Raw genomic sequence first — 69,520 nt, 5'->3', positions numbered from 1 at the left:
CTTTCAGTCTCCTTCCATTTTGTTTAGGTTTTTGATATTAAATGACACTGTGGTGTATATTAGATTAAATTAGGTACTCACAATGCCTTGTGGTGAGGTCTTCAGTTCTGTGATTTTTCTGTAAGGCATGAAAAGCTGAAATTGTTCTAGGGAGTTTATTCATCATCAGCCCATGACTTAAATTGCCTTGAAATGAACTTAAAAAAAAAAAAAAAAGGTTGGGTTTTTTCTAAATTTTGAAGTCCACAGGGGCTACTGGGGAAGAAGAAAATGGGCACTAGGGAAATTTGACAGAGGAAAGCATATGGTGACAGGTGGAAAACCTGGGTTTGTTGTTTTGGTTGTGATTTGGGATTTTTATGTCTTTTTTAAGTAATTTTCATTATATAAAATAAATATTTTCTGGTCAGTAGCCTCTTCTGGTTACTGCATTGGGACAGACTACTTGAGCTTTGAATCCATAGTTCCTGTGGTCAGGACTGGGATTTTCCCTGGGTAAAGTTGACTATTCCCAATTATGGCTGTGTTAGTGCCTCCCCAGTCATTATGATGGAAATGTATGAATAACTGGAATGGTTAAAGGTCTGTTTTACTGTGAGTGTATTTGCTTGGCTGATGTTATTTCCTCTTCCTTCTGGGAGACAAACTGAACCTGTTGCTGTAAACCTGTGTGCAAACTCTGTATTTATCAGTGAGCAGTTATAGACCAGCAAATTACCAAGCATAGGCAGGCTTAAATTCTTCTGTTCTGTGTTTTAGCTATTTGATAAAGCTTTGGGTGATACTTTTTGTTTTAATCACCTGTTAAATCCATTAAGTATTTTGAACATTCTTTAAAGGGCAATGAATAAGGGATCAGTTTCACAAGTAAAATTACTTAAAATACCAATTTAGCATTTGGCAAATGCTGTCATTCTTGCTGTCTTGAAAAACGACGTCCATTTATCAGGGATTAACACAGTTGAGGTTAATACTACCCTTAAGATAAATATTCATTAAATACTTGCAAGAATGTTATTTTTTGTTTGAAAAGTGTTGACCCAAAGCATCTCTGCTAAGAATTCCTCTCCTCATCCTACAGGAGAAAGATTGGAGAGGTTTTTTGACCAGAACATGACGGAGTGGGAGCGAGGCAGAGAACAGGAGGAGTTCTTCCGTGCAGCAATGTTCTACAGGTCCTCAAATTCCACACTCTCATCCAGGTTCACCAGGGCCAAATATGAAGATGATGTTGACAAAGTTGAAGTTCCTCGAGACCAAGAGGTATTTGCTGTCTTTTAACACATTGGAGCTGCAGTTGTTGCCTTAGCCCTGACTTTTCCTTTTAAACTCTCATGAAGATGTGTCATTGTTTTGCTGCCCTTCTGTTCAGCAGCTTTTGAAAACACTTGGTGCAAACAGAGTAGTATTTGTTAAACAGCATTTAAATATTGATGGATTTGTCCTGTTCATAAATCTTACAACAGTTCAGGGTTTTTTTGTGTGTAAATTCTGCAATTAATTCTGTAAATTAAACAGTATGAATTCTGCACATTGCAATTGTATATAAAATACATTTTATATCTCTCTTTACACAAATTATTTATCAGCTCTAAATGTTTGACTTTTTCAGAATGATATTGATGATAAGGAAACAGCTGTGAAGATGAAGATGTTTGGCAAACTCACCAGAGACAACTTTGAATGGCATCCTGATAAGCTGCTGTGTAAAAGATTTAATGTTCGTGATCCATATCCTGAGTAAGATAATTCATACTTATATTTTTAAAACTTTTTATAAATTCTGAGTTTTTCATTTGTTTGTGGAAAATCTGGCTTGATGTTTTCTTGTGTCATAAGGTGATACAGAACTGCCCAAAGTTTTGATTTGTGTCACAAAATATGGTGGCCTCTGATAAAATAGCATCCATTTGAAGGACTACTGTAGGAGTTCAGGTTGTTGTAGCTAATTTGAGAACTTTCCTCCTGTGTTTAATACAATAATCAGCAAACAATTTTATTTCTCTCTAGTTCTTCTGTAGTGGGTTTGCCAAAAGTGAAACGAGACAAGTATTCTGTTTTTAATTTCTTAACTGTGACTGAGCCCACCACATCTGCAACTCAAGCAACAAATGAAAAGATCCAAGAGAGCAACAGTCTCAACAGTAAGTTTGTTGTTACTTTTTAAATTTAGCTATACATGAGGTAATAGTACAGAAAAGGCATCTTTCTCATTGAGAAACTAGCCACATGATTTTTTTTTATTAACAAAACAAACAAAGGAATTGAAAATAAAAATTCAGTGACATAAAAACTGAAGTTAGTGATATAAAGCTAATTTCTTCTACCTAAAAGACATTTATAGGTCAAGTATTCATTAGAAAGATTTAAAAATGTCAAACTGAAGAAGCAGAGTAATTTAAAATCAAGTAGGCCTTGAAATGCAGAACAATTTGGCATGCAGGTGATTTGAATATTTTGGATGTTTTAGAACCAAAGAAATCTTCAAGGTGGGATGTGTCAGACAAAGAGAAGGAGAAGAAAGATTCCATCAGTGAATTCATTAGTCTTGCTAGATCAAAAGCTGATGCTCAGCAGCAGCCCCCAGTGCCAGCCAAAGAAGAATGTGGAACTGGGACAACTGAAACTCCTCCCTCTGTGGTGAGTTTACAACAGGGTTTGAACTGAAAGGGAACAGCTGTAAACCTTGAAAACACAGAAATATAAACAATTAATATATTAACCCATCTTATGTGTTCATATTGTTTATATATGTTAACATGAATTGTTAATATATGAATACCAGATCAGTTTGCTCAAGAGCCAAGTCAGGATGAGCAGAGGCATGAGATGGCACTTTGAAGAACTTTGAGCTTATAATTCTGGGATGAAAGATCTTTGCAGCTCACCTCTGATTATACTGGAAGTAGAGCTTAAGAGAAGAAAAAATGTAGCCCAGTAGTCTGGGAACTAAATTCAGTAACTTTGCCATCACTCTGCTCACAGGCACAGAATGTATTTATTTCTCCTTCCCATAGAACAGAGTGCATATTTTGGGGAGAAATGTGATGTTTTACTTTTGCTTAAATTTGATATTATATAATTGAAGTTTGAATTAATGAATTAGAATGTATAATATCTGGGGATGTATTTTCACAAACTGCACTACTCTTTACAGGACACTGGCTTAGTTCCTCAGTGTTTCAGAGCTTTACTCTTTGGGACTAAGATTGTTTATTTCACAGCTGTTGTGCCATCCAAATGTTTTGTAAATACCTGTCAGCATGCTTGAGGTTATTCCTTATCAGAGAGAGATTGTTAGTTTCAGAGAGAGATTGTTAGTTTCTATAGTGCCTAAATACACTTTGTTGTGATGCTCTTTAGCAGGCAGCTGATGAAGATAAGGATCAGGAGGAAGAAAGCAAACGACCACCCATGGACTTATTTAAGGCCATCTTTGTGAGCTCCTCAGATGAAAAATCATCTTCCTCTGAAGAAGAAGAGAGTGATGAAGAAGAGCAACCAGCTACTTCAGAAAGACAGTCAGAAACCACCAAGCCAGTTGATGTAGCAGACAGTTCTTCCTCTAATTTACAAGGTAGTACTTCTGGAAGTTCATTTTTATGCAACATAAAGTACATACCTTGTAAAAGTTCCACTTTTGAATCACACATTCTTGGACTGTTAGGACAGTGCTAACCAGTGCAGATCATCAGAGATTGGCAGAGCTGGTTGTGTGGAAAATGCAAATAAATACAGCACTGAATAGGGCCTTGCATGTTACAGTGTTAGCATTGCCATGCACCTTTTGTGTGGATTTTTCAGGCAAACTGCTGCATAGAATATGCCTGTTACACAGTGAGGGGGAGCAGAACATCTGCTGTAAGAACATACTTAAAATGAAAATACTCTGTTCACTTACTGTCACAGCTGGTTCTATTAACATTCAACTTGTAGTGTTTATTAACCTTGTACATCTCATTGAGTTTTTTATTCATTCTGAGTAATGGAAAAATAGTACTGTTACAAAAGGGAAGCAAACAAATACACACTAATAGCAATTTAATTAATAATTTATAGTTGAAAAGGTAAATTTTGATTTAAAAGAAAAAAACCCTACAGTAGGTTGACATGTTTCAGAATGTCGGCTACCCAGTTGGCCAAATCTTAAAGATTTTTAGAAAGCCTCTTTGAGCTTTCTTCAGCACTTCTTGGAAAAAATATTTATATAGCAAGTTTTGGTTTTTTTCATAGACAATGTGACTGCTACAACTGATTCTGGCATTCCTTCATTGCCTACTTCAAAGCAGGAGCTGGATGCAGCAGAGGAATTTGGACCAAAGTTGCCACCAGCTTTTTCTTCTGGTAGGTTGTGTAAGCATCTAGAATGTAAATAGTGAAATAGTATATAAAATGCATGATATCTCTCTTTATAAAAAGCATTTGTGAATGGGCCATCTATCTCTTAAATGTGTGCTATGGAAACAGGCATCACCAAATGTTTTGTTTCCATGCTCTGACCCACAACAGGAACCTCTTTGCCTGTATGCCAGGTTTATTTTAACTATAGAGGTAATGATAAAAAATGGATGTGAAAATAGAGGATAGTCTTGCAATTTCATTTTTTAGCAGATTGGAAGGGCATTTAATTACATTGGGGGTGTTGTAGGTGGGAGTTTTAGACAGGTAATTTCCTTTTTAAAGTAAGGAGTTTTGTTTGTTTAATTATCAGATCAAGTTAAAAGTAATACAGAATATAATAACCAAATTGCCCTATTTTTCTTGGTTTTTTTTACTCTTTATGCATTTGCTTTGTACTTTAGGCACTACTTGGCAACAACAAACAGAGGTGCCAGCAACTTTTCCTGGGCCTAGCAAGAAAGAAAAGCATAGGAAAATCAGAGAGAGGCACAAGGCTAAGAAAGAACGCAAACGAAAAAAGGAAAAGGTAATAAATTTAAATACTGATTTCTGATTTATTGATTATTTGATCTGCCTTTCAAAATATTTTATTATTTAGGCTTGGTTGTAGAAAAAATATATACTGGGATTAGAATTTAAACAACAGAATTTTGTTGATGTTTTGAAAGCAGAAAATTATCCCATTATGATGCTGCTTTTCCCATATGCACACATGTGACTACAGGTACAGTAGTGTGGGTGGTTTCCTGTTCTGTGTGGAAGATGTCAGACACATTCTGGGAATTGCATTCATGCCTTATATTCAGATAACTGTAATGAAATGTCTGCTTTAGGGAGAGTTGAGTGCTTGGATTAAATGAATTTTGGTTTTTAATATTTTTTTTTTCTTTAAGCTTAGTCTGAATAGTGAAAAAGAATCATTGATAGGTGTTCTGTTAAGCTTTGAGTCCATACTGAAATTACCTTTTTTCTTCTGTTGACATTCAGAAAAATCCCAGTCTTTCACAAGGAGATAAAAGATTATTTCTGTTCTTTTTACAGAAAAAGAAGCATAAGAAGCAAAAAAACAAAGGAAAACACAAGAATAAAAAATCAGAAAAAGAAAGCAGCTCAGACACTACAGATAGCAGTGACAGCCTTAGTGATATGGATACCACAGGCTTGTCACCTAAAGAACTTCTTAGAAGGTAAGCAGAAAGGTTACTTAAATATTTGCAAATTTAATAGTGAATAACTAAAACATCAGTTTATGAGTTGTCATTCTAGTGAACCTATTTGCAGCAAATGTGAATAAGCCAGTTTCTTTGTGAAGATAAAATATTGCTGACTTTGGTGAGGAAAGTACAAATATTGGACATTTTAATCTAGAGGGCAATTAATTTCAGGATAGAAGCCTCTTAAGGTAAAGACAGCTAAACACAGCTAAACACACAGGCCTAGCAGAGCTAATGGACATAATAATTAAAGATGACTGATATTTTTGGAAGGTATTTTGAATTGAAATGAAAAATTGAATTAGTGCAGGTGGAAATTCATGTTTTCATTTATCTACTCTTTGCCTGGGAACATTGGAAGAAACTTGTCTGCTAAGATTCCATTCAGAGAGATCTGTTGTGTGGCACCAATGCTTCATGGTGCCAAATGTTTTTATCTGACACAACTCAGATCTCTCTCCCTGCAACTAAGGTTTAAGAAACTGCTCAAGTAATGAAATGTTCCAAATGTGGTGTGTGCCTGTTTAGTGTGACCTTTTTCCTTTTTTTTCCTCTCTTTCAGATTAAAACAACTCCAGTATTGAAGAGCTCTCTTGTGTTCTTCAGTGTTGTGTGACTTGATCTCAGTTTTGATCTCCTCTGTGATGGTAGATCAGTGGTGTATGATGTGAAGCACTATAGATACAGTATTCATATTGAATTGCTTTCAAAGTACATGTGCATATGTTTATGATGTTCCATGAGCTCAAATGTATGGGTTATAGAACACTGAAAAGACCCCTTTCTAGGCATAATCATCTGGAATACTGCAGGCTCTGTTTTATTTAATAAAACAAAGCATTTTAATAAACTTTATTATTACAAATAAGTTTTGTATAGTGCTAATTTGTTATGCCTAGGACCTCTAAAATGCTGGAGAGTAACTTCCACTCTGAGTTAAGTTAGGAAGTTAGAACTAAAGCAATGTAAAAATTTTATTGGGTGCAAGTACTTCTATTGAATCTAATGTAGAATTTCACATCACAGTTTTTGAGTATCCAGCTGTTATTTTTGCCTCTCCAAATTGTATAACATTTACTACAGCAGCTCTAAATCATTAACCTTTGACAGAATCACACAATATGCTGAGTTGGAAGGGATCTATCAGGTTCATCAAGCCCAAGCCCTCACCCTGCACAGTGCATCTCACATAAATTATCACAACTAATGAGCTAAAAGATTATGTATGATTAGAAACTGCCTCATTTTATGTAGTTACAAAGAAAACTGTTCATACTGCTTTTTATCTGCAGTTGGCATATAGAAATAATTTAGATGAATGTAGAATAATTTAAATATGAGCCATGAAATAATACAGAGGTGGTGGGGAGCAGCTGTGGGGCAGCTTGGAGCCCTGCAGGAGGGTGGGTTCAGGGCTCTGGGGGCTGCTGGCAGCCCAGGGATGGAAAGCTCCCTGACACTTTCTGTGGGGTTAAAGCTTGTGGCAGCTGGTGTTTGGTAGCTGTGTTCACACAAACACAAGGTTCACAGACATGAACAAACTTTCCTTCACAAATGAGTGAAGAAAAGACTTTTCAAAATATCTTTGCCAGAATTTGTAAGTCTTGGCCAGAACATGTGGCCTAAGAGCTCCATGTGCTGCATTTGGATGGGCCAGAATTAAGGAAACAAATGTTGGAAGACTTGAGAGGCTTCATGAGATGTAAAGATTTTTTTTTTTTTTGAGAGGAAGAAGAGTTTGAAAACAAATATCCAGAAAAACAAAAACACAGTCCCTATCCATCAGCATTTTTTCTTCTCAACCAGATTCAGTAAATCTGCTCCAAGGTGGCATCAAGGATATGAACTTTGCTGTCTAGTGGAACTCAGGATCCTTTCTCCTGTGGTTCCTGCTTTCATACTCCCCCTCGTGGACTGAACTCAGCTCATGTGAACCCCTGAGTGCTGTGCAAGGGACTCTGTGTGCTGAGCACACTGCAGCACTGAGATCTGCACACATTAAACAGCATGACTCAGTCTAGCAATGGGTAATGAGTACTAGTGCATTAATGTCAAATTAATTCAGATGAAGTAATTTAAGGAAGTGTCTAAAATGTTGATTTCCTGCTGTGCAGTGCCAGGTTTCTACCAAAACCAGAAGCTTTCCAGGCATACTGAAAAGGCCCAAGAAGCACAAAAGCACAAAAAGACCAGACAAGGTTCAGCTTAGCAGCATTGTGTAGCCAATAGCTGTGGATGGCTAGCTCCAAGAAAGCAGGAAATGGAGAAGGAAAAAGTCACATCTTTTAATGACAAGTAAATAAACACATGGCAGCTGTAAGCAGATATTGTAGATTTGAGATATAAAAATAAGTGTCTCAGTGTGTTAGTCATGAGATGTACAGCTGAATAACTGTCAGATTAACAGTTCCAAACTTTCTTGCTTTGTCTGAACTCAGAACTGGAACTTTTATTTTTCTGTCTTCAGCAAAATGCTATTCAGCTCTCTTATGTATAAGTAAACTGAAATCAAGACCAGAAAATAAGAAGAAAATCTATTAATTTTTTTAAAGTATAATAGATCCTGGAATCTTCTTTTTGCTGAAAAGAGTATAATGTGCCACTTGTCTCAAGTCTCTAACTTCTGTTTAAGAAATTTTCTCTCTCTAATTTTTATCTAAGGAAGTTTAACACTTGTTGAGCAATTCTCAAATTTGATTCTCTTTCAAAATCTATCTAAAAGTATTTCCCTGGGTACTGGGAACTTCCTGACAGCACCGTACAGGCAAGATGATGTAAAATATAGTAAAAAAGGCCTGATTTCCTGCCCTACAGCAACAGCTGAAGCAAACAGAATTCAGGAGACTATGGTGGATTTGGATCATGGGGGACTAGGCCAGCCCTGACAATTTTCTCTCTGGCATTCTCTTTTTTCCCCTTTGAAAGAGCAGATACCAAATGACTGGCTGTACTGAGAAAGCATTTGAAGTTGTTCTTGACAACAAACAGTATCTCTGGAACTGACAGTGCACATGTCTTTGGGAAAACAAAGATTAATAGTGCATGCAGCAGACAAAGACTGGCTAAGTCTGGAAGGGCAGTTTTCGCTGCAAGACTTTTTTGATTCAATAGAACAGGAACACACAGTAGCTTTGATCTTTTCTTTCTTTGATCTTAGAGACATTCCTAATCATTCTGGTGTCAGTACATTGACACACACTGAGAAAATAAGTGCAAAAGTGAAAAATAAATTTACTTTCAAGTTTTGTCTGTTATCAAGGGCTGCCAAATTAGCAGGATAGCTCCTTCCAGTGAAAGCCCTTGTGAGGGAGCAGCTCTAGATCTGAAATTTGGTGTCAAAAAGGGCAGTTGCAGTCAGAGATACAAGATTTTATTCTCATATTGAAGACAAATGAAAGAACACATCATGAAGGGAGTTTATGTTGCCTACTCTCTGACTGATTCTAAAACTTCTTTGTACTTACACAAACAAAAATGTGTAAGTAGATTGTAGAAATTAGGTTAATAATGGAAATGGAAGATGGTTTACCTAGTGAAGGTATGATGGCTGATCCTGTGATACTCTGAAGTGGGAGTTACTCTGCATGTCAGCAGTCCTCATGGGGTTTTGTGGTGGATACTTACAGTCAGCTGGGCACCATAATCCATTTGAAAATTTTGATTTGTGTTTTTATTTGTTTTACTAAAGAACTTCATAGAAACACAATTGTTTGGGTTGGAAGGAGCCTTAAAGATCATCCAGTTCCAGCCCCTGCTATGGGCAGGGACTCCTTCCACTGTCCCAGACTGCTCCAAGTCCTGTCCAGCCTGGCCTTGGGGCCTTGGACATTGCCAGGGATGCAGCACCCACAGCTTCTCTGGGCCACCTCACCAGCCTCAGAGCAGAGAATCTATTCCTAATACCAACCTAAACCTACTCTCTTTTAGCCTGAAGCCATTTCCCCTTTTCCTGTAGCTTCAGGCCCTTGTCAATAGTCTCTCTCCATCTTTCTTGCAAGCTCCCTTCAGGTACTGCAAAGGCACAATTAGGTCACCCCAAAGCTTCTCTTCTCCAGGCTTTGGGTCACCCCAAAGCTTCTCTTCTCCAGGCTGAACAATCCCAATTTTCTCAGTCTTGCCACAAAACAGGGCTGCCCCAGCCCTCTGATCATCTTGGTGGCCTCCTGTGGCCCTGATGCAGCAGTTTGCTGCCTTTCCTGTGCTGAGGAGCCCAGAGCTGGAGGTGGGATCCAGCTGGGATCTCACCAGAGCAGAGGAGAGGGGCAGGAGCACCTTCCTGGACCTGCTGGCGACGCTTCTTTTGATGCTGTACTTCAAAGCTTTATTTATGGCTTAGGACTGATTATGTTTTGAGGCTTAATTTGGATATTTGAAAAAAAAAATCTTCATGCAAAGTCTTGTCAAGCATTGTAACAGGCTACCCAGGGCAGTGGTGGTGTCATCACCCCCAGAGGGGTCTAAAGGGAGGGACTGTAAATGTGGCACTAAGGGATGAGGTTTAGTGCTGGACCTGAGTTATTGCTTGGACTTCATCACCTGAGAGGTCTTTTCCAGCCAAAATGATTCCATGATAAATGAGCCAGTAATTCAGTATGGGTCATCATCTCAGCACTTCAGCAGTCCGTGCATTGCTGCTGTAAAAAACCAAAATGATGTTTAAGTGGCAATGCCTTACGTTTCAGGTTTTATGTTTTTTCAGATCCTGCACTGCATTAGTGTGTAACTCTGAGCTCCATGTAAGTGTCAGCAAGCTCTCTTCACATTTTGGTCAGACTAAACAATCCTTCCAGCCTGAGAACCAAGGTCACCAACACAGCCTCAGGCCTGAAAAGTATAAATATAAGTGAAGTGGGGGGGAAGCAAACCAGGGAAATGTGACTTCATTACCTGAAGCTATAACTGGGCAATTAATTAACCTCTGATATGCAAATAGACCAAACATATATCTGTGTGAGAAGCTCGTGACCATGATCCATTTTGGGTGTAGTCTGCAAGGCTGTTGCACTGCCCAAGGTGTATCTGCTGAAGGTGGAAGGAATGAGGGACTTGTCTTTACAAACCAACCCTGGGTCTGCTGGGAAATAGAGCTGGATACTGCCAGATAAACAATGGGAAGGATTCCATTGATTGAAAATGGAATGAGAGAGATTTGTCTTTACAAACAAACAATAGGAAGAACCATAAATCCCATCAGGAATTCCACTAATTGACAAAGGTGTACCTTTGTCCTTTGTCAAGTTCCTCAGCCAATGGGGAAAGAGGAAAATGTGGCTGGAAAACTGGGATAAAAAGAAGGCTGTGTCCTCTTAAAATCTGATATCCCAGGGGAATGCCCCATGGCCTCTCCCTTGATTTGAATAAAGTAAAAAGAACTCCTCTGTCTCCTTTTTGGACATGAACTTCTGGTGTTTGTAGATTAATTTTCCTGACAAAGGCCTTTAATAAATACCTACTTTATTCTTTTAACACTGTCTAGCCTCTGTTCTAGGCATTGGTAGGATTTTCTATTATGAGAGAGATTTCCAGTTATTTATAGATGAATGCTTCAGAACATGAAGGACAGCAAAGGGAACCCCATCAATTTTGAAAATGTAACAGTGACAAAGGCTGGCATCAGAGGAAAGGCAGAAGGGAGATGAATATCTGAGAATCAACCACAGAACTTTGGATTTGAAGGCAGCATCTGTAACTTGGATGAATAAAGAGAAATAATCGGATTGCCCAGTTAGCCTGTGTCTGAGTGGAAGTGCTGGGGAGCTGTTTCTCACTGCCCTGGTTTCATTCCTGGATCACAGACGTCTCTTGGTCCCTCCACAACATGAAATAAGTGCTACTACAAACCACTTGTTAGGAAAATCAATCCACAAACACCAGAGGTTTATGTCCAAAAAGGAGACAGAGGGGTCCTTTTTCTTTATTGAATAAAGGGAGAGGCCATGGGGCATTCCCCTGGGATCTCTCCAATTTTTGGAGGACTCAGCCTCCCTTTTTATCCCAATTTCCAGCCACATTTCCCTTCTCTCTTTCCCCCTTGGATGAGGTACTTGAGAGGTTCAGACTTCCCAAAACACCTGATACCAGAGATTTCCCTCTAAGGTATAACCCTCCCTTTTCATTTTTAATTCCTATGGAATTTAGGGGTTTTTCTACCCCGTTGTTTCTTTCATCTTTCAATGTCGAATTTCATTTATCAGCAAACCTAAAGTTTATTTGTAAAAGCAAATATCTTTTTCCAGTCATCAATCAGTGGAATCCTTCCCATTGTTCCTTTTTTCTCCCAGTGCTGGTTTTATCTACCAGCAGACACACAGGTAGTTTGTAAAGACAAATCTGCCATTCCTCTCCCGCTGCTGCTCTGGACAGCTCTTCTCTTCATGTGAATTTTTACACTGCGATGGAGTTGGCTGGTTTTTTTTGCACCTGCAGACCTGAATGCTGTAGTGAGGATGATTCCTGTACTGCTGCCACCAGATTAATCTGGGCTCACACCCCGATGGTGCCAGCTGAGTTGGGCAACTCGAATAACTAAATAGCAGTTCTATGGGGAAAAGGCACCTATGGCTTGGGGACATACAAATACAGACAGGTTTGTGAGTACTGAACCTGAAACCATGCTTTGCACACTGAACTCTCCTTTGGTTTTATTCACAGTCGAGCTAACAATTCTCAGAGTGCCTGTATTTTAATTTTTGAACAAGATACCTCCTTGATTTTCTAAATCAGTAAAATTTTTGTGTATTTTTTTTTTCTATTTAGCTGTGTGTTGGAGTTTAGGATTTTTCCTTTTTTTATCTCTCACGGAATTTTCTCCCATATGTTGCCTAAGAGATGGCAATGATGATGCTTGGGAGACAGAAGAGGAGGAGGAGGAAGAGTGCAGCTGACTGCAGTTTCTTTCTTAGCTGTGGGGCTACCCCTTGAGAAGTGCAGAGATCCCTGGATATTCTGGCTGGGATCGGGGCTGGGCTAAGCTCCTCACTCTCAGATCAGAGTGCACAGGGGTGGTTTTGGTGCCAGACCTGCTGCCCAGAGTGTTATAAATGATCAATCGAAAGCCAAATTTTGGAGTTTGAATAGACATCCGTCCCTCCGGCTGCTTGTGGTCTGAGACTCGTTTGGATTTCACAATCTTTCTAAAATACATTCTTTGATAGCATGAATTATTTCTAACATGTATTACAGGAGGATTCGCTGCCACTGCGGAGTTTTCATCCTGCTCTGACTCCACTCTCTCAATTCACTCTTACTCTCGCAAGAGCAGCTCTTGGATCGGGACCTTTTCCAACCCCGATCTCGCCGGGAAGGGGACCCCGACCCCAATCCCTTCCCGGCGGCAGCGTCTCCCGGCCTGCAGCAGCCCAGCCCTGCTGTATATCTGCCTCTGCTGCTAGGGGTTTTTGGCTCCATTTTAACGCGACACCCCGCAGGTTCCGGCACAGCTTCCCGCGCTGCCCCAGCACAGGCTGTGCCGCCGCCATTCCGCCGCCCTGAGGCACCGCCCGCCCCTGCGGCTGGGCACGGGAAACCCCGCGTCCCTCCCTCCCTCCCTGCCGCAGCCACAGCGCCCCTTGCAGGCGCGGGGGAGCCACGGCCCGGCCGCAGCCACAGCGCCCCTGGCGGCGGAGCCGGAACTGCAGCCGGTGCGCGGCCCGGCTCGGGCCCGGTTTATCGGTGTGAGAAACACCGGCACTCCCCCGGGAAATTAAACAAGGCTAATGAAGGACGGTAGGAGACAAGAACCACAGATCAAAGGTTATTACAGACGGGTGCATCTTGGCTTCGGGGATACCCCTTAATACCTTTTCCCTTCAATCAGCCTGTTGCATATTCATAGTCTCTTATGCATAGTACAGTTTTCCCCTAAAATAGTTTACATGCTCTAAGAATTGTTTAGCATGGTTTCTCCTTGGGTCTGCCTTTTCAGAGCATGCAGATTCCTTGGTTGTGGTTTTAGTCCATTTTTATCCCCTCCAGTTTGGGCCTTGGTACATTCTGCCTTCAGAGGGTGAGTGCTGATGGCTGGCAGATGTGTCCAGGTGTGCTCATCCTGTGTGCATTGGGTGTTATCCCATCCCAGCAGGCATTTAACACAAGCACACTGATATCAGCTTAAATAACAAAAGAAATAAAAACTATATCTTTATGACAAGTAACTTAACACCACACATACAAAATCCATTTAAAATTTGCAAAAATCCAATATTATAGTATGTATCTATAACACCATGAACCGCAGCCAGCTGAGGCCGTGCAGGATGAGGCAGAGCTGGAGCTCTGGAGGCAGTCTCGCCCATAAATGCCTGAGAAGCCGACATTTATGCATTTTCCTCGCTCTCTATGTGCGCTGTGCCGCAGGCAGGGCGGGCGGAGCGCGGTTCGCGGCCCCGCACGGGGCAGGGCCGGCAGGGCGGGCGGACAGAGCAGGCCCAGAGCAGGCCCAGCCCCTCTGTAGCCGTTCAATGGCGCACGGAGGGGCGGCTCAACGCGCGGCGCCGTGGCTTAGTTGGTTAAAGCGCCTGTCTAGTAAACAGGAGATCCTGGGTTCGAATCCCAGCGGTGCCTGAGCCGGTGGGCCGGCTTTTTGTCCTCGCGCTGTTTTACCGGCCGGCACGGGGCCCGCCCGGGAGAGGGGGAAACAGCGCGGGGCGTGTGAGTAACTACAGCAAAGTGTGGGGTGAGTGTGAGTAAATACAACAAACAGCGCGGGGCGTGTGAGTAAATACAACAAACAGCCTGTGGGTGTGAGTAAATACAACAAACAGCCTGTGGGTGTGAGTAAATGCAACAAACACCCTGTGGGTGTGCAATGGGTGTGTGTGCAAATACAACAAACATGCGGTGGGTGTGTGTGTAAATACAGCAAACTGTGAGGTGGGTGTGAGTAATTGCAACAAACAACGCAGTGGATGTGCGGTGGGTGTGTGTAAATACAACACCCCAGTGTGTGTGTAAATACAACAAACACCTCGGTACCTGTGTGTGTAAATATAAGAGCCCATGGGTGTGTGTGTTAATACAACGAACACCCCAGTGTGTGTGTGTGCAAATACAACAAACAGCCTAGTGGGTCTGTGTGTGTAAATGCAACAGCCCTCTGTGTGTGTGTGTAAATACAACAACCCTGGTGGGTGTGTGTGTAAATACAACAGCCCGTGGGTGTGTGTGTACACACGGACCCACAGGAACAGCCGCAGCTGGGCGTCCAGGCTGTCTCCTGTTGCCTTTATGGGAAGCTGTTTTCCAGGAGTGTTTATGCACACTGAGTCGGGAAATGCCTCTCAGCATTTTTTCTTCTAATTGCCACATCTTCAGCAGCCCCTAGGGCAAACAAAGCCATGATTGCCTGTTCTCCTGCCCTCACAGCCAGAGTGCCGCTGACTCCGTGGTTGCTCTGAGGCTTTTGCTGAGGTTTTTGCTGTCCATCAGCACTGAGTCCTGCCTGTCACCCCTTACCTGCTACTGTCACATTGAGTCTGGCTTTGCCAAGTGACACTTGCAATAAGCACTCCGTGCTACCACGTCATCAGCGACACAGCAGAGGTGTTAAAAATAGCTTAGAAAGTGTTGTAAAATAGTTGACAGATCACTAAGCATGTACTGTTAGTTTGGTTGCTATATTGTGGAAGGGGTTAAAAGGGGAGTTATAAGTAATACAGCACTCAAGGTACCATAACACACCTCAGTAAAGTGCAGCACCAGCCAGCCTGGACAGAACTGTAATGGCCAATCAAGGCCTAAAACCTTCATGGAAATGAAGGATCCAAACAGAAACCAATCCAGAGGGACAAAAAAAGGGATAAAAGGGGGGATCTGACCCAGGGGAGCTGTGCTGTTCCCCTGGAACCTCGGGGCCATCGCTGCTGAGCAGCCCCAGCGCTGGCGCTGCTCCATCCTCTACAGGAACGCTCCTGCTCGGCCCAGGCCCCTCGCTTCAGGCCTTTATTTATTTATCATCAATGCTGAAATCACTTTAGTACTGGGAGCCTGCTCTCTTTTTATCAGAGGGACAAAAGGATTTTCTAGAAATCCTGCAAAATTAAAAGCCAAACCGTGTTCTGTTAGGCGTGGGAATTAGTTTCAGTGAAAAGATTCCAAATTTGTGTTACTCTAAAGAAAGGCAGAATCCATCCTTAAATCTAAAGGTGAAAGGCTTAAAATCCATTAGTACAAGTTCCAGCCTAGCAACCATATCCTTCAGGTGTTGTTTTTGCACTCACACAGCAGTGATGGGAGTAAAGGGATTCACAGCCACATTTGGAGATCAGAGTTTTGAGGACTCAGATCAGCACCCAAATCACAGTTGTCTGAAATGTAATGTATGAGGCTTAATGTCTAGGATGAACATTTTGGTTATAATGTTTACCTGCAGAAAAGAAAGGAAAGAAAGATTTCTTTGACTAGCACTTACTGTAAAAATGCAGGCTAGATAGTATTTGGTATGTCATAAATATAAGTATCCTTTCAAACTGCGATATGTCAGCCTAAAAAGGTGTAAGTCCATCTAAAAAGGTGTAAGTCCATCTGCTTTTTTCATTAATTTTTTCCCAGTGTTCTACATTACCTCTGTGCATATTGCAAGGAGGAAGGGTAAGTGCTGGCTAACGAATGGCAAATTCCATTTTCTCCAAAAAGGCTGGATTTTTTGAGTATCCTGAAATGGAGAGTATGGGCAAGTTTCAATTTTCAGATTAAAAGGGTGTCTATGCTTGTTGAACTTGATTTTGGCTGAGCACTACACCACTCACCTGTTTTCCTTGCCAAACTGGGCAACTGGACTATTCAGTCAATCCAGCCAACCTCAGTGAAACCATTCCTTGACAATTTTTTTTCCCTTTTCCCCAGGATTAAGGCTTCAGGTGTCCTTCCTCTGTTGCAGGTAATATTTAGTTCCAAAGATGAGAGTAAGGGGAGCAACCCAAGGAAAACACTCACCAATGGGGATTGTGTAAAGCGCTTTAATGAATTTGATTAAAAACCTCTGTTAAAACATCTAAATACTAATAATGCCGAAAAGATTTAGTACTGTTTATCACTGGACTTTCTCCAAAGTCTTTAAGGTAGTTTAGAACTAAACAAATCACCAACTCTTAAGCTAAATGCATATGTTGAGTGTGTATGGGGATTTTTTTTGTTTTGCATTTATTTGTGGAAATAGACCAGAAAAAGACTGTTTAACTCCAAAGTAGAATTGTAGTAACAAATTTGTGAATGTTGTTAAAAATTGCATTAAAGCTTATTCGTGGTGTGCCAGGTAGCAGGCAGTAACAGCTGTCTTTGCATAAATATTTGCTTTTTTATTTGTAACGTGAGCTGAATAAGCTTCCTTCTCCCACCCCTCACCCAAATGCTTTGTCATCACATCACTGTCCAGAGAGGTAAAGCAGCTGTACTTTTTATATTAATATATAATTATAGATATTAACTACTTTAAAATATACATTATATTATATTATATTATATTATATTATATTATATTATATTATATTATATTATATTATAATATATTATATTATGTTATGTTATGTTATGTTATATTATATTATATTATATTATATTATATTATATTATATTATATTATATTATATTATATTATATTATATTATATTATATTATATTGTATTACATTACATTACATTACATTACATTACATTATGTTATATTATATTCAACATGCTGTGCTTGTAGGCTGCCTGGTCCTTATGCTACTGGTATTTGCAAGGCTGTATTTGAAAATCTATATATGCTCTCTATATATTATATATATATATATATATCCATATATGCTCTGTATATATTTCTCATATATATATATATATAAAATATGATCTATTGAATTTCCAATGAGCAGGAGCACCTGGTCAGAGTAGTCCAGTGCATCAAGGCCTGTCCTTGTCCCTCAGCTGCTCTTTGGCTCTGCACAAACTGCTCTGACCTTTTCATCTCTTCTGCCATCTGCAGAATGACCACAATACCTGCTGCTCTGCTCCCACAGAGTTAATGAATGTAGTATGAAGCACTCTGAGCCCTCAGATAAAATCAATGTTATTAAAATCATGTTTTTGTTTTTCTCCTCAGTGAGTTCAGGTCATGCTGGCACCAAACCTTTTCAATAATGCTGGCAGCATTCACAGATGCATTTAGATTGTTTCTGAGAAAAGGAGCCCCATCCGCTGATGAGACAGAAAAACAACCTGCAAATAAAACTTTTGAAATTATTAAACTGGGGAGTTCATGTACAATTTAGTATGTAGGACTGTTTTAGCCTTCTTGTTGAAGGTGCTTATTAACTGTTAAGATAATTTTATGTTTATCCACAGAAATATATGTAATACATGTTTTTACAGGCCAGAATTTTTCTGGCAAGATACTTCTACCTTAATCTCTCAAAATATTACAACATTTTACATGAAGGTGTATGATTATGATACCAATATGTGATTGATATTCCTATTATTATTATTGGTATTACTATTATTGGTATTACTATTATTATTATTATTACACATGTTTTTATAGGCCATATTTTTCTGACAAGATACTTCTACCTTAATCTCTCAAAATATTGCAACATTTTGCATGAAGATGTGTGATTATGATACCAATATATGATTGATATTACTATTATTATTATTATTATTATTAATAGTAGTAGTAGTAGTAGTAGTAGTAGTAGTAGTAGTAGTAGTAATAGTAGTAATAGTATTACTATTATTATTATTATACATGTTTTTACAGGCCAGTATTTTTCTGACATGATACTTCTACTTTAATCTCTCAAAATATTGGAACAGTTACATGAAGGTGTGTGATTATGATATCAATATATGATCGGTATTATTATTATAATTACTATTATTATTATAATACAGGTTTTTACTGGCCAGTATTTTTCTGACATTAATCTCTCAAAATATTGCAATATTTTACATGAACGTGTGTGATGATGATATCAATATATAAATGACATTACCTGAGAAGGGTTAAGTGTAATATGTAGGTTATGACGAGTACTTAAGAAACACTTTAGAATCTTTCCAATTGCAACATTTATTGATGCCAAACGTAAACCAAATGGCCACAGTCTGTAAGAAAGCAGGTGAATACCCAATTCATGTTCCCATTATGATTGCCTCCTTCAAATGGAAGCCTAAAATGCTCTCCATTATCTGTCAGCCCTGGCTCAGCAGGGAGGTCCCAGAGGTGCCAATGTGACGCCAATCCAACAAGAGCAGAAGGAGGCTCAGGGAAACTCCAGATGTGTCAGCCTGGCCTGGTGCCTGGCAAGGGTATGGACCATAAGTTGAATGCCAGAGCATTGAGTTTAAACAGGACCAAGTGCCTGGTTGTACACTTTGGCCACAACAACCCCCTGCAGCTCCCAGCTCTGAAGAGCGGCTGGTGTGAAAAATGTGTGTTTTATTATTGGCTTTTTGCAAATATTAAAATGAATATTATATGTGTTATGTTAGAAAGTTATGCTGTATTAATTCTCTTAAGTAGTGTGTTAAATATAGTCTTAGGTTATAACATAAGGTTAAAATAGAAACTATGCTATGTAGGATACTTTTTTTTTAAAGAAAAGACTCACAGTGAGATATCAGCCACAGGACACCTAAATCTTTCAGAGAAAGAGAATTTATTGCTCCATTATCAGAAAAAATGAACTTCTTCCTGCCTTGCTCGGGCAGGATGATGCCATCAGGATTGAGAGGAAGAAGCTGACACTGCCCAGACAGAATCCTGTGTTTGAGTGGCATTTATGCCTCATGGATGAGGTGTATGAATATGCAACAGGCTGTTGTTTTTAAGGGTTAATCCTCTGTTAATGTGGGTCCTTTTTCAGGCTTGTGCTGCCCAGAGAAAGGTACCTGGACCATCTGTAACTCTTCATTTTTATTGTCTCAAATTGTCCAAAATTTTAATTTATGTTTATAACCATTTTGTTACAATTACACTTTTAAAATTTTAAAAACCAAGTGATTGGCGTTTCTCACAGCTGGGAAGGTGATTGAGAGCAGATGAGGCTGAGCCCAGGGGGGCAAGAGGCCAAAGGCACCTGCCTGGATCAGCAGCAGGGCAGGGATTGTCCCTCTGTGCTGGGCACTGCTGAGGCCACTCCTCAGTGCTGTGTCCCTTTCGGGCCCCTCAGTTCCAGAAGGACATTGAGGGGCTGGAGCAAGTCCAGAGAAGGGAAGGGAAGTTGATGAAGGGTCTAGAGAATAAATCTGATGGGAAGTGGCTGGGAGAGCAAAGGGAGCTGGGGAGAGCTCAGGGTTGAGCAAAGGAGGCCTGTGGGGAGCGTTGTCCCTCTCTGCAGCACCCTGGCAGGAGATGGAGCGAGACGGGGATTGGGCTGTCCTCAAAGTGACGGGACAAGGGGACAAGGGCTTAAGCTGTGCCAGGGAGGTGAAGCTGGACATCAGAAGGAATTTCTTTACATTAGGAGTTCTGAACCATTGGAAGGCACTGCCAGGGAGGTGGTGGAGCCACCATCTCCGAAGGTGTTCAGGGCCCAGCCAGATGTGACATTCAGTGCTCTGCTCTGGTTGACAAGGTGGTGTTTGGGCCAGAGCTTGATGCAAAGATCCCAGAGATCTCCTACAACCTAACTGGTTCTGTGATTCTCTGAAACTGACACCTGGTAAAGACAGGGAATCCTTTCAAGGTAAGTAGGATGAACTATAACATTTTGGTAAAAGGATTTTGCACGAGGTCACATATTCCGCTGACCAATCTATAGACACAAATCCCTAGAATTGTTAGCTGTTCTCTGGTCTTTTTATCCACAAAGCACACAGTGTTCTACAGTTTTAGAGCTATAATGAATCTTTGAAATCATATTAAGGTGAAACCAAATAATAATTTAATTGCCAATAGCAAGAATCCTGTTAAATTATTTGAGCAGGAAGAGCAAATCTACCTGCATTTGAAAATTTGTGATGAAGTTAATGGTGTGAGTTCTTCAGCAGCATTTGTTTGGGTTGTCTCTGGATATAACACATGGGTAATTTAACCTTGATTGTCTTGAATGGTTCCTAAATTGCTCGGTGTTTTCTTAATGGTTGTGCATGCTTTCCTTAATTTTCTAGCCTGTGTGGGCAAGGACAAAATGCACAGATACAAATTCATGAAGAAGTCAGGAGGTTCTGGATTATTCACATGTAGTCTGTGACCAAAGCCTCATGTCAGTCATACAGTGCAGTCTCAAGCTCAAAGGTTTTCAGCTTAGAAAAGCACAGTTTATATAAACACCCATGTTACCTCTATGTATTTGGTGGCTATTTTTATTATGCCTGCCTTTGACTTGGTTTAAAAGCAAGACACTCAAAATACACTCGGCCAAAAGAGCTCATCAGGTGAGTCCAGCAGGTTCAAACCAGTGCTCTGGCCAGAATCTGCTTTTTGGTTTTCATGTGGCACTCTCATGTGTTACAGGTTGAAAGTGAAGTCTTGTCTTGAATTAGTCTAATAAAAAATTTTCCATCTGGAATGGAAAAGACTGTAATTCCAATCTTTCATGAAAGCCTTACAAATTAACTTGGGAACAATAAATAAATGATCTTTTAATGTATGTAATTGGAAGAGAATTTTGTGTTCTAGCAGCTTCTGGTGATTTATCCTAATGGTGGCAAATTTATTGAGATGAGAAGGAGAGGAGCAAGGAAATTTGCCTGCCTATGTGTTTCCTCTTGTCTAACAGCAGCTGCATCTCTGGAAAATGTGTTCTAATGAGAATATTTATTTTTTCAATAGGAGACTAAACTGCTTTATAGAGTTCTGGATTGAGCCAAATGACTTTTAAAGCCCAGAAATTAAATTTTGAAATGAAATTAAATTTAGGTTCTAGCTTTGTTTTCAGCTGCTGCTGATGCAGGTTTTTTCTTTTGGAGTCTGACTGACATAATGTGTGAACACTTAATAAATAAGTTGCACATAAGGTGATGGAAAAATATTATATATTGCCATACTTCCTTTAACTTAATCACAGCCTATGCAGTATCTCTAAGGACCTGTAGGGAATAAATTTAAGTTTTCCTGATAGGTATATTTTTAATAAGCTTTTATGCTAGACAGTTGCCAGAATGTGATCAGTATCTGTTATTGATTAATAGCTGAATTAGGAACACAAAACAAACCTGTTCTTGAGAATCAGCTCCTGGGATTCTATCAAGCTGCTATGGAAGTACAGCACGTGCAACAATACATTAGCAGCTTGGTATTTATATAAAAATATGAAGTGGTAAATAGAAAGGCAGTATCTGGCAATAGAAAGAATTCTTCAAGTGGCAGAATTGCTGCAGAAGATCTTTAACTCGTGTGCTGTTGTGATTAATAATTGTTTTAGGCATTTCATAGCTTGCCCTGTGAAATTGTATCCAGAACTTACCACAATAACAGTTAAGTATTACTTAACATAAGAAAATACCTGGATTCAAAGTGAATCAGACTGACAGTGGATCTGCCCAGTGTCCTCTCTAATAACCATGGCCAGCAGCTCATGTCTGGGGCAGAACATGAGCACAGGGCAAGCAGGCAGCAATATTTGGCCAGAATACCCTGCCAGCCTCTGGTGATTTCCAGCTCAGGGTCCTGAACTTCCAAACACAGATCTGATCAAATTGAATTTTTCATTCCTCCATGTCTGTGAATAGGGAAAAGCAAAGTGACTCCTGCAGGCAGATTTGCTCATTGGAGATCTGTTTTATCAAAGTGGCAGTTGCCTAAAGAAGGGAATTGGAGGCTGCCAGATGTTTAGTGGCTGTTTATTGCAACACTGACTGTAGGCTTGGGGGAAGAGATCTCCACTTTGCCTGGGAGCTGCCACTGCTGCCTACACCTTACTCACAAAGATGTGGGTGAAAACATTTGACAAAAACATCAAGTGAAGCCACAGTGCCTGTTAACCCCGGTTTGTAGGACTGCTTTTTGTCTGTCCTGACGTGCTGAGCTGTGATGTGTCATTCCTCAGCAGGCATGTTCAGCCACATGTGTCATGTACAATGTGATGTCTGTATCCTGGAAGGATTTGCCAGTGTCAGCTCTGGATTTTGGGGCAGAGGGAGGGGGAGAACTGTTTGGGGTACTGCAGTCTGCACATTGGAAAACAAAGACATTTCCCAGTTACTCCTTGTAGAAAACATCCATATGGATGGTTTCATTTGTAAGTAAATTGCAGAAATCGTACCTGTTGCTTGTTTTAAGGTTTTCATTGTCTGTTCTTACAAAGTAAGCAATGACATCAGAGTGTCTTACTGAGAGAAAAGTGACTTGCCTCCATCACCCAGCAGAGAAGTCCCTGATGCATTTTGCTATTGATGTTTACAGAGATGGAACCGGCCTGTGAACTTGGAGATAGACATGGTAGATATCCCACGGTGTCACCTTAAAGACAAAAAAATTCAACAGAGGCCAGGAGGAGAGGGAGCAAGAGGACACTGAGCAATTTAGATTGTTTAGGACCTGTGCTGCTCCATCCTCCAGACAGCCTAGCTCATAAGTACACCAGATTAAAAGAAAGAGTTTTTGAATGCTTCACTATATTTTGGTTCATCATGAAACACAAGTTTGTTCAAGCTGTGAGTGTAGCTGGCTAGTAAATTGCAAGTTGTGTTCCTTCCTGCAGCAGATAGAACATTTTTCATCCAAAAGGCTGAAACCCATAGCCCCAAAACATGAGGTTCTGTGGGACTGATGGGAGAAGTAAGGCAGTTCTGGAAGTGTTCTTTGACCTCTTTGAAAAATGTTTTTTCATTAGCTGTGCTTGGCTCATGTGCAGAATTTTGCCTTTGTGCAGGTGTTTACACTTCTTACATTTTAAATGTCTATTTGCCTATCTTGGCAAATTGTGCTTGCATTTTTTTAGATGGTGAAGCCATTACACTTCAGTTTATTTTCAGTTTACTGTTCTACTTTTGTTCCAACAGGGAAGGAGTCTGTAGGGATTCAAATAACAAGCAGTGCCTTGTAGGTGCAGATGAAGTCCAGTGTACAGAACTGACGTGGCATCAGTTTCTGCAGAGTGCACCATTGCCATGTGCCAGCTCACTGGTGTGCACAGAAACAGAACCAGCAGTGGATAATTTGGTTGCCCACCAAATGAGAGGAAGAAAGTTTCTTTTCTCTTATGGGCCTGTGTCTCAGCTGTGAAAACTGTCCAAGTATGTTAATTTTCTCATTTCATAGCTCTTTCCAGTAAATAGTTCTTAACTCATGCTTTTTCTGTGCCTGCAATTGTCCTCTCTGTCCCACTGCTGTGTGAGGGAGAAGTGAGGGAGTGCCATGTGGTCTGTGGTGTTTCACTGGCAACACTAAATCATCCCTAAACATGACATAGGGCCTCCTACATGTACCATTCCTGTTTGGCCAAAGACCCTTTCAATCCACAAATGAGTTTAAATTTAGTGTATTTTGAAGGCATTTATTACTGGCTGTGGTCTCTCTGCAGTCTCTCTACATCTCTTTCATTATGATAAAGGTCGAGAGGCGTAGGCAGGCTTGTGGAACCTGCAGCACACTATTTTCTCACCCTGGAGATGTGAGATTGCACAAGTTGCATGGGCACACATGTGTGAGGGTTGTGGGAAGCTCTGTTTCGCATCCTGTAAGGCAGGCATGCATGTTTCCATGCATTCAGCAACTGTCAGAGAGCCAGCAGCTTCTTTCTTTTACATCATTGAAAGATGACACCAGGGGGAAGCATCTGTCTTTTGTGGTTTTGCAACAGGACTTCTTTCTTTCAGAAAACTGTAGTTAGGCTATGATTAAGGTTTAGATATACAAGTTATTTTTAATATTATTTGGAGAGGTAGTCAAGCAGTGGCCTCACTTGACGTGGATGGCAAACTCCCACTGACTGTGCCATGGTGAGGTTTTCATTCAATACAAAGGCAATAAAGAATCTGATTCATAACGAAGGGAGGAAAAGATGAATCAATTCAGGCTGTGTGGGCAGATTCTTTCCTGTGCTGTTAACTGTGCAATGCCATCAAAACAACAAGGTCTGTCCCTATCTCCTGCTGTATTAATAGTTGTTCTTTACTTACAGATGACTAAACACAATTAGCCCCTAAAATTAGCTGTTGTTGTCAATGGAAACTGTTGAGTGATGGCTTTTTCTGAAAAACCCTTGTAAATACTTTAACATGAGAAATATTTTGAAATTGTCTGAATTACAGCTTTTTAAAAATTATGTAAGGGTTGACCAAGTGTTGTTTGTAGACTTTTTTAAAACAATGTGTTTTTTAGTATGTATACTACATCCATTAGAAATCTGTCTTTCTTTTTGTCCAGTGATAAAATAATTGTTAAAAATATCATAAGAGTTATAACTGTCATAAAAGCAAATAATATGACCTTTTATACATATTATTTCATTTGACATATCTTGCTGAATGAACCTGCTAGAGTCATAGCTCAGAAATAATTTATTATAGTGTCCCTAATTACTATGAGTATGGTTTAATATTTGAAAAAATTACTGATATAAACTATTCAATTAACTCTGCATGTTTATTTCTGATTAATTATACTATATATAGTGCTTCTCTATTAAAATAAATAATGTCAGTTACAAAAATTGTCAAATAGTATGCTAAGTCAGGTCTGTTTGGCCAGCCCAGAGGGGCTATTTTTTTCAGTACTAGACTTAATTTTTTTTTAAATTAACATTTTAATTTCCATGTCATTTTCAGGCAGAACAGAATCACTTTTTTTTTTCCTTCTTATGGGTTATGTTTTTCTATTATGTGCTTCTCAAGGTACTTTGAATTATCTTTATGTAATAAATATGTATTGATGCACTGTCTTAATTGATCAGGGTACCACTATCCTATTATTTCCCTACCCTTGAAGCAAACCAAACCCAACCCTTATTCCATATTATCTGTACTGGCTGAGTCCTAAAGTTTGCATATTGAATGAAAAAAAAACCTCAAGACTTTTACTTCTCAACTCTAACCAGCTGAAAAGATACGCAGGTCTCTGTCTGCAGTTCTTTCACTACTATGTTAGAAAATTAAAGCATTGGGTGAACAGTTAACTTGGGACACCTGGTCAAAATGAATAAACTGCCTTGGTGGCCATGGCCAGAACCTGCTGCCCTTCTAAGAACTGGGTGAAATTCATGTGCTCCTTAATATTGATTCCCATGACAAGTTGTGATTTCTTCTGTCATTCTCTCTGGCTGTGGTCTGTGGGAACAACACCAGAAGATTAAGGGAGAATTGAATTAATGAATTAGTAGTTGCAAACACAAATTTGGAATTATTAGAGACTGTTATGAAATAGTACATCTCAAAAAAGGTGCTAAAACCTAAGGCATCTCTTGGACACATAACAGTGATGTTTAGATATTGTGGTCCAAATTCAGTGTCATGACTGTAAGAGAAGGGTTTAGTCACTTCTTTTGATGTTGTCTCATTGAATCTCTGACTTAATAGTTGCCAAATGTTTTCACATAAACTGATTATGCAGCTGCTGCTGGTTTCTGTGTTTCAGCAGCTCTAAATGTGGGGCCCTTAGGAGAGCACAAAAATAGATTTGGGGCTGGCTGGGCAGGATTGGGTTTAGGGCTGCCTGGCAGGGATCACAGCTAATGCAGCTGCAGAGCTCTTGGTTGGTACTGTGCAATCTGAAAGTGATCCATTTATTTGCTCTGCATCTGCTCTTCCCTGTGAAGGACTTCAGGAAGAATATTAGTAATGACCATGGCAGGGAAAATGGCCCATAAGGAAGAGGGGCATAGTTATGCAGTAAATACAAATATTTCTGAAACAAACTTACATTGTGGGAATATTAAGATGGTGAATGCTTGCACATCAAGATTTACATATCACTGATGGGGCTTGTGTTAACTTTTTGTGCCCTTGAGAGGCTTTGCAGAAATCTGAGCCCTTCTGTGCTGGGATGCATCAAGTAAATTACCAGCAAAAGCAGTGAGATTGGTGCCAAGCTAAATGTGGGCACTGCAATGAATATTTGTGTTTACAACTGGGAATAATGTACTTTTAGTATATGTATAGACACAGGATGAAATATTTAAAGTTTCTTGACATTAATTGACAGTTAAATATTTGCTAGTGTGGTGTAGCTTGCTTTTGAGAAGTAGGAAGCCCTTGTGATTTTTTCTTCTGTGTCACTGTGATCAATGGACACTGCTTTGCCATTAAGCTCAGCAAATGTAGAATTGAGAACAAATTAACTCATCACTATACACCAGTTCTGTACAGCAGGGGAGGCAAGAAGAGGTGAATTTGTGATTGCTGCACCTGTGGCCATGGAAAAAGATCAATGCCATGTTGGCTAATGAAATAATGGTATTAAATATTATCTCTTTCAATCACTATCTTTGTTCAAGCTAGCACAATGCATTTTTATGGACATAACTACTATTTTTTCATAGTTAGAGCAGAAGAGCATGGAAAAAGTAAGATTAAAAAATAGCAATTGTTGTAATTACTGTCATTTATGAATGCTGGCAAATTACTATAGTAAAGGAATAGTTTAAAAGGAGTAGGTTTTCCAAGTTACATGACAATTATATGTGAGCTGCCATACTTTTGGTAGTCAACAAAACAAATGCATACACATAGTTTTGTTCATTTGTTCCAAGAGGGTCTGTGAATAATGATAGATTTATAAAAGCTAATTACAGTTAACTCCCAAAACAATTGGTTGTGTGAGATAGTAACTGAAAAATCTATAAACATCTCATGTGTGAGTCTGACAATGTGAATACAAATTTAAATATAAATGAATACTTGGGTATTTTATTCAAACAGGTTTTAAAGCTGGTTTAATCTTTACAGCACCTCCCCTGACATGGGCAGAACAATCACAATGGGAAGAAGTGCCCTAATGAAGGGTATTTGAACACTGATCACTGTAGATGTGTGCACCAATCTGGAGATCATGGGATTTTCTGTGCTATGTATGCTGTGTTACCCTGGAGTCCTCTGAAATCTGTGCAAGAGCAAAGAACTTTTCTGTTAGCTACTTTCAATTTAGGATTTGTGACCCCAGTGGTTTTATCAGCTTGATTGTTTCCTGTTTAAAAGAATTCATAAATGTGCAATATATAAATATAGAGCAACATATGGAGCAACGTATGTATAAATTGATTTTATTATTGTTGCCTGCTGCAGGATTCTCCCCTGTGCCCTCTGAAATATGATTGGTTCTGAGATTTCCCAGAGTGAGAACTCTGTGCAGAAATTATTTATTTAGTAAAGTTGTAGTTACCTTCAGGTAATTGTGATTTTAAGTAGGTACCTTTTGCAGCATCCCTGTTCATCTGTCACGATAGACACTCATGGATTCTATCCTAAGTGGTTTCACTGCAGTTTTCTTTGATTTTATTTCCTAATTTTTATTAAAATAATATTTTTCATTAATTTAGTCGGCTGCCCTATCTGGCACCTTTATTTTCAGCTGAGGAGCTAGCTGGAATGTTTGACAGCCACGTGGATGCTGGGGAGGGGATGCCCCCTTGGGGAGCTCTGCATGCAGCCATGGCACTGCTGCCCTGGGGATAAATGAACGAATGAATGAATGCCAGCTCAGGGGAGCACCACTGATCCCTGTCACAGGCTGATGTGTATTGGCACACACACATTTTATGAAAAATCCTTTCCTTAGGATATTTCCTCCTGAGAAGCTGGGAGGCCTCAGGAACAAAATGTAAACATTGATTATCTGCTGCTGTGGGATGCAACAGGTGCATCTGGGATTGGTCTCATGTGGTTGTTTCTAATTAATGGCCAGTCACAGTCAGCTGGCTCGGACTCTCTGGTCAGTCACAAGATTTTATTATCATTCCATTCCTTTCTATTCCTTTCAAGCCTTCTGATGAAATCCTTTCTTCTATTCTTTTAGTAGAGTTTTAATATAGCATTTTCTTTTAATTTAATATATATAATAAAATAATAAATCAGCCTTCTGAAACATGGAGTCAAGATTCTCATCTCTTCCCTTGTTGGGGTTGCCTGCAAAATTCAACATTTGGTGAGCCCTGAGTGAGGAACATTGCCACAGTGTATGAAAGGGGATCCCAGATGACTCAACCTTCACTAACATGGAGGTGCACAGGCAGAAATTTTCTTGATATTGTCTTCCAATTTTTGACAAATATCTCACTGCCTCAGGCATTGGGTTCACAGATGATGTTGTGTCCTAACAATAGGTATAGTTTAAGCTTTGTCTAAACAAGTACCAATGCTCTCTTAAAACAATTTTCATCATCTAAATCACTGATTATCCTCATACCCACTGCCCTTTTTTTTCCTTCTCTCTAGGCATACTTACAGCTCAATCCACAGTCCTGTTCACTCATTGTTCAGCTGTTGAAATGATTTTCCCTTCTCGTTCTTCCACTCGTCACAGGCTCTTCTCTTATTTTATGCTTTGGTTGGAACATACAAGTAGGATCCACAGCTCTGCTGCACAGACTGTGTCATAGTTAAAGGATATATTTGATTACAGGGTTTTCTTTATGCACGAGAAAATCTGACTTTTCATGGTTTTAAACTCCATTGAATGTTGAAGCAGCTTTGATTTTTCTAGAAATCTCTGACAGTAGTTTTGTTCCATGGTTTATGATTATCCTTTCTTTTCTCTCCTCTCTGTAATGCAGCATGCTGGTTTGTGAAAACATTACTGGGGTTTATATTTATCAGATTTCACTTGTATAAAGATTTTACTTTTTAGAAATTTTGTACAACGTGCAATAATACAACCAGCCTAGGCAGCATGGAACAGAGATGAAAACATTACACCTCCAGGGCAGGTGTAATTCCCTATCCCAGCTGTGAGCCCACCACCCTTGGTGGCATGCTACCAGTTTTTGCCACTCTAGCTGTTACTGTCAATGGCTGGCAGGATCACTGAGGATGCAGAAGGACAGTGTTTGATGATCCAGGGGACAAACCAAAGAGAGCAGAGCATTCTGTGTCATGGAAATCCACCTCATGACTCAGTAGTGATGGACTGGACATGTTCTGTGATCTCTGCCTGGTAAGTGTTGGCTCAGCCTGGGTAAAGATCAGACATCCACACTTTAACACAGCTTGGTATGTCTTCTTTCTTAGTGCTTTAAACTTATCTTTTCGTGAAATTAGCTAATCACTAATTACAGTGAGACACTAATACATTGTCTTTCCTTTTATTTACTTTTATTTCCTATTTATTTCCATTTCTATCTTTTTTCACTCTCTCTGTGGAACAGTTTCACTGAGGCACAGTTCTAAATTCTTGCTGTGTTATCAGTCTACTGATTTTAAGAAGAGCTTTAGGAAATAAGATGTAATTTGCTCTTTTATGCACACAAAACCACTGTGCTATGAATATATATTGAGAACATTAGGAAGAAAATTTAGAATTTCAGTAATAATTATTCTAGTTGATTCCAAGGATACCTTCAGACTGTAAAATCATAAGGACTTTTAAAACTATGTGGGGTTTTGCAGTGAATAAGAAGTCCAACCCTTCATGCAGAATGGGTGTAACAGAAATTTATACTCCAAAATATACCATTGGAACTTGAAAAATATAATTATAGTAGACAAATAAGAGAAACAAAGCCATACATCAGTCTTAGTGACAACTCCTGAGACAGGTGAAACACAAATTGCATTTTTTAGGGCCAAATAAGCCCCTTAAGTATCTGGGCCAAATTTTAATGAAGACTAGCCAGAGACACTAAATTTTACCTATTGGTCACACAAGTAGTAGGAAATTAAAAAAAGTATTTAATTGTCAATGAAATGGGAGAAGACTGGCTATCCTTACTCTCTACTGTGCTTTTCCCACCCAGCTGGTAATTGGGTGTAAGTAAAAAGGCAGTCCATAATAAGTGTATAGACTGCAGCTATTATTCAGCTTACACTGGCATTGCTGCAGTGCTTGTAGTCTGGTTCAGAGCTGTTCTGTCAGTGTTGCTGTGATTGTTAACCCAGAGCTTCTTGGTGAAATGGCAGAGCACCAGCTCTGTGCTATTTTCTGGGTCCCCCGTCATTGGGAGGAATGAATGAATGAATCTGATTCCATGTTCTTAGAGGGCTAATTTATTATTTTATGTTACTATATTATAGAAAAGAATGCTATACTAAAGAATAGACAAAGGATACAGACTGAAGGCTAAAAGATATTAATGAAAAACTCATGATTCTCTCCAGAGCCCTGACACAGCTGGCTGTGATTGGTCATTAAGTCAAAACATTTCACATGAAACCAATCAAACAATGCCCAGTTGGTAAACAATGTCCAAACCACATTCCAAAGCAGCAAACACACGAGAAGCAATCAGATAATTATTGTTTGCATTTTTATCTGAGGCTTCTCAGCTCCCCAAGAGAAGAAATCCTGGCAAAGGGATTTTTCAGAAAATGTGACAGTGACGCCAGCTCTGAGTTCCTTGCTGCACCACTCCTCAGCCAGCAGTTTGCTGACCAGCCTGCTCTGGCTGAATCTTTGCACAAGTTTCCCAGCTGTAAGAATGGATGGAAGACAGCTCTAGGAATTATTGCTGTTCCCAGCTAATGGGTAACATTGCAGCAGAGAGCATTTTCTGGGCTGGTAGGGGGAACACTACAGGGTGGTGTGACAGGGGAGCTGCTCTGCAGCCTCTGCATCTGCACTGCAGTAGTTTACAACCCTTCTCCACAGCACAAAAAACAGTCACTGAACTGATCTGAAGTGTCTGCTCAGTCCTAATTTGCTTTTCTGTGCATGCTCCATTTTAGATAAGCCTGATTGTATGTAACACTTTAAGTAATTTCTAATTTTTTTCCCTTTCTTTTTAACAGAATTGGAGGCTGGGAGCACATTGCTGAGCAAACTCAGGTGGCTATTTTCATCTGTTCTGATAACAGTATTTATTCTGAGCAAAGATATTTGTTCTCTCCCTAGGAGATAGCTTTAATGTGCATTCATTCTGTGAGTTAGAGGAGCTTTCATGCTCCTAATTCCAATCTGTTTGATCTCCTACTTAAATTCTAAAATAAGTCTAGTAATTCATGCAGCTAGTGTATGTTGGATAAGAATGTATTGATAGTTTGTTCCATTTCCTTTTGTAGAAAAGAAGTAAAGTAATAAAGACAACCTCAGGCCCCACTGGGCCTGTTATTTCTTTTAATTTTTGCAGGTGAAGGGGAGTCTGAAAACACATTAATTCATCTAAAATGTGATTCAGCCTTATTTTAGTACTGCTCTTCTATCATTTACAAGCAGAAGAGACTTCTTGAGTCACTTTAGCCCTCATTTATCAAACATTTTGTATGTCAAGGAAAATAGTAAATCCTTTAAGACTCCAGCTACCAGAGGGAGTAAGCCCCTAATATAACCAAAGCACAAAAGGATTTATCATAAACTAAACTAAATTATCCAAACTCATCTCATCAGTAGATTTGAAGGAACTGGCAGAAGAGAGAGATCAGTTCAGCATCTTAGTAGATATGGGGTTTCACTATTGTCCTGCAGTGCTTTCCTACTGAGTAGATAATAAACCCCAGCATCACCACAGTTTAAATCAATCAGATCCAGTTTTTAAGAGACAAAGTCAGCAGGGAGGTGGGAGATGTGATGGTGAAACAACCTTTCAGGGTGGCAGCACAAGTGAAATCCATGTGCAGGAGCTCCCTGTCCTTGTGAGAGCTGCAGAATTCCTGTGTGTGCAGGGCACTGGCAGGAGCTCAGAGATTCCAGGGCATGGGGATGAGTGAGCTGTGCTGGCCTGTGATGGATGGCAGCTCAAACAGCTGTCACAGTTCCTGACATAAAGCAGCAACTTGAGATTGAAAACCCAATCACGCTGAAAATATTTAAAGCCACAAAGAAGAGAGAAATAAAACAGTGCTGGTTGTGGCCTGGCTTCTTTTTTCAGGTGTCTGGAATGACTTGTCCAGTGGAGCTTAATGAGAAAGTGCAGCTTAAAAAATGTGTTAAGGAACTGTGATAAACTTCCTCCAATTATCTCTGTAAGTATTTGAAACACAGACAACTCTAATCCTCCTCTGTAATTATGCTGCATGTTTCAAAAATCTGATCTTAGTAACACAATTAAACACAAATGAGACATAATTTACTTAATGGAGAGGTTGTGTGGACCTTCAGTTTTGTTAAGAGAGCTAAGTTACAAGTATAAAAAAACCCCTAATATGCAATTAATGCTGCCTTGATAGTAGTTACAAAGACAACTGAACCCTTTCAAGAGAGAATAATTTTATTTTGTTTTTCAAGCAATTACCCTAATGTAATTGCTGCTCATAATCTGGTCTGCTTGATGCAAGCTCAGAATTTCATAGAATGTTCAGTGTAGTAGAGGAATATCACAGCTTTGCACTCTCTTTGCCTATACATTGGTGATGTTCTTACACTATTTCTCCATCAAACAATTCGTATTTGCCCTCCTGTGATACCAAATTGCTCATATTTATTCCCATCACATTTCATGAAATGAATGTGAATTATAACAGGGTTTTTTCAGCTCTACACACAATTCATGAATAACAAATTCCTAAAGAAGAGGAAGGAAAATAGATCACTGTGCAGTTTAGTAATGATCTGTAATGGATCAAGGCAGAAATAGTGTTAAAGTTGGTGCAGCAAAGCACCCTTGGGAATTTCCTTCTCTTTCAGGGAGAGTGCAGTTGTCACTAAATGTAAACCTTATTAAATGCAGCTCGAGAGTGCTGTGCAGTGATGCAATAAACCCAGGGATGAACAAATAATGTCTCACCACACCCAATGTTTTCTACCCAACTTTCTTTAATGCCAGCTGTCAAAAGAGAACAGTGGTGATTATTATGGGATCACAGCCTTGCTGATCTGCACAAGGCTGTGCATGCATTGAAACTGATACATGCTGAAAAGGAGATAATGCACATAAATTACTTGTGGAAATGGTAAAATTATAGTCTTAGTTTAAAGACATCTCAACCAAATTAATCCATTAATACAGATGCTTGTAAAAGAAGCATAAGTTTTATTAGTTACAAAAACTAGGTACAGGGGGAACTGACGTGAAAGTAATAAAATGACATGTAATGAGAATAAGACAGGTATTACACACATGGATAGGCTAGTGTTTTTTATTTTAATGTTTTAGTACTAATGTTGATGGAATCCATAATCTTATGTCTTCATTTTTCTAATGCATATTTTAAAAAATTGTAATATCTTTCGATTCCACTCAGTAAACCTTTATCAAAATTTTATTTTGGTGGTGTAACATGACTTTTTTGTGATCCAATTCTGTCAAAAGCATTAAAATGAATGAATGTACCTATAGCTCCAGCATACATAATGTATAACATCTACTCCTGGAGCCATCTCTGCACCATGTTTTGAAATGGGATATGAAGGTTTGACACGTGGCTTGAGCAATGATTCAGTTTGGCACAACTGTTTTAAAGGGATTTTAAAATAATCTGCAAATCACCCTGAAGTAGAGCACCTAGGATGGGGTGTGTTTTCAAGGTAGATGTTGTGATGTGATAATTAATTCCCCCAGGCCAGCAGATGATGGAGCATACACATATCTACATTCATATATGTTTTCTAAAATATACATATATTTATGTGAACACAAAAGTGTGTGACTGAAAATCAGGTCTCAAAATTATAAATTAGTCCTATGTGAACATCAAAGTATAACTCTAAACTGAGTGGATTTTATCTTAACAAGTTAGTGGCATGGACACAATCTGTTAAAAAAGGAGTCTGCAGCCATCATTTTGCTTTCAATCCTATACAGTGTGCTGTTTTTGTGAGATGCAAGGGTGTTATTTAATGGAAATGAGATATATAATTTACTCATAATTATCACAAAAAAGGTTAATGCAGAATATAGAAGTGACTGTATATGTTTTTCAAATTTTATTATAATAGACTCACCAAGGAAAAATTCTTTTATGAAACATTCCATTATTGCCTTTACAGACCCATAATTTGAGGATTACTGCTCAAAAACCCAGATGAAATGATTTTGCAATCTTGGGTCCATTAAAGGTTTAAGAATTGTCTGGTTAGATTACAAAGAATTTAGATGTGAAAAATGTTGTGTGACTTATTATGGCATTTAAAGTTGCACAGACACATGTGAAATAGGCTGTATCTGCAGAACAGACAGATACTGCTGTGCTGAGTGTGGGGCCTGCTCACCTACAGGCAAACTTTGTACCACTTATTATTTCTGCATCTCTAGCACAGTAGAAGTATTTATTATGACATCCATTTCTCTCATTCCAGGTACACCCAACATGATACTGCTGATCCTCAGGCCAATTATCCATTAGGCATTAATTAAGAGCCAGAGTGATAGGAAAATGCAAATTACAATTATAATAATTCCAACAAAGGAGTTGATAAGGAAAAGGTAAGGCACAGGTCTGTAGCTCAGTGAGGCTAAGGATCTCAACCTGAAGCACTACTATAGCCACACTTTATAATACTGAAATAAAAAGGCCTAAAGCACCGGTACTGGTTCTCAGGAGCAGTGTGTGAGCATCTGCAAAAAGGAAAACAAGGAAAAGTTCAGCAAACACGAGGTACAGCTGGTTCACTGTCGCTGTTAGGGCAGCCTGGGCAGGGGTTCCCGTCCCCTTGCACTGCTTTGCAATTCTCCTCGTGAAGTTCCCAGTTAACTTCTGCCCTCTTGCTGCTTGTAAACACATTAAGCTTTGTCCATTTTCAGTGGGAGAGGATGGGTTTACGTCGTTTACAGCAATCCGAACTGGCTGCCTTGCTGTGGATACGTTACCTGTGCGATGACAGATGAGTTGTTTCACGCTCGGCAGGGCCTGGGAGGTTCGGGCCTGGGTCCCAGCGCTCGGTACGGCTGAAGGCGCTGAGAGCTCCATGGGCAGCCGGGCTCCTGGGGAGCTTTTCTCCGTGCGCCCATTACCGATCACAGCCTTCACTCGCGGCAGCGGAGCCAGCTCAGCGTAGCTCCGGAGGAAACTGCCGGGAAAAGGCATCCGGGTGACCGCAGGGCCGAGGCGGCTCCCGGCCGGGGGCTGGCGGCGGCGGCACTGGGCGCGGCCTCCCGGCCTGGGCCCGCAGCCCCGCGCACCGGCCCGGCTCAGAGGCGGCCCCGCGGGGCGCAGCGCTGGGCCCGGCCCGGCCCGCGGGCTGCCGGCACCATGGCCGCGGGCGCAGGGGCGCGGCGGGAGCCGGGAGAGCCGAGCCTGACAGGAAGCGCGGCGGCCGGCGCGGCGCGGGCGGGCTCGGCCCTCGCCGTCCCTTCCGCCCCCGGCCGCGCTCCGCCCGGCGGCCCCTCAGGTGTGCGCGGAGGGAGCGGAGCGGGGCGGCGCTGCGCTCCCCTCGCTGTCTGGCCCGGCCGCCGCAGCCGCTCGCAGGCGGGCCCGTCACGTGGGGCAGCGGCGGCGGCGCTGCGGTCGGGTCTGTTCTCTGCCACCTGCCCCGGAGCGGCGGCGCGGGCCGGCCATGGGGCCGCGCCGGCCGCCCGCTCCACTCCCGGCTCCCCGGCGGGCAGGGACACCGCGGGCCGGCGGCGCCGCCGAGGACTCCTGCGGCTCGGCGTAGCGGCTCGGCGGGCGCGGAGCCGCCGCGGTTCCCCCCGCGCTGAAGGGCAGGCGACAGCGACCCGCCATGGAGAAGGCAGCGGCCGCGGAGCTCCGTCAGGGCGCGCTGGCGCCGCTCACTGCCATCTGCCTGGGTGAGTGCGGCCCGGCCGCTCCCTGGCGGCGGGGCACGTCCGGGCACCGGCTCTGGGGACCGCTGGGCTCCCTCCTCCCCTGCGGGAAGTGCCCGTGGGGCGCGGGATGGGACCGGGCTGCACCGCCCGAATGGTGCCGGCCGAGCTCCCTCCCGTCACCGCTTCCGAACGGGCCCCGGGCCGGCGCGGCCCCGGCTCGCTCAGCGCCGCTCGGGCTGCCGTGCCCGGCCGTGTGGGGCCGCGCAGAGCGCTGCCGGGTCCGGCGGAACCCATCGCCTTGCCCTTGGCTCTGGAAGCGCTGCCATAACCTCGCATAGCCCTGAAATTAAAAAAAAAAAAAAAAAAAAGTTTAGGAGGCATCAGCGGTTGTTCCGTGGGCTCTGAGCTTGTGCGGAGTGCGGTGCGGGCTCGGCCAGGGACTGCCCGGCGCTTCTCTTGAGTGGCAGCGGGAAGAAACATTTCCTCTCCCTCCGTGTCTCTGCCATATTCTGCTCTCTTCCTTCCCTTCTGCTTGAAGCCGTTGCTTTCCGCTCTGCTTCTCAGCAGGTGTTAATTTATGGCAACGTGATGAAGCGTATTGCTGCTTTCCAGTCTGTCAGCCCGTTCAGGCAGGGCATGGTTTTTGTTCGGCAGAAGCGTCGGCGCCTGGCTGTGACAAGAAGGAGCGAACGACAGGCCCGGCGTGTTTAACAGGGACACGAGAAGTTAGGAGCTGCTAGAGCTGCCTTAACTCTGCCAGGGCATCCTGGTGGGGCAGCGCATCAGGAGCAGCTGAGCAGAGCTCTGCTGAGCCCTCCACACTCACTTGGTAAACTGTCACAGCTCCTTGATGCAGAATGCTTTAACTCACATCTCTGTGCTAGTGAAGTGGATTAGAGTTAATTTTTAATAATCCCGAGTGACAGTTACTATTTGTTATGCAAAGGATCAGAAAGGGATATCTTGTGGCCAGACTGCTTGTTCTGTAAAGCAGACTGCCTGTTTGTGTAAAAGTGCTTCCTTAACATCAGCGCTTACCTAGAAAAGTGTAGGAAGTTGAAGTTCAGTGCTGCTGTGGTTATTTCAAATGTATCTAGTTTAATTAACGTATGTGCAATGTAAAAAGCTAGCTAAACCATAAAACGCTTTGAACATCCAGGTCGTACAACTCTTCTTTTTTGCAGAGTCTTAACGGGATTTCAGAGATGTGCACAGCATGAGGATAATGTCTGCTGCACTTCTTATTTAAAGTTAGAGAAAGATACATCTTTTCCTTGTATCTCTGAATTTCTTATTGTTCTTTGGGGGTGTTTTGGGTTTTTTAAAATTTTATTTAGGTTTTTTTTTGTTGTTTTGTTTTTGTGGCCCAGTCAGACCTTTCTTAAACCTGTTATTAGTTGACATAAATAGCATGGTTGTTGTTAAAATGATTAATGAGATAATAAAAGGTTATGTAAACTCCAGAGCTGAAGTGAGAACACTTCTTGTGTTTAGGTGTGGGTGATGTCAGGCTGAAAGTTTAGTAGATTTCTGCTTTCTGTGACTTCTAGAATTTCACTGTCTGGCTCTTCTTTTCAGCTGGAATGTTTTATTCCTATTCCTTGCACAACTGACAGTAGTGGAAGTTAAGAAACATGAGAGGTGGGAAGCTTGTAAGGTATTTTGCTTTAGTGAACCCGTAAGAATTTAATGCTGCTACTTTAACTATTTTTATGTTTTACTTCCTGCTTGTCTGTCCTTTCCTTTCATCCTTGTTTTTGGTCCTTGCCATTCTTTCCTTGTTTTCCCATGGGCTGTGTGTGGGTGTTTGGTGTCTGTATCAATGCACTGACCACTGCTGTGTGACCTCATCTGTAAACTGCTGCTCCCAAGGCTGCAACTGGGTTTGTTTCAACTGCTCTTTTGTGAAGCCATTCTGTTTATCATTTTGAGAAATCCTGGAGGACACAGAAAGTTACTAGATAAGAAGGAATCAGTGAAACTGAAGTCTCTCCTTCTGGCTGTGGGGAAAGCCTGGTAGCTGTCATTTGGTTTGGAGGTGCCAAGATGTAAATTTTCCCTTTGATCCAAGCAGCCACTTTCCAAGCTGAAAACCTCACTCTGAGAATTATTTAGCAATCCAGATGAATGGCACAGTAAGTTTCCTGCATGGAGTTCAAGCCTACTGAACCACTTCTGGGATTTTTTTCTGGCTTTCCCATAACTGCTCAACAGTTAAGAAAAAGGGAATCTAGGAAACTTTCTAATACTCTAGTCTCTCAACTGTTTTTATTTTGACAAGAGACAAGAAGATCAGCAGGGAATGGCTGTTCTTTCTTATGGGCCTATGCCAGTTTTGAGAGCTGGGTGCTGGTTTAACAGTGCTCTTGTGGCTTGATTTGAGGGTTTTGAGTGAGCAAAATGGATATTGGAAACTGTAAGCTTATTCAGTTGCTTGGAAAAATATCTGGTGTGACACTTAGATTTTATTTTAAAGAGCTATTTTTGCTGACTTCTTGAAGAACTTGCAACTGCAGCCAATAAAAGTTTTTTGCAGAGATAAAGGAGTATTTTTGGGTGTTCTCTTAGGTATCTGCCAGGTGTGGTGTGCAAGGCTGCCTATATTTACCACTGCATTTGTGCTAGTAAACTGGGGCTCACTGTTTAAAAGTCCTCTGTAATGCAGCTCTCAGTTGGCTGATTCCACTCTATTATGCCCCTTGTCTTTATCCTACTTATTTCCATTTAAAGGGCATAGGAGCCTCTTTTAAGCCATGTGAGGAAACCTCTGCTTCAGAGCTTGTTTCTCTTATGGCTGTTGGGAGTGTTCAGGTAGGAAACATAAAGAAAGATTACAGTGGTAGTACAGACCCAGACTTCCATACATTGGATCTTCAAACCCTGCTGTCAGTTGTGCTGATATTAGTTATGCAGAGTATATTCCTGTACTTTCTTTGGAGCAAAACCAAGTATTTGACTTCTCATGAATATAAATTTGTGACATAATCATGGATTAATTTCATCTCAGCCTTTAGGACTATATTTCTATGGTTACAGAAGTAGTGGCACTTTAATACTGGATGAGGAAATGCTGTGTTGCTGTTGCTGCTGTGATCCTGAGTTTGTCACAAACGGATGTGCTGCTTGCCAGAGTTAACAGGGCTGTGTTGTTTCCTGGTACAGGACAGTATTTTTGCTCCTAGGTACTCTTACTCACCTAACAGAGCAAACCAGCTCTGTGAAAGAAGAAATAATTACATGGCACACTGTTATTGTCACATAACAAATGTTACAGATGTTAGCTAATTATGTAATAAAACCAGTGCTGCTAGGGTCCTTTGAACATCATAATAATGCTTATTAACACAAGTCTGTGGCTCAGGTGTGTTTCTCCTCAAGCTGTAGCATTACATAGACTGCCATTCCTGGTTTTGTGTGTTCCTAAAAGCTCAGTCCCAAGACTTAGAAGGAGGGGGAGGTCACTGCCCTTGTCCCTGAGGTGGAGCCCTGCTGTCTGTGATGAGTGGCCCCAGGAGCAATCCTTCTCTCTGTTTTGTAGGGCCTGACCTCATCCTGAGCTCTGAGGTCCTCCCAAAAGGAGAAAATCCAAACTGTGGACAGCCAGATACTATGGAGGGACAGCTGTAGGCACCGGGGCTGCTGCACTGTGGTGGTGACTGAAAAATGTGCCTGGGCCTGAACTGGGAAGCTGAGGGATTGTTTTGTATTTCCACCCCTTTAGGACTTCTTGTACCGGTTTAAGTTGTAACAGAAGGCAGGGCAAGGGTCATTGTTTAGGGATGTGTTTGGACAGTGTAGAAGACAATGGGGGCCCACTCTGAGCCATAAATAGTGTTAATTGTCAGCTGCTTCCTTAATGAGTGTTGGGAACAGGGACGGTTTCTCTTCCTCTCTTCTCCTATTGTTGATGTTTAAATGATGTTTTTAACTAAATTCTTGCCAAGAGATTGCCTATTAAAAGATCTAGGACTTAACATGTGCAAAATAAAGGCAAAGTGAATTCTCAGGCTGGGATGTTGTAAATTAAGTTTTTGCTAACATTTTAAACCTTTCTAAATTTTTTAAGCATTTGTAATTTTACTGATAGGCTATCTTTGTAGATTACAGATTACTGCTGAAATGAGAGCAGTCAGTGGGACACGCTGTAATTTTTAAAGAATGTGTGGGGGAGCTAATTGGGAACTACATGTTAATGCTGACTTCTGGAGCCACAGTGACACAGGACACATTTTCTTTGGCAATAACTACTCTTTCCAGATCACTTTAATGGTATACACTGTGAGAGGAGACTTGAGAAAGTGAAGAGTCTTTGGAACTTAATTTGCAAGTCAGATATGTATTGCAAGTACTGCCTCATCCTGTTTTGATTGTATTAGTGGACCTTGTTGAAAACTTCATTGCTTTTGCTTAGTCAAGGCAATCGTGTTAGCTTTAGCAGCTGATTTTCAAGGTGACATTTACCTGGGGGGAGCAAACTTTGCTGTATTCAGAGAAGTATTTAAGGATAATAATGGTGTTTTAATGTGACTGTTGTTCTGTGTTCTGCAATTAAAATTAATCCTATGGGAGATAATTTGAAATAGATTGGCAGTTGTTTCTTTTGGTAGCTGTTTCAGAGATACTAAACTTCCACTGTGTATTGACTTGTTTTAGCTGCAGTGAAGGATAACAGTTGAGTACACGACTTGCCTGTGCAGATAAGCAAAGTTCTTGTTGGGAAACTGGAATGAGTTTGTGCTAACACCCCAGGAATGGTGAACTATCGACTGCCACCCTGTACTGCTAGAATTTGTCTGAACATTGTTTTTCTGTCTTTACACAGTGAATCTCTTCCTGACTGGGAAAATAGAAAGTGCTGTTACCTCATTAGGTAAGACATGCTTTCCTTACCTCTATTTACTGTTCATTTGAGCTGTTACTGTTTCTTTCCTGTGCAGAGAGATGTTCTAATGAAAGAGTGACTTTTTAAATGACATTTGTTTAAGACAGACTAACGATGACATCTGAGGAAATTTAGGACTTCAGGTCTTCCTGGGCTTTGTCCTGGTGTCAGCCAAAGTGAAGGATCTCTGTCCTGCTGTCCCCAAGGCCAGGGATCACCATCCTGTTGTCACTAAGGATTGCTGTCCCACTGTCCCCAAGGCTTGGGTGGCTGTCCCTGTGCCAGGGCTGTCCCCATGTGTGCCCGGTGGGGGGACAAGGCCAAGGTGCCATGCGGAGGCCACGCCACTGTTCTGGTCACTCTGGCCCTGTCTCTGTCCCTGTGTTCTGGTCACTCTGTCCCTGTGTTCTGGTCACTCTGTCCCTGTGTTCTGGCCACCCTGGCCCTGTCCCTGTGTTCTGGTCACTCCTGTCCCTGTGCTCTGGTCACCCTGGCCCTGTCAGGCTCCAAGGGCTTTGGCCATCGCCCTCTGTCACACACTGCTGTCATTGGTGGTGTCACTGTCACTGATTGTTCTCTCATCTGGTGCTGTTAAATTGTGAATTGTAACAGTAAATTGTTATCTCATCCCCTAATCTGTGTTTCATCTCTCTCACCTGTGGGTTGGGGGACAGGAGTGGCTGTGGGGTTTATTTTCCACTTGAGTTTAAACCACAACAGGATTATGGACTGCATCATTGTCAGTGATAGATAAAAATTGTAAGCTTGAGGCTAAGGTCATAGTGCTGTCTGTTTAGAGGAAAACTGTGTTTAGGAAGTGTGCCTGGGAGCACCAAGTCAGGGAAAGTGGCTCATTCCTGAAGAAGCTAAAACAAGAATATTAAAAATGTCTCATGAATGTCAGTGTGGAAATTTAACCAGAATCACAGCACTTAGTGTAATTTCCTTCTCTCTAGCAGTGCTGTGACTTAGTGGCATTATTGGAACATTGCAGTCAGGGTCTTCTCAGTGATAAAACCTTCTTGTGACTGTCACTCCACCATCATACATGTAGATGTACTTTATTCCCAGAGAGGCTGCAACTTATATTAAAACTGGAAATGGCAAATAAGGGAGATGGGAGGAAAGATATTGGAGAACAGAAAAATAATTCTAGGACAGCAGATTGAATAATACTGGAGCTTGAGTGTTCAAGTCAAAATTGGGGGTTGAGAGCTGGTTTAAATCAGGAGAAGGTAGCAATTTTATGATTAGGTAACCTGCTTAAATTAAGCCTTAAATTAGAGGAAGTGTGGATAAACCATGCAGGACATGTTGTTTGCAAGACAGTATTTTCCATTCTTTCACTGGAAAAAGTACAGAATGTCACTTATGTCCTGTATGTTCTGCCTGGATGGTTCTTTAGCTTTTGATGGAGTTTGGCATCTGTTTGGTGTATGATGCATGAGTTTACAGAATGTAAATTAAGTAATTACACAGTTACTTACTGTTGTTGCTTACTTAGACTGGTGCTACTGTCCCAGCCTAAAATACATAGAGCTTCTTTCAGTTGGCTCTGCTGCTTTTTAACACTTTTTTTTTCCACTAGAAATAGAGTTGTAACATCTGGCTTTTATTCCAAAAGTATGCTGAAAACCTCAGAGTACTGTACCCTTCATATTTTCTTGTCTTCATACAGTTTTGAGTTAGCTTGTCTCCTGATGGTGTAACTGGAGCTTGGGATGAAAATGATCAACAAAGGTCATTGCACCAGAGGGGTGAAAATGATTAACAAAGGTCATTGCACCAGAGGGGTGAAAATGATCATCAAAGGTTGTGGGATCTCAGCACCTCAGCACTGATGTGCAGAGTGACCGAGACCACCCTTGGGGGGCTCAGAGGTCCTGGGATGTTGCCAGCAGTGTCTGGTGGCTGGACTTTGATCCTGCACGGGAGACAACACCTGTATGAGGATGGGAGGATTTCACTGGGTGAATGGTGAAGGGATAAGTTAATTAGAGTGTCAGACACAGGGTTTGGGATTTCTGTACAGGGGGGTCTAGAGAAGTAAGATGGAGGAATTGGGGCATGTCCTGTCCTTCTTCTTCTTAGCCTCCATCTTCTGTGGTGATGGTGGCACTTTGGGATTGGTTATTACTAGAAGTGCACCGGTTAATAAGGGTAAAAGGTATTGGGGAAAAATGATAAATATTGTATACGTAACTTCGAGTATAAAGATAGGTGACCGCCCCGGGGGCTCTCAGTGTGCTCATGGCTGGCTGCTGAGCAGACCTCTGTGGGGCCAAGAGAAAATCTTTTAGATAAACAATTAATAAACACCGAGACCGAGACAAGATCTGAAGTCTCTTCTCGTCCTTTGAAGTGCGGGCTGTCCAAGGCCACCCCGGGCCTTTCCAGGTCACCCAAACAGCTGAGAAACCGACAAAAGGTCATTGCACCAGAGGGGTGAAAATGATCATCAAAGGTCATTGCACCAGAGGGATCCATCCCTGTGCAGCTTCTCTGACCTGTGCTCACACCAAGCCAGGTGGGCCTGTTGATGGAGCACTGTGAGCTCAGGGTTTGTCACATCTGTGGGTGGAACCCTTGACTCTGCCTTCACTGGCTCTGGTCAGGGACAGAAAAAGCCAGCTGGAGCCCGGGCAAAGCAAAGGGGAGCCTGAAATCTTCTTTTTCCACAGGCATAAGGGATCTGCATTAAACCACATGTGCAATCCCCCCTTGAGGGAGCATTGTGAGAACTTGGGGAGAGTTTCCTGCTGACACTGAGAGAGCTACTTGAGGAAATGTGTATTGCCAAGAATTTGGGTTTGAGAGGAGGTTCCTGTGGCAAGTGCAAAACATCTTTTATCCTGGAGCAGATGGTTGGGATGTGTTCCTTGTGACTGGTGCAGAAGAATGTGAAGCTGCAGGATTTATTTTTGTCTGGGATTGTCTGAAAATGTATTCCAGCACAGCATAGAACCCTCAGTTCTGTCCTTTGCTGAAGTTTAATATATGTTTTATTACAGTTACTCTTGCAAAAATAAGAGTAATATTATTAATGTAAAGATTTTGGAAATGTCATTGCATGTATTTGTGGCATATTTAACTGGCAGAGGGAATCTACTGCTGTTTACAGTAGAAGAAATCCATTTGATTGTTACAGAAAGCCTCATTAAGATTTATGCCCTCATTAAGATTTATATCCTCTTGACAGAAACTCTCTGAACTCAAATCTCTTCTGGCATTTGTTTAAGTTTGGGGTTTCTTTTTCTTTGCTTGTTTAGTTGTTGTTGCTGTTTAGGGCTTTCTTTAACTGTGAAAGATTTATTATTGTTAATTATTTCATAATTTATGATTTTTTTAAGAACACCATCTCAGTAAGATTTTTGGTGGATTGGTTGGACAATCCAGGAATTGGTATTTTTATGCTTCTTCAGTAATGTTAAATGTGGGAAATTTAAGCAGTTTGGAGTTTTTAGTGAATTGGGATTTCACTTTTCTTCTAGGTTTGTGCAGAAAGGCTATGGAAAGACACTGAATTGTTGAAAAAGTGTTATCACTATTCTTTTGTGTTATCACTATTCTTTTGTATTGTAACTGATGATAAGGTCTATGGAATCCAGGACTGTGCCTTTCTATTTAGGAACTTCCCTTTCCTTTAGATGTTTTGGCAATTTGAGCAGGCTTTTGTTTGTTTTCCTGAAGGAATCACAGTGTCATGCTGAAGCCCTAAGTACTTATTAACACAGTACTTAGGCATGTGTGTGATTTTGCAGGCTTCATGGCCAGGAGCTGAGGAGGGAATTGGGACCCTTTTATTAACAATGAAGCCCCAACAGGATAAAATTCTGCCCTTGCGTGGTTTTACCGTTTTGTTGTCAGCACTGAAGGCTGTGTTTAGTAAAGGTATTTCTTTCAAGATTAAAGTGTGTGAAAAAAGAGCTGCTGAAAGCTGTGCTGGGATATTTCACCTTTTCTTCCTTGCAGCAGTCAGAGCACAAGGAGTGGAGGGGCAGGGGCTGCTTTAGGAGGAGATCAATTGATGTTTGCAAAGGCTGTAGTAATGAGCATTGGTGGGAAAAAAGGCACCAAAAATATGAGGCAATTAAGTGAGGTTTGGGTAAACACTACAGTGGTTTTGGGACGGGTGTCCCCAGTTTGCTCCAACAGGTTTAGGGGACCGTGGATGTGTTGTTAAAACAGTGTAATTAAGTTTTGGCAATACTGTCTTGGTGTCTTTCATAATGACAGTGTACCCCATAATAATCTGTGCCCAGAAATCCTTCCTGTATCTCGGAGGTTCCCTGGCCAGGAGCGGTGTGTGTGTGATGAGGTGTGTGTGAGCGTGTGTGTGGTGTGGTGTGTGTGAGCTTCTGTGTCTTTGAGTGCTTTGTGTGAGTTGGTGTGTCTGTGAGTGTGGTGTGTGCGAGTTTGTGTGTCTGTGAATGCTTGTGTGTGTCTGTGACTGTACTTTGTGTGAGTTCGTGTGTCTTTGTGTGGTGTGTGTGTCTGTGAGCGGTGTGTTTGTGTCTGTGTGTGGTGTGTGCCAGTTTGTGTGTCTGTGTGTGTTGTGTGCTAGTTTGTGTGTCTGTGTGGTGTGTGCCAGTTTGTGTGTCTGTGTGTGGTGTGTGCCAGTTTGTGTGTCTGTGAGCGGTGTGTTTGTGTCTGTGTGTGTTGTGTGCTAGTTTGTGTGTCTGTGTGTGTTGTGTGTCTGTGTGTGTTGTGTGCCAGTTTGTGTGTCTGTGTGTTGTGTGCTAGTTTGTGTGTCTGTGTCTGGTGTGTGCCAGTTTGTGTGTCTGTCTGTGTGTGTTGTGTGCTAGTTTGTGTGTCTGTGTATGGTGTGTTTGTGTCTGTGTGTGGTGTGTGCGAGTTTGTGTGTCTGTGAATGCTTGTGTGTGTCTGTGACTGTGCTGTGAGTTCGTGTGTCTTTGTGTGGTGTGTGTGTCTGTGAGTGGTGTGTTTGTGTCTGTGTGTGTTGTGTGCCAGTTTGTGTGTTTGTGTCTGTGTGTGTTGTGTGCTAGTTTGTGTGTCTGTGTCTGTGTGTGGTGTGTGCCAGTTTGTGTGTCTGCGAGCGGTATGTTTGTGTCTGTGTGTGTTGTGTGCTAGTTTGTGTGTTTGTGTCTGTGTGTGTTGTGTGCCAGTTTGTGTGTCTGTGTGTGTGTGGTGTGTGCCAGTTTGTGTGTCTGTGAATGGTGTGTGCTAGTTTGTGTGTCTGTGAATGGTGTGTGCTAGTTTGTCTGTCTGTGTGTGTTGTGTGCCAGTTTGTGTGTCTGTGTGTGGTGTGTGCGAGTTTGCTTTGGCGCGTTGTTCCAGAGCTGCCCGAGCAGCCCCTCTGCCCCTCACGGTGGCGGGCTCGGAGCTAAGGGAAGCTGCAGCGACGCCGTTTCTAGCCCCAAGCTCGGTGTCTTCTGAGAGGCAGCAGCAGCAGCCATCAGCCATTTCCAGCCCTGGTGTCTGTCGGTCTGTCCCGACCCCGGGAGTTCAGGGCGCTGCCGCCCGCTGCGGTTCCAGCCGCTGCCAGCCGAGCACACCCTGCCCAGCCGCCCTCTGACCGCCCCTGCCTCCCGCGGGACAGGTGCCCTCCGTGAGCTGGCAGCCCTGAACCCACAGAACGTCAGGCAGGGCTCAGCCCACAGGAGATAAGCCCAGTGAGAGACAGGAGAACGGAGCGGGCCGGTGGGGAGAAGACTGACACCATTTCCCCTTTGCTTGCTCGAAATCCAGGGCACCGCCTTGGGGGCTGTGCCTGGCAATTTTTGTTTGGGGTCTCTTTTTGTTTTGGGGAGTCCACAGGGTTGAGCAGTTTTGTATTCAGTCGTTATTTGCTGTTGGTTCTTGTCGTTGTTGGATTAGGAACGGTGAGAAGCAATGACGTTGACGCTGAAACTCAGGAGGCATCAAGTGAAACTTTGTTAGGAACTTCAGATATTTATAGGCAGGATTGTTCACCCAAAGCCTGACTGGTTCTCAAACAACACCCCTCTCACAATTGGTTTAATTAGGAACAACACCTTGTTGTCCAAAAACATCACATACAACATTCCACATGTTTTCACAAACACCAGGAGTACAGACTTGAGATAAGAATTGTTTTAATTCTTTTCTTTGAGCTTCCCACAACTTCCCCAGGACGATGCCTGGGAAAGTTCTCTGTTTCTCTGACTAAACTGTCTCAGCCACAGTTTCTGACTGTTGCTATTCTGCTTTTTAGTAAAGGGTTGTTTTCTCATTTAATCTACTTACATTCATTGCTTATTTTGATCCCTGAGGGAGATAGCCAGACCCAGATGCTTCTCCTTTAAATTGTCTTAAACCAAAACAGATATTAATTCAGATTTGTGGTCCATTCAGATCAGGACCCTTTGCAAGAGCTAAGCAATTGTCCTTTTGATTTTGAGTAGGACAAGTCTGAAAAGCTTGATTTGTGTCAGAGGGGCTAAGGCCGTGGTAAAGTATTGGCAACAATAGCCATTGTCAGTGGAGCTGCCAAAAATGGCACACAGTGTCAGTGCAGCCCTTTCCTTGCTATGTCCTTAGATTTGCACAGCTACAGTTCTTCTGGTGAAAGGAAGAATCTGTTTCTTTTGTCACTTGTTTTTTTCTTGCCTCACTTTTATATCAGATGTGCAGTGTTAGTAAGAAAAACATTTCTCACTGAAGACCTGAACTGTGATGTTACAGAACATCCTCTACATAAGGAAACAATGGTATTCCAAAAGGAAAATATGTAGTGATATTACTTCAGAAAAGCTGGGATACTTAAGTAACTATTGCTCAGAATCTTTGTAATTACTTCCTAAAACTGAGAAACAAGTATTTGGGACAATAATAGTTCCCCTAACTACACTGATGGATGTGTGAATGGAAGTGCTCATGCGGAGCCATCAGCCTGTCAGTGGGACTTCCTCAGAATAGAAACTAAATCAGTTTTGTGTAATTTTAACTCTTTTTTTTATTGCAAGTACTATGAATAAGGGATATTAATCCAAAACATAATATGGTAAAAGGACAGCAGAAATATTTGCACAGGTGTCAGTGGAAGCTTCTCGATAGTGCTGTCTGCTGTATTTGTTCTTTCACTTTCTGTTTCCTTCCCATTTTGAAGTGTTATTAACCTGGCAGTTAGGAGATGCAGCCTTTGCAGCTCCTTTATGTGTTTGCTAGCTCTTGGTCCTCTGCTGCTGTGATATGTTGGTGCAGTAACAAGTATGTGGAGGAGCACAGCTATGGACCTAAAGAAACTGAGAATTGCAGTTGGAAAGTCCTGTGGATCTTAAATTTCTTTTATAATTCTGTAATGGCAACTGCATCTCAGTATTTGCCAGCAGCTGGCATGGAGCTGCTCTGGTTTTAGAAATGTGATGGCAAAAATCTTGTTCTTGTTTTTGTAACTTCATTACTGCAAAATATTTGTTTGGAAATAGATATTTTCATGTATTTATGTGTTCTGTATGTTTTTGTGGCCTTTGAAACTAGTAGGAATTATATACTTGTATTTCAGTGCAATGCTCTACCTGGAGAGTAAAAATAATAGCATTTTTATGTTTTGCCTCAGGTAAGTTACTCACCTGGGGCTTTTTGTATTCCTGTGGCTCTCACTTCAGAAGTGCTCACTGTGAACAAACAGAGCAGTGCCAGCCTAGGTTCCTGAGGGGATGTGCTGCAGCCCTGCCACCTGACCTGACTGCAGCCAGGCAGCTGTGCTGGTACCCCTTCCTCCACCCCTCCAGTGCAGCTAAATCCGATCCCAGCTGGGAACTGCAAGTGGTGTATTTGTGTGGCTGCATTTCAAGCAATACTGTAGATCTCTCATTTATAATGCAGTGTATTTGGATGTGTGTGTGGATGAGGTGACAAGGTATAGGCAATCTTTTTTTTCCCTTTCTGTATTTTTCAGCTACAAGAATGTAAGCTTCTTTCAAAAATGAAATATTCAGCTGCAGTCCACAAGTCATGCTCTAGATAGTAATTTGTTTTAAAAATAGTTTAAATAATATTTTTGGAGAATGTTCAGAATAGCTATTGCATTGCAGAGAATTTTCCCTCTTGTAATCTGCTTGGAGTATGTTTTCTTATCAGAACAGCTTTTCAACTTGTCCTCAGAACATTTAATTTTCATTTTTGAATTGCTTAATTACAAATTAAAAGTATTTGATAAAGCCTGCTGTTTTCCATAGGAAGAACTAAATGTGCTTTGAAAATGCTGAGCTTTATTTGGCCTTGTTTGCTCCTTTCCCTGTCTTGAATTTTTTCCCATCTATGTGGGTTCAGAAGGAATTTAGAGTACTTTAGTAATGTTCAGTGAAAACATTTAACATTAGATTGCAGTTTACTTTTTTGTGGGAGGTGTGGGGGTGTGGTGGGTGGTGATATTTTGTTAACCCTTACAAACTCTTCATGTGGTTAAGAGAATAAACAGCATGGCCAGAAACATGGCACAACAAAATGAGTTCCTAGTTACTTTACAGTTAATACAGATCATCTTCACTTGCTGGGTGACCTGCCTAGGCTTTGGAGGCTGGTCAGAAGGATTTCTGTATTACATCCTCTTGGCAATCCATGCAGTAATATTGATTGTAGCCTGTGGTAGATTCATACAAGATTATTGATTGGTCCTGCATTGAAATGCAGGTTATGCTTACCTACACTTGGTGTGGGTGTCTTAATTAAAAAACAGGGCAGGGAAGAGAGCAGTAAGGGGATAAAACTGTTCACTCTCATATGTCTGCAGTCTTCAGAAACTGGTGAAAGCTCTTGAAGCTAATATGAATTGTTGATTAGTCAAAGCATTAATAATATTATTTTTCTCTCTTTATTAACAGCTGCTTGCAGTGGAGAGCTGGAACAGCACACAGAGAGACGGGGAGTCATCTACAGCCCTTCCTGGCCATCCAACTATCCTCCAGCCATAAACTGCAGCTGGTACATCCAAGGAGATCATGGAGATATGATCACAATTAGGTATGGCTGGATATTTGTGGAGGTAAAGCCCTGCTTTGCTGAAACAAAACAAAATGGGAGTTTACCTGGTACACCAATGTGAGGCTGTGTTCAGAGCCACTGACTGATCAAAGAGAGCTGAAATTGGTTACACTGGAACATGGTTCCAGGTTGGGCACCTCTCTCTAATTAAAAATGCTTCACTGTGGCTTGTTGGTTACCCTGGAACATGGTTCTAGGTTGGGCACCTCTCTCTAATTAAAAGTGCTTCACTGTGGCTTGTTTCTGTAGGCTGCTCCTGACATCTGTGATTACAGAAGTCACTTGTGGTCTGTTAATGTATTTATCTTCACAATGCCTGTGTGAGATTTCATATAGCCCTGACATTTGAGAGAGTGGGAGACAGCAATATATTTACTCACATTATATAGTCCCCTTTCCCTTCATTGCTTATAAATAGGAGTAGGTGAAGGCTAAAAAACCTGCAACAGCTTCAGTGGGCACGTAAAATTTTTAGAAAAAAATTAGCATTTTCACCAATGTCTTGAAATGGTGTTATGTTTAATAGACAGTTGAAGATAATTATTGCTTATTGTTACTTGTTTACCAAAAGATACATGCTTTTCTGCTTAATATTTATTTCCAACAAAGCAAATAATAGTTAGCATTTGTGGTACAATTTCAGCTCAATTCTAGAAAAATGCTCTTCAATAAAGACTAAAATGTACTGTAAATGGGTTGTTAAGAATGTTTAGGGTATAAAATGAGCATAGTGTGAATGTGCCTGATTTCTCTGGGCTAGTGGTGGGATCCATCATAAGCCAATAATTTCTTACTTAAAAAATAAAACCTAGGAAAAGTTTTTTGGGGGGTTTTAGCCCTGTTACATTTGACACCATCTGCTCATTCTTTGCTCAGCTGCTTAAAAGGGTTGCAAAACCTCTTCAAGTGCAGATGCTCAGAAATTGAAAACAAATCTGCCACAGATGGAAAATAGGAAGGCTCTACCATCCGTAGTTCAAAATGGGAACTACTCACCAAAAGTCATGAAGTAAATACCTGCCAGCATTTGACATTCATAAATAGAAACATGCATTTAAACCCCATTACACTACATTGGATGTGGGGAATTTGTTTCAAAGCAGAAATTGTTGGAAGCTGAGAAAGCAGACAAATGAGAGACAGGACTTGGCTCTGGAGAATAAAGCTGCAGTTTAGGCTGTGAAAATGTCCCAGAGTTCCAGTTAGAATTAGAACTCTCTTCTGCAGCTGTGAGTGTAACAGGCTGGAGAAACAACATATGAGGTGTGGCAGCTGGTAATAATGCGTGCACAGTTTAGATATGTGCACAGCAATATGAATGGCAAGATTTCTGAATGGGTTTGTTTTCTCTCACTGAATGCACAGCCATATCCTGCCCTCCTCTGCACATGCAAACAATAGAAACAATGTGTTTACATCCCAGGGATGTGTTGTGGTGGTGTGTTTGGGACTATGAATGTGCTTGGAATGACTCACTCCAGGGTATGAAATGCAAAATATTACAGCATCTGAGGATTCCTTGACAAGGCTGTTGCCCTTGCAACAGCAGGGATGTAAAAGAAGGAGCTGACTTGCCTGGGCTGGGAAGTTTCAAATGCAAACATGTTTCTGCTTTCCAGTTGGGTATGCTTCTTACTCTAACAATGTGTTGGTAAGGGCATAAGAGTGGCTTTTTAAATTTTCCTAGGAAAATCAAACACAGTTGTTGTGCTAACATCTGCATTTTGAAAGGTTTCAGAAAAGCCCATCTCCTTTGTGCTATGTTACACAGTATGCACTTCCTTTGATCTTGAATTCTCGTTGACAGCAAGACAGCAGTGTTATATAAGAGAAATATAAAATGAGATACAGCAGGAGTCATTAAGGGATAAAATTGCAATTGAAAGTATTTTTTTTTCTAAACTGTTTGCACTTGGTGGTTATTTTTATAAACCTATTTTTCAGCAGCTTTCAGTAGAACAGTGACCAGATCTACATGTGTGTGTAAGATGCTGGCTTCTGTGTCCATCTCCTTTAGAAGCTATGTCTTAATGTCTGTCTTTCATGTGTTTTCTTAATATCCTCACATTTCCATGCCTATTGTTTTGCTTTATAGTTTAATTTTTATAAATCCTTGAGGGAGCTCTCCCATGAACAGGAAGTTTATGTTCTTTGTGCTTATACCACTCTGTATGCATATTTCAGTACTTTCTTTCAAGTTCATGTGTCTGATGGAATGGTTCTATTGAGACTGTGAACAAGCCTATAGCCACTGTTTTCCAGAACTATGTTATGTTTCTTTAAATTCACTGATCAGTTGCTAGTTATTGTTTTGGAAACTATTTGATTTTCCCACCCATTTTCTCTATTTTTGTCCTTCTTTTCACAGAGGATTACATAAAACCATGTCAGATCATATAAACACATCATATGCAGTAACTGCCTCTGTACCATCATTTACAGCCTTTATAGGTTTATGTTTCCTCACAGCTATGAAAGAAAATTGTTTAGCAGTTGCTGTTACTTGATGGTTGTAATTAACCCTGGTGTGGGTGGAGTATAAATTTATTGTTTTATTACTGGAATTTAGGGGACTGCAAGTAAAATGTTCTCCATGTTCAGAATTCAAGATAAGAGTATTGAAAAGCAATCTCCTTAGTGGCCCACTCAAGCTGTCTCTTATTAATTGAGGTGAGGGGATCACCTCCATTGGCTTTCACTTCAGTGGCTTTGTAAAAAAGAAATTGTCAGATACCATTTGAGTTTCAATTTCTGCATAAAATTGAGGCCTGTTCATGTATTCTTGCTGGTCTGTAATTGTGTGAAGAGTTAAAGGGACTGCTTCACAATCTGTGTACCAAATTCATAGTGTTTCAGAAGTTGACATTAATTGGAGAAAACCTCACAATAGCTATTTACTTGAGGAAATAGCCCCTACTAGGCAGTGTCTCTTGTCTAAGGTCATGCAGTTAGCTGCTGCTTGGGAGCTGGGAGGGGAATGGAGCTCTCCTGACTTCAGGTCCTTGTGCTTCAGTGGTTAAGCAGGAGTTTTTAATGAGCCAATTAAGTCATCAGTTGTTCACAGTCTACACTTTCTGTGAGAAGTTGGCAAATAGAAATAACCTTTTTCCTGAATTGGTTGGTTTTATTCTGGGACTGTGCTTTACTGACCTATCCATAATATTTATTCTCCAATTTTAAAATTAGTTGAGAGGGCTAAATTGGACATTTACTTTTTTATTTATTTACTAATTGCTTTCATTCAGATTTTGCATCCCATGTTTGTCCTTTCCCAGTTACTAAGAAAGCTTTCTTTTTCTTTAATCTGTAGTCCCTCGTGCCTAAATTACTGAAAGGGTTGTGGAGAATTCCCTACATTATTTATAGAAGTACTTTCTTTTCCCTAGCTGCTGCTGTTCCTTTCAGTGCAGATGGCAAAAAACTAAGCTCTGCTAAGCATTAGTTTTGCAGGAAGCACATTTTTCTCATATGTATAGATTATTAATGTGTGTTTATGGTAGTCTGGTTTAATGAAATACTTTCCAGCAATGTAAAAATAGATAATAGGAAGACACCATGGTAGGCTGTTACTTCATGTGAGTACATAGGCAAAAACTGATGTATATGACTAATACAGTAATTTCCTGTGAACTCCTGGAGGTCTGTTTACAGTTGGTAACTTCTATTTCAGTGTCATTTCACTGGAAAAAGAATCAGATGAGTTTACTGATTTCTGCAGAATTCAGTGCTGCATTTCTCGGTTCACACTGGGTTGTTCTGATCCTCAAATTCTGAATACTTTCAGTGTTTCATTGGCTATTGTTGTACTTCTCTATAAAAATGTGGAAGAGACATTCCAAGAGCAAGACAATAGCATCTTTCAGGAGTGTCACAGACATCTGTTCATTAAAAATCCTTTCTTAGGATTTTTCCTCCTGAGAAGCTGGGAGGCCTCAGGAACAAAATGTAAACAATGATTATCTGCTGCTGTGGAATGCAACAGGTGCATCTGGGATTGGTCTCATGTGGTTGTTTCTAATTAATGGCCAATCACAGTCAGCTGGCTCAGACAGAGAGTGTGAGGCAGCTGCCTTTGTTATCATTCTTTCTTTTCTATTCTTAGCCTAGCCTTCTGAGGAGAACTTTTTCTTCTATTCTTTTAGTGTAGTTTTAATGTAATATATATATATATATAAAATATATATATTATATAATAAATCAAGCCTTCTGAGCATGGAGTCAACATTCTCATCTCTTCCCTCACCTGAAAACCCCTGTGAAAACCGTCACACAGGAGAAACAAAACCTGCAAATTTTGATCCAATAATTTTGATCTTGTACACCGCTCTCCTTCTACATTCTTGTATTGTTTTGGAGATCCACAGGTAGCAGTGAGAGCAGCCTAAGGCCAGGCCATTTTAAAAGATGTTCTGTGATGGGGGTTGCATTTTGTTTCCGTTGTAGTTCTGGTGCTGGAAATACCAATGTTTTACTGCTTTTCCTCTCCCTGCCCTGTGCACTAGGGCTGTGTGCTCTGCTTGTGGAGAGGAAAAAAAGCCTTGAGGAAAGGCAGGTTCTGTTCCCTTTATCACCAGGTGCCAAGGGTGCATTTACCAGGCAGGGGAGCTTTGCTCTGTTAGAAGCCCTGGGGTGGAGGGGGTGTCTGGAGCAGGGGGTAGGGCTGGAATGGAGTTTATTTAACACCCTCTGCCCTGCAGTTTGCATGGTGGGATCACCCCTTGGTCCCTGTTCCACTCCTGCAGAACTGTCAGAGGGCTTTGCTGGGGAGGATTAGGGACTGAGCAGAATGTCTTTGCTTTTCCTCTCAAATCCTGTGCTTCCCTGCCCAAAGTATTTAAAAATACTGTGGCACTGGCTGGTGCTGCGTGAGATATGGATGATGCTACAAATGAGTACTCTCTGTTTCAGTATGGCTCCTGCTTCTTCTTTCAGTCACAAAAAATGTAGGTTTTTGATACAAAAGGTCTGGGACTTCCCTCAAGATCAGTAACTACAGGCTTGGGTACTTTTCCAAAGACTGTACAGTGGCTGTGTAGTCCTACAAGCAGTACAAGCACAAGTCTTTGTCCTGTATTTCCACTGTATACCAATACTCATTCAATCCTTTTGACAGAAAAATTTGCATTCCAGTTTGACAAAGCTCAGCTGAATAAATAAATGTTTTGTGGGTAGCAGGATTAAGTTATTCTTCAGAGGATATAACAGAGCAGCTCTAGATCTAATTAGAGATGATGAAAGAAGTAAAGCAATAGAGGCTGAGTGCAGTATTCAGGAGTCTTGGCTAAAATAAATCATTAATGTCAGAGTAGAATGGCAGAAACCTCTGACACAAAACCTTGTCACAAATACATTATGAAGTGAAGCCAAATTATATATACTATATATATATATACACACTATACAATAATAATAATATATATAGTATATATATTATATATACAATATATTATATATATATATACTTACAAGTGCAAACGTATGTATTCATTTTGTTTTTATATTTCTTTAGAAGATAGTGTTTTTTTTGTGGTGAGGGCTTGTTCAAGTATATAATGCTTTTGTCTTGTAAAATCACCATCAGGGTAAATGAGGAAAAATATGCTTCTAGTAGGGGTATAACTTAAAAGGGTGCTGAAATAGTGACAATGCCTTAATCAAAGGAAAGTTTGTTGAAAATACATCTGTTGATTAGTTTGCATAAGGGAGAACATAATTGCTTTGACTTTGCTTTGTCTCTTAGCAGAAGAAACTCTTTAACTGTTGTGGTATCTATTACACATAAAACTTCACATTAGAACTAGAACACAGAGAAATTGTGTTTGAAACTTTTGGGCACTTGGGATTAAGATGTTTGTTTTTGTAGCAGCGTTTGTTCTTGTGAATATTCTGTATTTCCCTTTTTGAATAGCAAGGCATTTTTTCCAGTAGCTTGTGTATCTCTGAGAGGCATGGTGTTCTTGGGGAACCTTTAAACACAGTGTTTCCTTGCAAGTCTGTTCTGCCTCATCACCCTTGTACTCTGTGGCTGAAGTTTGGATTTGTCAGTGAAGAAATGTGGGATTCTGCTCTGAATCTGAGATCCATAAGTGACACTCAGGAAAATCTGTTATCCTCTGTATGCCTGGGCTTCTGCATTGGAAGCTGGAACTAAAGGTTGCTCCTCTTCCACAACCAAAAAACCCCCTGTTTATTAATAATGTACAGTACTACATTTCCAAGGTGCAAGTAAAAGGGTTTAATTGTACACAAATGCAGCCTCGTGAGGGTACTGCTGTCACCTGCAGAGGAGTTTGTAAACAAGGTATGTGCATGTGGCTGACTTTTCTGTACTCTTCCTCTGCATGAATCTTGAAAGTGTTAAATATTTTTCTTTTTTTTCTAGAAAGAAGTGCTTTTTAAAGTAAGTTATAGACAGCTTATTGCATAGGCAAATTCTCCCCTTGGGTTGTGCAGTCTGTGTTGTGTAACCATGCTATGGCTGAATTATTTACTTGATAGACAAAAGTAGCTCTTTTCAACACAGCAAGGAAAATGAGTGGCTGTGGGACCCAGTGGGAGTGCTGGGAGCTGGGTAAGATAGGAGAACAATTTGTTGGCATCTCTAAGGTACATCTAAAGTAACTACATGGTACATCTAAAATAACTACAAAAGTCAAGCACCAAAAGATGTAGTAAATGAACTTGTTTGCAACATACAAAAAGAACTTTTTTAGTCATTCCCTCCCCCCCCTTCCCAGTTTTGAGTTTCAGTTTCTTGATTTAGTGACTGTTCTTTTTCCTTAAAACCTTCTGTTGTTGGGCAGATGGATATTTCTAACACTTAGTCAAAAAGTTTTCATTAAAAAATTCCTATGAACAATCCTCCAAGGAGATGACAGAAACCCTGCGTGATGTGTGGTGCCAAAATGAATCACAGAGAGCAAAACTGCTGTGGTAGCTCAGTAATGCTGGCTCACATCTCACATAACAAACAAACTCTATGTGAGTACCTATAGCTTCCCTGATGCTTTGGATAATTCCCTTTCATGGTGCAGTGGCTGTTCACTTCTTGGTCATTAAAAACATTTTATGCAGAACACCTGTAACAGAAATGCTCTGGTTTGCATATCTTTGAATGGCTGAGTACTTAAATCTTTTTATTTTGGCTGCACAGTCATCTAAAACTTCCTTGCAAAATATGCTGGTTTCAGAAGCTTGATGGGATTGCTTATAGCAAAGAATTAAGTGCTGTGGGAATATTTCCTCACAGCTGGGAAGACACACAGAGGTTGGTGGGAGAAAGAGTTAGAGGAGGAAGGACATTTCTGGGTGGAATGTCCTTGCACATATGTTGTTTGTCATCTCCTAATTTCCATTTTAACTTATCACTTTTGGTGTTCTCTTACTTCTCATGCTCTTGCTGATAACATTTTTTTGAGAGTTATTAAGCCAATGTATTTGGCAGGACCTAGAGGTGTGGGTAGGCTGTCTCCTGCCTAAATGAATTAGCTAGTTTATATATTTGCTGATCTTTCCTTTTCAGCTTCAAAGGTCAAGATCAGGCAGGCATTGACAGCCTTTTGTAAATACACATTGATATCAGAAAATTCTTTCCATTATCTTTTTCAAGGAATTTGTCTTTGATTTTGTGAAAAATCATCTAGGGAAGGAGACCTGTATTTTGCAAGTTTTTCTGCCTTTCGGAAAATTCTGTCTAGATATTTGCATGGAGTATGGACAGCTTCTCCCAAGTTCATTTGGTGTAGCTGAGTTACATAACAAAGGACCAAAATTCATTTCTAAGTGTTCTGAACAGTGTGCCCTTTCCTAATGAGTATGCTTTTCTGTGCAGTCTGCAATCTGCTGTTGTCATTGCAGATTGCTGCATACAAATGCAATCTGTTTCATCAGACAACAAATACCACATATGGTTCCTGAGGCACAGGTAGGGATGATTATCCAGTTGTGTTCAGTGTCCTGCAAACAGTCAGACTGCAAACTCTTTGCACCAGATCAGCTACTATTGAATAATCACTTGGCTTGTCTCAGCACAAGGGTTAGAAATTTGACTGTGCTCTAGTCTTGTTTGCTCTGAACTTGCACTCCCAGAAAGAGAATATTTTAATCTTTGAATTAAAACATAATGGTGTTAGATTTTAGGTTCCCTTTCCACCCCTATTCTCTTCTTGGTCTCTCCTTACCCATCCCTGGCTCACGGAGTGGATTTGTCTCTCATACTTAGCCCTTTAGGATTCTTTGTACTGCTTTCAATTGTTCTTTTTCCAAGACAGTGGTCAACCCTGTCATCCCTAGTTTCATAACTTGTACAGTTGGAAATGACTGCTGAAATTTATCTATTTTCTGTATAATGTATTCTAGAATTTTGCTTTTCCTCCTGTCTGTATTTTAGGAAGCAGTTTTGTTTAAGGACTGACTAAAAGAGGACTCACTGTTTGAGCTTTTGGAGCTACTTTGGTGTGATGTTTATGCTTGTGACATGGGTGCTTTTTCAGATTAAGGGATGTGCTTTGTTTCTGTATACTCAGGGTGGTATATAAAAAGTATTTCATTATCTTTGAGTTGTTACCTTTATGTCAGCACTGTTTGATGCAGAAAGTCAGCCATTAGAGTCTGTTCTTTCTCTGTTAGCTTTTGTTCTAGATACATGTCCTTTTTGTAACTTGTGCTTTCTTTTGTTCTGAACAGTTTTAAGAACTTTGATTTGGAAGACTCTCAGAAGTGTGCAGTAGACTGGTTGATGATTGGCCCATCTTCCAAGAGGGAGGAGTACAAAGTGTGTGGATCTTCCATACCTCCATCTTTCATCTCTGCAAGGGACCATGTGTGGATATTTTTTCACTCAGATGCATCAAGCTCAGGACAGGCTCAGGGATTTCGCCTTTCTTATATTAGAGGTAAAATCTTGGGGGTTTGTTGACTTCAATTCATACTCTCTCTGGCAAAACTTGCAAGACAGGAGTACTTTTTTTTGACAAGCATCTTGGGCCGTTGATGACTGTAAGGTATTGGTGTGGTAACACTGATATTATTTACATGTGGCTTTTTAACTGTGTTGCTGAAGTGTACTGGCCTGACTAATTAGCTTGTGACATGCATGGTAGTAGATGTTGAAAAACGATATCAGATTGTTCCAAAAGTTTTCAAACTGATTTTTGTTCCTCCTTGTCCTCTTTCACAGGAAAGATAGGTCAGTCTGCGTGCCAGTCAGATGAATTCCACTGTGCAAATGGGAAGTGTATTCCCAGTACCTGGAAGTGTAATTCCATGGATGAGTGTGGTGATAACTCAGATGAGAAGAATTGCACTGTCCCCCCAACAGACCCTCCATCCAGCATCTGCCCCTCAGGAATGTTCCAGTGCAGCACAGGGCACTCCACCAAATGCTTGCCAAATGAGCTGAGGTGTAATTCAGTTAAAGACTGTGGGGATGGTTCTGATGAAGATAATTGTCCTGATCTTTCCTGTGGCAAAAGGCTGGGGAATTTTTATGGATCTTTTGCTTCCCCAGACTTGTTCCGTGCAGACCACAGCAGGTCAGACCTTCGCTGCACGTGGTACGTGGACACGCAGGACAACCGGCACGTGCTGCTGCAGCTCGACCTGCAGCTGGGCTACAACGACTATGTGAAGGTGTATGATGGCATTGGAGAGAGAGGTGATAAATTAATGCAGACATTCTCACACCACAACAACAGGCACTCTGTGAGTGTGGAGTCGTCCAAGGGCCAGCTCACTGTCTCGTACCATGCCCGCTCCAAGAGCACTGGCCATGGATTCAATGCAACCTATCAGGTGAAAGGGTACTGCCTGCCTTGGGAGCACCCTTGTGGAAGTGATGAGGAGTGTTTCACAGATAAGCAGCATTGTGATGGCTGGTGGCATTGTCCCAATGGCAAAGATGAGGAGAACTGTCCTGCTTGCCAGAAGAATGAATACCCATGTGAAGGAAACAGTGGGCTTTGCTACTCAATACTTGACCGCTGTAATAACCAGAAGAACTGTCCAGATGGCTCAGATGAAAAAAACTGCTTTACTTGCCAGCCAGGAAATTTCCACTGTGGGACAAATCTGTGCATCTTTGAGACCTGGCGCTGTGATGGGCAAGAAGACTGCCAGGATGGAAGTGATGAGCGTAACTGCCTGGTGATTGTCCCCAGGAAGGTCATCACAGCTGCCCTCATTGGCAGTCTTGTGTGTGGCTTGCTGCTAGTCATAGCACTGGGTTGTGCATTTAAATTATATTCTCTGAGGACCAGGGAGTACAGGTAATTGTTTTGCTTTGTTGATGTGTTTATAGCTGTGGTAGTTTTTAGTGTTTTGTTAAAAGGAAAAGAGAGGCAATTCTTAACCAGAGAATTTGCAAAATGCTATGAAATCAAATCCAAGGACCTGGTGACAGCTAAATAGTTTTCACTGCATTAGGCTCAGAGAAGATTTCTGGAAGTAGTGAGTGGAAATAGCAGCTCTTCTGTGGTCTGTGAGAAGTACATGGTTATTGTGCAGTATGGCAGAATCTGTTTGTGACCTCATCTGCCTTTTCCTTCTCATCCCCTTGCAACAAACCCTGTGCCCCTGCCAAAAACTGAATGCTGAACTGCTTCAGTGAAGTCTTCACTGAATCTGAACAGCCATTCATCCCTCCCCAAATACTCCAGGTCTCAGTTCTGCTTAAAGCAATGTCCTGCTCTGATGGGGCCTATTCTCAGTGGGTGTTGTCCATGGTATAAGCTGTGCCCCTTTCCCTTGGTTCTGTGTGCCTCATTCTGGGTGTAGTGTGTGTTTCTTTGCCTGGGAGAAGTGAGTTCTGCCTTGCAGGATTCATAAGGGACTTTCTGGTTCCCATCTCCTCACCTGCATCAGCCCTGTGCTGTGCTGCTAACACTGTGTTTTTAAACAGTGTGCTTTACATTCTCTCTTGATCAAATCTGCATGATTCAGGACCTGCAAAAGAGCTGCTAAGGTGGGAACTTCAGTGCCTCTGTTCTGGCAGGACTGGCAAACCTTTCTGCACTGCAAGCTGCCCTGTTGTGTGATTGTTTCCAGTTCTTAATGTCTTTTCCAAAATAACCTTTGGGCCCTAGCTGAACAAGTTACTGCTGTTACTGGCACAACAATTACTGGCCACTTGAAAAAATTTCAGTTGCCACAGTGTCCAACCTGAGACTGCACTAGAGAGTTTGCTAGTTTGATTAATTCATGTTTATACCCTGTAGTCTTCATCCTTTTGTTTATTTTTGCATCCTGATAAGATTTTCATGTGGTTTTACTCCTAGCATGAGCCCTTTGGCAGTGCTTTTGTATAGTAGATATTTTTGCCCCTGACAAAGGAGAGGAATGATGAGGAGGACTCCATCTTATCAGAAGGCTAATAAATTACTTTATTATACTGTATTATTCTATACTATATTACATTACATCTAAACTGAACCTGCCAAGCACCCGTGACTGTCAGCTGACAGTCCTGACACACCTGGATCCAATTGGTCAGTGAATCCAAACACTCACGCCAGAATCCAATTATCAATTCCCTTCAGGTAAACAATCTTCTACAATGCACTCCACTTGTGAACAACACAAGAGCAGTAAATGAGATAAGAATTGTTTTTTCTTTCTCTGAGGGTCAGAGAACATGAAACCCAGAAATATTATTGGGAAGAATCGTGCTTTGCTTTTCTCTGGGAAGAGAAACGTGGCAACACTCATATACATTAGTGTCAGGGAGGCGGGGCAAGCTGTTACTGTGCTCCATATTTTCTGTGTGGTTCTGTTGTGTTCCATGTTTTCTGTGTGGTTCTGCTGTGTTCCATGCTTTCTGTGTGTTCCGTTGTGTTCCATGTTTTCTGTGTGTTCTGTTGTGTTCCATGCTTTCTGTGTGTCCTGTTGTGTTCCACGTTTTCTGTGTGTTCTATTGAGTTCCATGTTTTCTGTGTGTTCCGTTGTGTTCCATGTTTTCTGTGTGTTCCGTTGTGTTCCATGTTTTCTGTGTGTTCCCTTGTGCTCCATGTTTTCTGTGTGTTCTGTTGTGCTCCATGTTTTCTGTGTGTTCTGTTGTGTTCCATGTTTTCTGTGTGTTCTGTTGTGTTCCATGTTTTCTCTGTGTTCCGTTGTGTTCCATGCTTTCTGTGTGCTCCATGTTTTCTGTGTGTTCCGTTGTGCTCCATGTTTTCTGTGTGTTCTGTTCCATGTTTTCTGTGTGTTCTGTTGTGTTCCATGTTTTCTGTGTGTTCCCTTGTGCTCCATGTTTTCTGTGTGTCCTGTTGTGCTCCATGTTTTCTGTGTGGTTCTGCTGTGCTCCATGTTTTCTGTGTGTTCTGCTGTGTTCCATGCTTTCTATGTGTTCTGTTCCATGTTTTCTGTGTGTTCTGTTGTGTTCCATACTTTCTGTGTGTTCTGTTCCATGTTTTCTGTGTGTTCTGCTGTGTTCCATGCTTTCTATGTGTTCTGTTCCATGTTTTCTGTGTGTTCTGTTGTGTTCCATACTTTCTGTGTGTTCTGTTCCATGTTTTCTGTGTGTTCTGTTGTGTTCCATACTTTCTGTGTGTTCTGTTCCATGTTTTCTGTGTGTTCTGTTGTGTTCCATGTTTTCTGTGTGTTCTGTTCCATGTTTTCTGTGTGTTCTGTTGTGTTCCATGTTTTCTGTGTGTTCTGTTCCATGTTTTCTGTGTGTTCTGTTCCATGTTTTCTGTGTGTTCTGTTGTGTTCCATGCTTTCTGTGTGTTCTGTTCCAGAGCCTTTGAGACTCAGATGACGCGGCTGGAGGCAGAGTTTGTGCGGAGGGAAGCTCCACCTTCCTATGGCCAGCTGATTGCACAAGGACTCATCCCCCCTGTGGAAGACTTCCCTGTCTACAATGCATCACAAGTATGCAGACAATTTATATTTCAGCAGCCAAACTGCTATAAATTAGATACAATCAATCTGGAACTGTATTTCAGTGGCTAATTATATGGAAGTAATATAAAAATGTGTATGTGTTACATGGAGCTGAAGAGCCACAGATCTTGCTGTGGGTAGTTTTGAACACATTTATATATATTTTTAATATATATTTTGAACATATTTTGAATGTATTTGTTGGGAAGCAGCAGTGAGATAATCACTTTTGCTGTACACCAAGACACAATGAATAGAGACAGAGAGAAAGGTCACAAAGTAGATAGAAGAAAAAGGCTTTTCAAGCTGAAACTGTAAATACACCTGAAATGATAAGAAAATAAAGTCTCTATAGCAGGATTTTTGGAAAATTGTTAATTTTACAAAATGATTGCTTTTCATTTATAGGTAAATTACACTGGCAAGCCACTAAGTCATTCTGAAAACTCCTTTATGGTTCAGAAGTACCCATCTGAGATACAGTTCCTAATGTGATAAAGCACTTGTAGTTTGTTACTCCAGTGGGAAATTAACATCCTGGGCAGATAAGCAGAGCTGAAACTCATAAAGGAAACACTGTAAGGAACAGAAGTTGTGGCTGCTCTTCCCTGGCAGTGTTCAAGGCCAGGCTGGATGGGGCATTGACCAGCCTGGTCTAGTGGGAGATGTTCACAGCAGGGAATTTGGAATTAGATGATCTTTAAGGTCCCTTGCAAGCTAAACCATTCTATAAATCTATGAGAGTCTTTTGGTACAGGCAGAGCTGTCTTTGGTTAGAGTATGCAGGGAGCCCCTGATGCAGGGAATGGTTGGCATCTGACTCCATTGATTGAGAAAGCTGAACTTATTAATAACTTATAACTGATAAATTATTAGTTATTATATTAAATAATAACTGCTTTATTAAACTATATTATATTACATTAATACTATATTATATTAAAGAGATACTGTACTACAAAGAATACTAAAGAAAAACCTGTGACTGTCTCAAGACAACCAGAACACAGCTTTGAGTGATTGGTTATGGTTAATTAATATAAACAACCATCCCCAGAATCCAATTACCAAATCCCTTCAGGTAAAGAATCTCCATAGCATATTCCACATGTGCGAAAACAACAGGAGCAGCAAGTAGGGATAAGAATTGTTTTCTCTTCTTCTCTCTGAGCTTCTCCAGGAGAAAATCTGGGAGAGAGAGTGATCTCTCGCTGTTGAGAGAATGTGAATGCCACATTTGGTGTTCTCCAATAGTTTGTTAGATAATACACATTTAAGAAGCAAGCACAGGGATGGAGTCTGAGTATTGTGGCAAAGTGGAGATATTCACGGGGAGAGGAGGGTGTGGCAGTCTCTGCAGTGCTGTGCAATGCCGGTCTCTCCTGTGTGTTGCAGGCCTCGGTGCTGCAGAACATCCGCACGGCCATGCGCAGGCAGATGCGGCGCCACTCCTCACGGCGCGGCTCGTCCCGCCGGCGCCTGGGCCGGCTCTGGAGCAGGCTGTTCCACAGGCCCCGGGCGAGAGGACAGATCCCCCTGCTGACTCCTGCCCGCACCTCCCAGACCACGCTGGGCGATGGCATCATCAGCAGCGCTGCTGGGACTGCTCGGAGCCCTCCCCCTTCCCCAGCAGCACCCGGCTCCGAGGCCAGCGGCCAGGCCAGGGGCCCACAAGAAGCTGGATGTAGCAGCCTGCAGCCAGAGACTGAAATCACAGAGCCGTCGCCTTCCAGCACCTTCCAGCCAAATACTTGCACAGCAGCACATGCAGAGCCTGAGGCTGGACACACCAATAAATCTTTAAGTGCTGACTCTGACCGAGAGCTTAAGCAGTGCAGTAAAGCAGATACAGGAAAGGCTTTCAGAGATCCTTTATCTGAAAGCGTTACAGAAACGATCCATGGAGGGTCAGTATCCAGGAGGACTGTCCCAGAGGACAGTAGTTTAAGTGGAAGTCATCCACTGAGTGAAGATCCATGTAGATTACCCTTAAAAAAGTGGGAGTCTGGTTATCCAGACAGCCCTATGAATGTTCATATCCAAGTGAATGGACAAAACCAATGTTGCCCTAACTCACACCAGGAGGAGCCTTTGGGTGTTCATGCAGCTTGTTGCCATTCTGTGGAAGTGCCAATGTTACAGTCATCTACTTCCCTCTCTGAAAACAATACCAGTGATGATGAATCTTTACTTGTTTGCTAATAAAAATTTTTGTTTTGTCCATGTAAATCTTGTAGCTTCATTGTTTCTGTGGCAGTGCACTTTGATGGTAGGGGGTATGTCTGTGCTCCCAACTTGCTCACTAAAAATGAGTGTGCTTTAATGCCACAGAGAGTGCAGTCAGGGCTAAATGGGACATGTTTATGTCACTGTTGCTATTCCTGAAACTGCAATGGGGCAGAAGTAGGCCAGTGTGTGAATTAGGGGCTGGGAGAACAGCAATGTGTCACTGCAGTTTGGAGGCATCTCATCCTCTGGTATTTCTTTTGTACTTTTACTCACTCTGCATTCAGTGTTTCTTTGCCTTTCAGTGGTCTTATTGAACTAGAGAACTCTACTGGAACCTGGGGCAGACACCAGTCATTGTAACTCTGAGTACTAAGCTACAAATAACATAGTCTTTTTAGGCATAATAATTTAATTAAAATTTAAATCATTTTAATTAAAATGCTTAGGAGGAATTTAAATCCCTTTCTCTCATATGGAAACTGCTCACTTCTTTTGCTCCCTTCAGGAATGTTTTGATGGCCATATGAACCTTAAAGCATCCACTAAATCCACATTTTCTGTGTGGAATACCCAGAATGAAACCAGGTGTCTTAGCTACTAAAGCTTTGTAAGGAGAATGTAGCAGTGTTCAGTGTGAGTGGAGTGCATTGAATCTTAGTTGCAGCAATATTTCTTTCTGGCATTGCCATGTGTTGCATTTTCTTCATGGTGATGTTGGGAGTTGCAGAATTGTTTCCTCCTTCTCTACCCTTTGTCCTCTCCTCCCTTGTGTTTTTCTGAGTATGCTGGTACCACTTTGAGAGTGCCTAAAGGACCCTGAGGCTTTCCAGCTCCTTGGGGCTGCACTGAGAAGTGCTGAGCCCTTGGTCAGGATCAGACTTCTGGTTTATTTTGAAATTAAATCTGTCTCACACGTTGCTTGTAAATCTGCTACTTAAGTGCAGAAGTATAAGCCAGTAATTTTATTTATCGTTTGTTTTTAGAGAATGTTATTTTGCTTTTTTTATTTTTGGTTTTTTTTTTTTTCCTTTGAAGAACTGAAATACATCAGTGCCATTTTTAAAGCTGACACTTTGTAGATTGTACACACTTATATGTGAACTGGTGCCTTTTTGGTTTTTAGAGTATTATTAGAAGTAATTAAGTTATTTACCTGTAAGAAGGTGGCATTGCATAACAAGGAGTCCCTGCAGAATGGCAGAACTCTGCTGGGTGGTGGCTTGGTCCTGTTGTGGTGGCCAGACTGTCCCTACTCTGACAAGAGCTCTTCAGTTTCCCCCTGACACAGTGACACACAAAAATGCTTTTTAAAGGAGGTCACCAGGAGGTTGATGCTGCTGCTCTGTAAATATCTGAGTGCTCCAAAACCTCTTTGTTGTTGTGGGAATTCAGGTTGTGCAGTTATTAACTGAACCTGTGAAATTTGGCCTTAGTTGTGGGCCTGAGTTGTGCTGCTCACAGGACTTTCCTGGCTGTAGAGGCAGACTTCTGCAGTGAACACTTTACATCAAAGTGTCACAGATTTTTTCCTTTAAATGGGCTATATTTTGCCCTGGATCTTTCGCTAGGACTCTTTGAGAGACTCCCTTGAAAAAAACAAGGAATAGGACTTTTCCTACTAAAATGTAATACAGAAGAATTAAATAGAAGTGATTTTTTTTTTCCTCTTCTATTGCAAATTGGTTTCATACTGTGCATTCCAGAGTTAGAAGATTCAAATTCTTGAGGGCATTAATCCCAGGAAGGGCTTGTGGCAAAATGCATAACAAGAGTTGTAGTTGCATTAAATAAATACTGCTCAGTATTTTTTCCGGGTTCTTCAGTGATCAGGACTCATTTCATGAAAGAAAATGCACTTTTGAAAGAGATCTTGCTCTCCTAGCATTTGTAAACATTTTGGGTACATTCCACTTTTGCAAGGCCATGTACTGTAGTCATTGCACTGCCAGAGTATTGTTTCCATCAAAGGCTACAGGTTTTAGTGTCTTTATTTTTTTTTTTGTCTAGAGGTAACTTTAAAGTTTTAGTGTCTTTATTTTTTAGTGTTTTAGTGTCTTTATTTTTTTTTGTCTAGAAGTAATTTTAAATCCATAGTTTTGTATGTCTAAGGTAGTTAAGTACAGCTGGGAGAAAGAGTAAAGATTTATTTTGTGTAGATATGAAGGACCTTAAACGTGTATATTTATTTCTGTTACAGAAAAATATTTCTATAATAAAATAATGCTGATCATGCCATGCCTCAAGCCATCACCATCATAAGGCTCATAAAACTGAAATATGTACTTCAGAGTGCTGCTGTATTTTGGGAGCAACCCTGAACAGCTAAGATGTGTAACTTCCCATTATTTCTTAGGTGTATCATACATATTTTGTGTATTGATTCATTTGGTAACTCAGTGAAAATTTTACTGAGAAGGTTTTACTTTCAGAAACTTAAAAAAAATCCAGGTTAATGAAAATTTGATGTTGAACCATACAGAAGTATCTACAGCCCTCATTACTGGACTCTATACAGCTTTGCATCAATGGGAAATACAAGCCTGGTGCTGTTTGTAAGCACTGACTGCTGTGTGCTGAAGGGCAGGTTTCTCTCCTAGCTCATACCTTGGAAGGGAAGAGCAAGAATTCAGTATTAATTTCACAGAAGAAATCTCTCTGTTTGCACTGTGAGCACAAAGAGGTGCAGTGCCCTGGAATGTCAATACCTGTGTAAATCACAAAGTCTGCCTTGGTGTGTGTCTGCCCTTCTGCCATCTCCTGTAAGTGCTAAACAGGGATCAACCATCCTTGAAGGCACCTCAGTTCTGGCTCATATAAACTGCATCCCTGTATTCAGAACATCCTAAAATTAGAAAAAAAGTGGAAATACAACACTTTAAAGACTTTACAACCTTAAGGTAATTGGCTGGCAAACTTGTTAGAATTTTTGTTACTTTAACAATGTTGATCTGCGTTCTGTGAGGATTTTTGTAGACAGGATACAAAGTGTTTGTTTGGTTGGTTTTGGTTTTTTAAGATACAAAATTCCCCTGTCCAAGCAAGACAAAAACCCCCTTTCCAAAAAACACCTCTCTGAATAGAGAAGAATAGCTACTGGTTTAAAAAGAATGCAAGCTCATAGGCAGCATAAAGGGGAAAAGTGATTCTCTTAATATTTCCTTTATTGCTGTTAAAGCAGGGAATATTTCTGTTAAAAATTCTGTTCCTTCCTGCTTGTCTATTACTCTGCAGCATCCCTTAAGCATACTTTTTCTCTATTTCTGTTTTCTCCTTTTTGGCTTTTTTTTTTAAATTTGTGTTGTATGTATTGATTTATCTGCAACATTTTACCATAGTGTGTGTGCAGGCAAATGATTCAGGTATGGCATCATGTTTGTCAGTGTCTGCTGCTGCTTCCTGGACTACTGAGCAAGGTACTGAGCCAGAAAGATGCTGGGCATCATTGTGCTTTGACTTGCTTTGGATCTCTTAATTTTTAATAAAATTTGATATCCCCAGACCTGTGGGTTCCTGACTGTCACTCTTAACACCTAAGCTTGAGGATTCTTAAATTCTATTCCCATGGTCTTAGTTTGACTCAGACTCTTATGTGTCAACCCATGACTCCATCTGTGGACAGTAATTTGACGGGGGAGGGTGTATTTTGGTTTGGTTTTGTACCTTGTTTTTTTTTATCATCTGCTTTTTCTGGTAGCTGAAGCTGGTCAAAGGGAGGTATGTTTATATATTTAAATAATACATGTGAAATCTTGGTTCTAGGAAATTCACTGTGGTATACAGCTGCCTTTGATGTGTATGTATGCATATATCCCAACCAAAAAAAAAAAAAGAAAAAAAGAAGCTCTGAAGTGTATGACTGTTAGGGTGGTTAAAAAAATAATTTCTGAAGTACAATCTCTGCCTTTTCTGAGGCCAATGCTTGTTTTGCTGATGCTTTTCTATCCTCATATCTTTGAGCCACTGCTGGCTCTGTCCTGCTCTTTTTTCAGGGGAAGGTGAAAGCTGAATTATTTTGCGTTGACTGTGTTCCAGACTTGGAAATCTGTATCTGTATTGAAGAGAATTGGACAGACTTCATGATGAGCCCAGATTATGAAGGATGGAAGGACCCAGCTTGATGCAGAGGGATGCCACCTTCTAGCCTAGCAGAAAGGCTTGGCTTTGCTGTGCTTTGCATTTGTTTTGCCATGAAATTCTCATTCAGCTACAGGAACAGAAGCATTAATGTTTCAAACCATACCATCATACCCTGATGTGAGGCTGGAGTGAGAATAACCCAGGAGATGGAAATAGAGTTGTAAATGA

General features: G+C 41.1%; 2 protein-coding genes and 1 non-coding gene across 4 annotated transcripts in view; all 3 read left to right on the top strand.

Annotated features, from left to right (window-relative positions):
- GPATCH1 (G-patch domain containing 1) overlaps positions 1-6,483 on the top strand; it is a 14,945-nt gene extending 8,462 nt beyond the window's left edge. The window contains exons 12-20 of one of the 2 annotated variants that reach the window (XM_058033896.1): positions 1,082-1,263; positions 1,613-1,740; positions 2,011-2,144; positions 2,471-2,640; positions 3,364-3,577; positions 4,234-4,344; positions 4,803-4,927; positions 5,443-5,588; positions 6,178-6,483. In XM_058033896.1, coding sequence (XP_057889879.1) covers positions 1,082-1,263; positions 1,613-1,740; positions 2,011-2,144; positions 2,471-2,640; positions 3,364-3,577; positions 4,234-4,344; positions 4,803-4,927; positions 5,443-5,588; positions 6,178-6,199 — 1,232 coding nt within the window. In that variant the 3' untranslated portion in view covers positions 6,200-6,483. The remainder of the gene's footprint in view (positions 1-1,081; positions 1,264-1,612; positions 1,741-2,010; positions 2,145-2,470; positions 2,641-3,363; positions 3,578-4,233; positions 4,345-4,802; positions 4,928-5,442; positions 5,589-6,177) is intronic. The other variant, XM_058033895.1, reaches the window with a different exon arrangement.
- A 7,620-nt stretch (positions 6,484-14,103) lies between these two features.
- TRNAT-AGU (transfer RNA threonine (anticodon AGU)) lies at positions 14,104-14,177 on the top strand. Its single transcript has one exon. It is a non-coding gene; the product is annotated as a tRNA-Thr (tRNA).
- A 22,001-nt stretch (positions 14,178-36,178) lies between these two features.
- On the top strand, positions 36,179-65,215 carry LRP3 (LDL receptor related protein 3). Its single transcript, XM_058033898.1, has 7 exons — positions 36,179-36,285; positions 41,087-41,134; positions 49,954-50,092; positions 58,799-59,007; positions 59,292-60,378; positions 62,842-62,974; positions 64,382-65,215. Exons 1-7 carry the CDS (start codon positions 36,219-36,221, stop codon positions 65,186-65,188), a joined length of 2,490 nt encoding a protein of 829 aa, XP_057889881.1. The 5' UTR covers positions 36,179-36,218; the 3' UTR covers positions 65,189-65,215.
- Positions 65,216-69,520: the final 4,305 nt, after the last annotated feature.

The sequence above is a fragment of the Melospiza georgiana genome, chromosome 14, assembly GCF_028018845.1.
Source record: "Melospiza georgiana isolate bMelGeo1 chromosome 14, bMelGeo1.pri, whole genome shotgun sequence".
Lineage (NCBI taxonomy): Eukaryota > Metazoa > Chordata > Aves > Passeriformes > Passerellidae > Melospiza > Melospiza georgiana.
The sequence above is the reverse complement of the archived record's forward strand: the minus strand, read 5'-3'. Positions and strand labels throughout refer to the sequence as shown.

Coding starts and splice junctions, on each gene's coding strand:
- LRP3 (XM_058033898.1), top strand. CDS start 36,219: ATGGAGAAGGCAGCGGCCGCGGAGCTCCGTCAGGGCGCGCTGGCGCCG. Junction 50,093..58,798: donor GGAGATATGATCACAATTAG/GTATGGCTGGAT, acceptor TGTTCTGAACAG/TTTTAAGAACTTTGATTTGG. Junction 62,975..64,381: donor CTGTCTACAATGCATCACAA/GTATGCAGACAA, acceptor TGTGTGTTGCAG/GCCTCGGTGCTGCAGAACAT.